The 54,520-nt window shown below is 44.4% G+C and overlaps 1 protein-coding gene and 1 pseudogene across 1 annotated transcript; one reads left to right on the plus strand and one right to left on the minus strand.

Annotated features, from left to right (window-relative positions):
• Positions 1 to 18,364: 18,364 nt before the first annotated feature.
• LOC112073226 (kelch-like ECH-associated protein 1A) lies at positions 18,365 to 32,910 on the minus strand (annotated as a pseudogene).
• A 12,572-nt stretch (positions 32,911 to 45,482) lies between these two features.
• Positions 45,483 to 49,484, plus strand: LOC112073220 (cytokine receptor-like factor 1). Its single transcript, XM_024140551.2, has 4 exons — positions 45,483 to 45,877; positions 48,393 to 48,671; positions 49,156 to 49,285; positions 49,415 to 49,484. The coding sequence occupies exons 1-4, from the start codon at positions 45,820 to 45,822 to the stop codon at positions 49,482 to 49,484; spliced, it is 537 nt and encodes a 178-aa protein (XP_023996319.2). The 5' UTR covers positions 45,483 to 45,819.
• Positions 49,485 to 54,520: the final 5,036 nt, after the last annotated feature.

Raw genomic sequence — 54,520 nt, forward strand, 5'->3', positions numbered from 1 at the left:
AGGCCCAGTGGTCTGCCCATTTTCTACTGAGAGTAAGGAAAAGGTGGGGTTGTGTTTTGTCCATCTTTTTAAAAGGCTTGTTTAAGTATTTCTTTTATTTTCTCTAGTCACCACATCCACCTTTCTTTTATTTAATATCAAACATGTATAATCACGAACCTTTATTTCAGGTCCGAGGTTGCCTTGCGGCGGAAATTAATCTTCTCGTCTCAAAAGGAACACTTTGTTAGGACTAGCGTAGCTGGTGGTCAGAGAAGCGGCCGAGTTGAGAAAAGTTCTCATTTACAACTGCGACCTAGCCAGAAAATAAAGCAAAGCAGTGAGAAAAAAAACAACACAGAGTTACACATGGAATTAAAACAAACGTACAGTCAATAACACAATAGAAAAATATGTATACAGTGTGTGCAAATGAAGTAGAGGAGGGTAAGCAATAAATTAGGCCAATAGTGGAGAAGTAATTCCAATTTAAGCATTAACACTGAGTGATAGATGTGCATATGAAGATGTGCAAGTAGAAATACTGGTGTGGCAAAATATCAGAAAAACAATATGGGATGAGGTAAGGTAGTTGGTTGGATGGGCTATTGACAGATGGGCTGTGTACAGCTGCAGCGATCGGTAAGCTGCTCTGACAGCTGAGCTGATCTTAAAGTTAGTGAGGGAGATATAAGTGATATAAACTTCAGTGAATTTATTTGGAAGCTGTGATGACAGGAAGGAGGTGCTGGCGTTTGGGGATTGATTCAGCTGAAAATATAGGGCTGAGCTTGAGGAGTTTGTGGTACTAGCTTGGCGCGCTCAATATAACCAAGCAAAGCTAAGGGGGCTGGTATTCCAGGGTCCATACTTCTGCGTTGCGTCGTGCCAAAGGAATCAGCCCATAGTACGCAGCGGTTGGTGGGTTATAGTATGCTATGTGTGACCAGTGAGCATAAGATAGAGGTCGGGTAGGCCCACATGACCGTATACCGCAAAGACTTATCAAAGAAATTGACTCTGAGGTGCCCCATTGCTTAAAATCTAACAGAGGACCGCACTACAGACTAGGGGGATAAGGTCTCCTCCAGAGTCCAGTCCCGAGGGCAACAGAATCAAGGGCCTGCTATAGTTAGAGTGAAATGAACCTAGCAAGTGAACATAGTGAAAGTTAGGCATATCAATCATTGCATAGTCGGTTTCAAACAGAATATTTGAAAAAAGAGTATGACCTCTAAAAAAGGGATTTTTGTCAATTGGGTTCTACAGGAGGTTAGAGGGCATAATATAACATGTGGCCGACAAAATAGCTGAACCACCCATAGTTATTGGGTGAGTAGGTTAAGCATGGTTATATCGGGGTATGATTCTTGTGGGCCTCTGTAACTTTTCTCGATGCATCATTATTCATAGATTTAATTCATAGGGCCATGGACTTGAGAGGAGAGTACTTGTTAGACAGCAGGTCGCAGTGGGTGGGGGATGAGGTATATAGCATTGGCACTGGTGATACGCAGCATCCAATTTCGCCATGAATGTATAGTAGTGGAAAAGCGTTGTATGTGAAGAGGCTAATTCTTCGATAAACAATGATGAACTTACTGCTGTAACCTTCAAGAAGTCAAGGATTAGCAATACAAACACGAGGATAGTGAGCTAACTCACGAAAAATGACACAATATCTACATGTTTTTTATTACCCGAGAGACGTCACATTGTTATTTTTCTTGGCATGTGCATGAGTGATAGGATGGTTTGTCTATTTTTGATTGCGCGAAATAGGAAAGCCCGATTTTAACTAGATTTATATTTTTTGTGATTGGATGATGCTTTCAGGGTATGATGCTAGTGATCAATATGTCAGTTTCAAAGAGATACAACACCTGGAATCGCTTGAAGAAGTTTTTTTACCACACAAGTCTATAAGTGACAGACACCTAGGTATTTAATAGGTTGTCACATACCTCTAAGTCAGGAGACCCAGATCGACAGAGTAGGTGTGCTAAAGTCGGTTCAAAAAGGGCAGGGCGGGTGCGGCCGCCCAGCATCAAAGAGCGGATCTCGTAACGAGCACTGTGCGGGCGGAACGTTTGCGGCCTGGGGATTTAAAACATTTAAAAAATACATATATATCCGCGGTTATTATTGCTAGCATTTTAATAGGGCACAAACACACATCACAACACAGTACGGAGTACTATACTCACAGAGCAGAGATCCGGCTAAAGCACGACGAGCGCGCACACGGAAGAGTGTTCGATACAAAAATGGTCAGCAAGTTGCAGAAGCTCGTTGTAGGTTTGTTAACAAAACACGATGTCCTCGAACAACAAATAAGGGCCAGACTATGTGTAATGAGCTCACGACGAACAACAACATGATTGGTTGTTCTGGCGTAGAGGTTGGGAGTACAACAATCATGGTTCAGGTGGAAAATCCAGCGCAAACATCGGCCAGCCATCAGGAAACACTAAGGAGCTAGGCACAAGCTACAAAAACAATTGGTAACTCATTTGACTATATATACAACACCAGTAGGGAGAAGTAGAAGAAACACGAGACCAATAAGACAACATGCGGCCAACAAAGCTGAGAGAAATAGAAATACGCGCTAGTGAGCGGAGAGACACAACAACCTCACGAGGGTGCAAACACCAGCAAGAACTTGAGACGTAACCGCCAGTATGAGCAACTGTCCGGTAGTTTAGCAGTAAGCAGTTGTGCGACCAACAGAGTGCCCTCCGAGATTTGTAGAGCACTCCCCTTTGAATGAAGAGAGTTGAGATACAAAACTGTCCATGTTTGATGTTGTTAGGTTTGTTGCATGGGCTATCGTTCCACTTCGCGAACTTCACCTCGCCTCAGCCAGCGAATGATAGAAGGAAAGTGAGAGCTGAGTCGAACAGGGAATGTTGCTCCGGCTTGGGCCGACCGCATGTATAGACAACAGAAATGTCATTTGTAGAGGAATATCAAGAGAGACAGAGAATCTGGCGACAGGAGTGGGGTTAAGTGATGTTAACTTGCTCGCGAGGACTGGAGGAGAGAGCTAGACTGAGTAGGCAGAGGGATTAGACTAGTCTCACGTACGAAAGCGCATTAGGGGGGACGTGAAGAGGGCCTAAGAGGGTCGATTGATTGTATAATAAGGGCTTAGACATGCAACCATTGGGGTCCTTGCGAACGTATACAGAGATGACCAAAGTTACAGAGGAGGTGATAACGAGTGGCGAGAGGTGATTGTGTCTCGTCTCAAGGAGCATTGGTGGACAAAATCTGATGGCCAAATGATAGTTGGTCAATATTTATCGATGACGAACATCGGTTATAGTGATAATCGATTTACAGACCAGCTTGAGCGGTGTTTGGTCCGAGAGGCAACGTGTTTATCGGTGCGAATCGTTATAAAGTTGACCTTAATATCTAGAATCCACCGTGACCAGATTTCATCTCGGAAACTCAGGTGGGATCAGCTAATTGTGGGAGGATAGTTCATACTGAAATCGAGTCTAGTTTGGGGGGCGGGAGCTGCTGCGTTGGAAAGGAGGAGCGATTACGATAGTGGAAAGGTATGGGCGTAACGCAGGAGTTATCTAGATAATAAACTTTTAGGGTGCAGCCGGTGTTGAATATGTCGTTGCCTTTGTTGTGAAGGTACAGATGCCACCGTTGGCTTGTCCTAGAAAGAGCCTTTTACTTAGACGCCAAGGCAAAGGGGCAGGGATGTAGCTCTATTGTAAAGTGAGGTGTGTACAATAGCAACGCTTTTCGGTCTACCCGAGTGTCTCCGCATAGCTCTAATTGAAGAAGGCGAAGTGACCACGGCACCCCGCAGTTTCCAGGAGCATGATTTAAATTTAGGAATTCTCACGCAATCTCACTTCTGTGGAGGGAAGGAGGGGCATTTTCCGCTACCAACTATGGTACTTATTGGGGAGTAAAGGTGATGTTGGTAGGCGCGTTCCAGTTAAAGCCAAATGGCGGTTAGAGAATATTTGGGATGTAGGAATGGGCAGAAGGGAGATAGCCTTCTGTTTTAGGGAATTGTCCAGTCCTCAAGCAGCAGAATTTGATAGGAGAAAGGTCTTCTGTTGTGAGGCGTGTTAAAACACAGAAATACAGGTAGGCAACATAGCAGAACATAACCCCCAAAAGAACAACGCCATCTAATAGGACAGACATCAACTGCACAATTTCATCTGTCTGGATTTGGGGTCCAAACAAGTTGTAGAATCCAACAATAGCTTGGTGAGGGATGGTGTACGATTTGTCCGGGTGGGTAGGGGGCTTGGGGCAGTATGACATTAGCGGGAGTGCGGTGAAGATAAGGCATTCGTTTTGTGACTACTAGTGAGATTTGTCCGCGGGTTGATGGAGTTATGTAAGTCGAAAGCGTGCGAAAAGCCTGCCAATATAAGTGGGGCCAGAGGGGCGGTGGGGGGACAGTGTAGAAGAGCATTGCTTATTGAAGTTCTCTTCGATCTATCGCGTGGGATTTTAATGCTGTGGTGACAGTGTTTCCTAGCTTTATCAGATTTGTCCTCTAAAAGAACAAAAAAAAGAATATAGTAAGGTTGACATGCAATTTGGAAGGAGGTGCTTACCCTACTGCTGAAGAAAGGGATGTGTCCATTGGTTTTCATCAAAAATGATGTTGGTTCAGCTCAATTACAGGCTTATATTTCGTTTTCTTTGGAATTATAATGGGCACTCGGGTTTAAACTATTGTCAAACATGTCTAGTAATTCGGGCAGACAAATTTTAAAGTCAGGGAGCTCGAGACCAACTCAGGAACACTTACAGATGAGTCCAACTTTTCATGGAGATAATAAATCTTGATAGTGTGCTGCAGGCATCAAATTTGTCGAGATTATTTTGTGTTATGCTTTTTTAGAATAATAAGGTTCTAGCTATTTCTATGTGTCCTTCAACTGACTCGTGTACTGTATGATTGGGTTTCCTTTAGACTTATTCACACATGAAACAAAGTGTGAGCATACGCAGCTATATGGACTGCCTTGTTGATTTGATGATAATGTATAAATGTATGTATAGCTCCGTAAGGTTTGAAAGCAGTGAGAGCCATAAAACGTCAGGGGGATGCTCCTTGTTTTGGTCGTGCTTGATTGGTTGCTGTACTTTGTGGTAACTCTGAGGCATATGTAACTCGAGAGTAGGGTGCATGTTTGCAGTATCACAAGTCTGTGAATGAAGTAAAGGGCTTATCTGTTCACGTATCATTAGCTGACTTCTCAAACATGTTTTTGAAATGGGCCTGCTTATAAAGACACTGGGTTGGAGTGGAGAAGGGCACTTTTTTTTGATAATAGATAACAACCAGGCATCCACCCACTCTAGCTTGGTGCAGGGATTGGGATAGATATGTATAGTCTAATAATCCCTTCGCTAGTTGTGAATTAACATCGCGCGGGATGACTGCTTTGGTGGACTATCACCGCGGTCGAGGACATGAGTGATTGCTCTCCGGTTTTGGTGATGAAAAAGGCCATGACCTTCTAGTTCAGGAAGGTTGGAGGTTTTTAGAAGCTTGATGAGCGTTGACAGCTTGGGCATGACCAGGGGGGTGTTGGATCAGAGTTTTGTTCTTGATTTTTGTCTGGGGTCACGGCCGCCTTGCCGAATTTGTGGACATTTTGAACCCATGAGAAATTATTCACGGTGAGCGAGTGTGTAGCCCAGATATTGAGGCAGTGATCAGCGCTTAGTATTGGGTTTGTGTATGAGAGCACAAAACTGTAAGCTCACAAGAGAGATTAGTAAGGTTTTATAGAGGTCAAGTTGGAGTAATGGAGGATTGTGATAATTTTATTGAGGGTGCCAAGTTTACATTTTACGGATGCTTTTTGGCTTGGGCTTTTGCTATCAGTGATTCCTTTTGGAGCAGCGCCTTCCTTGATAATTTGTGTGAGATTGATGGCATCTAGCTTACGATTAGTAGGACGGCCCGGCACGGTGTGGCTAACCTGCTTAGCATCATCCCCAGTTTAGGTCACACTAACAGTGAGACCAAACTCTGAAGACGATAGGATGGCGGGTCAATCAATTCAGAGAATGGTGTTCCTAGAGACAGAACACATTTGCTCTGGGTGTTATGGTCTCGTAGTTGGGCTAGGGGTCTAATAATTGTGTAGCCAAGTAATGGTCTCCTTGGGGCCTATACATGTGCGCACGGGCACTCTTAGCATATTATCTTCCTGACTTTTCCACTCTTGATCAAACTGGAGAGACGAGAATTTGCCGACTTGCATTTAGACAAAGTAGAGAGCATTCAGAACTGTTCATTGGAACAATAGACGATTGATAGTAATGACAGAAAATCTGCAGGCTATCTCTAACAACGCATAAGACCATAACATTGATGTGCAACGTCTGTGCTGCCACCACAACATAGAGCCGAGAGTTTGAATTAATACACATATGGTGTTATAGTGTTTTACGAGTCTGATGAAGAAAATGATTGGTGAGTTTTGATTCCCCATGGAAATTCATTCGCAGAGTACTTATTAATTCTAAGAATTTATTGCTCAGAGGAGAGCTTCGTGGATCGTCCTTTTGCCATGTTTCCTTCTCTGAGACACGTCAACGATACTTTAACCAGACACAGCGGCCTTTAAGGAGAGAGAGTTGGCACAGAATATACCAGGGTTGGCGGAAGTGTGCTGGAAAGCAGGTGAAAGATATAGAAGCAAACTATAAGGAGGATTTGGGGAGTTTGGCGTGATGTTAAACATGCAATGTTTTATAGAACCCCACAGGCTAAGGGCTTTTGGCACAAGTTTATCTAATGGGTTGGTATGTTGCGAGTTCATGGCACTTGTCACCAGCAGGGGAGTGTGTTCTAGCGCTGAAGTTAAAGCTAGGTGCGGTCTCCGCAAGATTGTGGGAGGGGAGGAGAATCAAAATATAGTGAACATAATATGAAGCTGAGGACAAATGGTCCTGCGAAGGGTAAAAAGTTAAAAACCACCGCCACTCAGATGCGATACCTACCATTGGGATTTTGCAAAACAAAATCTAATGAAATGTATGATTTCCCTAAGAGTTTGTCAGTGTAAAAAAATATTACTTAACTAGTATCTGAGAATTATGCTTTGTCCTCACAGACACAGTAACATGGATCATGCTCAACAGTGCTCCTAAATCCAACCAAAAGTAATATAAGCATACAGGGGGGTAGTTGAAGAACAATTCAAATAAAATGTTTATTTGTCACACAAGGCATACTTAGACATTATTTAGCCGTATGGTGGAATGAGCAGACACCTGGATATAAAGCAATCACAGGACTTAAGTAGTTTGGAAATATTGTGGAACGAGTCACTACGTGCCCTTAGACATCACCAGCACCGAGATGATACACAGAAGGACTTAAAGGGATAGAAAAAATAGAAGAAAAAGAATAGAAAACAGACTAAAACTAACACTCGTAAATAATAGATAAAGACGCTAACATGAGATATTAACTTGGTAGGCGGTGATGAATGGGCAGAGAGGAGTCAGTTAGGGGCTTACCAGGCAAGCACTGAGTTCGAGGCTGGTGCCGACAGATAAACAAAATGTGATAAGTACCGTGTTAACGACTACCGAACGGCTCCCTGTTTCATCTATTGCTGCTCATTGGACCCTATGATCACTCGGCTACACAGCTGATGCCTGCTGGACTGTTCATTAACACGGTACTTCATTTTGTTTATCTGTCGGCCCCAGCCTCGAACTCAGGCCCTGTGTGTAGCTAACTGACCCTCTCTGCCCATTCATCGCCATTTACTCGTTGTTGTTGTCTTAGCTGTTTACCCGTTGTTGTCTTAGCTCTCCCAATCAACACCTGTGATTGCTTTATGCCTCACTCTAATGTCAATATGCCTTGTATACTGTTGTTTAGGACAGCTCTCATTGTTTAATTTTACTGCGGTGCCCCTAGTCCTGCTCAACATGCCTCAGATAGCTCCTTTGTCCCACCCCCCACACTTGCGGAGACCGCACCTAGCTTAACTGGCGCCTGCAGAGATGCAACCCCTAACTGTAAAAGCCTTGGGTTCATGCATGTTAACATCAGAAGCCTCCTCCTTAAGTTTGCTTTATTCACTGCTTTAGCACACTCCGCCAACCCTGATGTCCTAGCTGTGTCTGAATCGTGGCTTAGGAAGGCCACCAAAAATTCTGAAATTTCCATTCCAAATTACAACATTTTCTGTCGATATAGAACTGCTAAAGGGGCCAGAGTTGCAATCTACTGTAGAGATAGCCTGCAGAGTTCTGTCATACTATCCAGGTCTATGTCCAAACAGTTTGAGCTTCTACTTTTAAAAATCCATCTCTCCAGAAATAAGTCCCTCACTGTTGCCACTTGTTATAGACCCCCCTCAGCTCCCAGCTGTGCCCTGGACACCATATGTGAATTGATTGACCCCCATCTATCGTCAGAGTTTGTACTGTTAGGTGACCTAAACTGGGATATGCTTAACACCCCGGCCGTCCTACAATCTAAGCTAGATGCCATCAATCTCACACAAATTATCAAGGAACCTGCCAGGTACAACCCCAAATCCGTAAACTTGGGCACCCTCATAGATATCATCTTGACCAACTTGCACTCTAAATACACCTCTGCTGTTTTCAACCAGGATCTAAGCGATCACTGCCTCATTGCCTGCGTCAGTTAAATGTCCGCGGTCAAACGACCACCCCTCATCACTGTCAAACGCTCGCTAAAACACTTCTGCGAGCAGGCCTTTCTAATCGACCTGGCCCGGGTATTCTGGAAGGATATTGACCTCATCCCATCAATAGAGGATGCCTGGTTGTTCTTTAAAAGTGCTTTCCTCACCATCTTTATAAGCAGGCCCATTTCAAAACATTTTGAACTAAGAACAGATATAGCCCTTACTTCATTCCAGACTTGACTGCCCTTGACCAGCACAAAAACATCCTGTGGCGTACTGCACTAGCATCAAATAGTCCCAGCGATATGCAACTTTTCAGGGAAGTCAGGAACCAATATACAGTACACAGTCAGTTAGGAAAGCAAATGCTAGCTTTTTCAAACAGAAATTTGCATCCTGCAGCACTAATTCCAAAAAGTTTTGGGACACTGTAAAGTCCATGGAGAATAAGAGCACCTCCTCCAAGCTGTCAACTGCACTGAAGCTAGGAAACACTGTCACCACAGATAAATCCACGATAATCGAGAACTTCAATAAGCATTTCTCCACGCCTGGCCATGCTTTCCACCTCGCTACCCAAACCCCGGCCAACAGCTCTGCACCCCCCGCAGCAACTGCCCCAAGCCCCCCCCCCCCCCCTCCTTCACCCAAATCCAGACAGCTGAGCTGCCAAATCTGGATCCCTACAAATCAGCTGGGCTAGACAATCTGGACCCTCTCTCCCTAAAATTCTCTACCGCCATTGTTGGAACCCCTATTACTAGTCTGTTCAACCTCTCATATCATCTGAGATTCCTAAAGATTGGAAAGCGGCCGTGGTCATTCCCTTCTTCAAATGCGGAGACACTCTAGACCGAAACTGTTACAGACCTATAGCCATCCTGCCCTGCCTTTCTAAAGTCTTCGAAAGCCAAGTGAACAAACAGATCACCGACCATTTAGAATCCCACCATACCTTCTCCGCAATGCGATCCTGTTTCCGAGCTGGTCACGGGTGCACCTCAGCCACGCTCAAGGTCTTAAACGATATCATAACCGCCATCGATAAAAGACAATATTGTGCAGCCGTCTTCATCGACCTAGCCAAGGCTTTCGACTCTGTCAATCCCCGTATTCTTATCGGGAGACTCAACAGCCTTGGTTTCTCAAATGACTGCCTCGCCTGGTTCACTAACTACTTCTCAGATAGAGTTCAGTGTGTCAAATCGGAGGGCCTGTTGTCCGGACCTCTGGCAGTCTCAATTCGGCGCCACAGGGTTCAATTCTCGGACCGACTCTTTTCTCTGTATATATCAATGATGTCGCTCTTGCTGCGGGCGATTCCCTGATCCACCTCTACGCAGACACCATTCTGTATACATCTGGCCCTTTGGACACTGTGTTAACAAACCTACAAACGAGCTTCAATGCCATACAACACTCCTTCCGTGGCCTCCAACTGCTCTTAAATGCTAGCAAAACGAAATGCATGCTCTTCAACCGATCGCTGCCCGCACCCGCCTGCCCGACTAGCATCACTACTCTGGACGGTTCTGACTTAGAATATGTGGACAACTATAAATACCTAGGTGTCTGGCTAGACTGTAAACTCTCCTTCCAGACTGATATTAAGCATCATATTAAGCATCTCCAATCCAAAATTAAATCTAGAATCGGCTTCCTATTTCGCAACAAAGCCTCCTTCACTCATGCTGCCAAACATACCCTCGTAAAACTGACTATCCTACCGGTCCTTGACTTCGGCGAAGTCATTTACAAAATAGCCTCCAACACTCTACTCAGCAAATTGGATGCTGTCTATCACAGTGCCATATACTACCCACCACTGCGACCTGTATACTCTCCTCGGCTGGCCCTCTCTACATATTCGTTGCCAAACCCACTGACTCCGGGTCATCTATAAGTCTTTGCTAGGTAATGCTCCGCCTTATCTTAGCTCACTGGTCACCATAGCAACACCCACCCGTAGCGCGCGCTCCAGCAGGTATATTTCACTGGTCATCCCCAAAGCCAGCACCTCCTTTCCTTCCAGTTCCAAAAATCACTGAAGTTATATCACTTATATCTCCCTCACTAACTTTAAGCATCAGCTGTCAGAGCAGCTTACCGATCGCTGCAGCTGTACACAGCCCATCTGTCAATAGCCCATCCAACCAACTACCTACCTCATCCCATATTTGTTTTTCTGATATTTTGCACACCAGTATTTCTACTTGCACATCTTCATATGCACATCTATCACTCTAGTGTTAATTGCTAAATTGGAATTACTTCTCCACTATTGGCCTATTTATTGCCTTACCTCCTTACTTCATTTGCACACACTGTATACATATTTTTCTATTGTGTTATTGACTGTACGTTTGTTTATTCCATGTGTAACTCTGTGTTGTTGTTTTGTCTCACTGCTTTGCTTTATTTTGGCTAGGTCGCAGTTGTAAATGAGAACTTGTTCTCAACTGGCCTACCTGGTTAAATAAAGGTGAAATACATGTTTTAATTAAATAAAGGAAAGGTGGATGTGGTAGACTAGAGAAAAACAAGAAAACATTAAAGCCTTTTAAAAAAGATGGCAAAAACCTTTTTATTCAGTAGAAATGGGCAGACATGTCAACACGCTTTCTCCCTCAGTCCACGAACATTTTCGTTATCTAAAATGTACTAATTCCTTATTATGGCGGGGGGAGGGTAAACTGGTGACTTCAACAGCCGTTCTGTGACCCAAAAAACTGTCAGTCTTTGCCTGGAATAAATTGTGGAATATACTATTTCCAAGAACAGGGGTGGGGGAGCATATTTGACGAAACATTGAATTCTTAACCATTGGCTGCTCAACTTTAATTCGGACTACTATAAAGTCTAAAATAAACAACAAAGAAGACGAATAGGCTTAATTTTTATTTCGACGAGTTCTGTTTGTTTAAAGGGGTTGGTTAAAGAAGGACGTAACATCGCAGACCCCCGCCATACACTGCTGCATTTCGAGCGGCCCCATAGTAGAATCAATTCAGCTAGGGGGAGCTTGAAACTGTCAACTGATGCTTTCCTCGGAGCTCTGGAGAAACACAGTCAAACTGAATACAGTCAGCTAGTGGGATATCAGCAGCACGGCACAAGTTGCACACACTGTCGATCACACTCATTAATCTTTGCTTTTCCTTGACCGATTATCAAATGAATAATTATGTTAAGTTAAATAACAGTGTAATACATTAACTACATGAAGGCTATGCTTAAACTATAGTCATTGTGTTTTGAGCACTGAAATGGACTGCATAATGCTCAACACTTCAGTCATTTACACTGAGAGGGTTTAAAACATGTCTTCATGTGCTAGAATGCAAAATGAATATGCCAACTTTAAGATCATCTCTCATAACAAAAATCGATCGAAATTCCAATTAAACTGAAAAGAATATCTGAAATGATCCCTGATCATAATCCGCTTCTTTCTCTGTGTGAAGTTGAAGGTATTGTAGCAGTTGGGTAGTAACTAAGGAGGTGGGGGCGAAACATAGCAACCATCACATCTAGATGAAGCCCTGTGATGAGTGAGATTTCTCGTAATCACCGTCCCAAATGTCCCTATTCCCTACCATACTGTAGTGCACTACTTTTGACCAGAGCCCTATGGGCCCTGGTCAAAACTAGTGCACTATGAAGGGAATAGGATGCCATTTGGGACAGGCAGTCATGTATGGTCTTACCTGGTCACTGTATCCATGCCACCACCACACCTGGAGCAGGTTGAACTGGACAGGTAACAAACTAGATGCTTTGGAGCTTTGAGTGCGCACACACACGCTGTACTTATGTCACTCATGTACGTAAATTACTTTGCGTCACAGGGAACATGGCTTGGGGGAAAATCAGGCGCACTATTCCATTGTGTGTGTGTATGTGTATCACCCATATGCATCAATGTAATCTGTGTGTGCCTGTGTGTGTGTGTAACCACCAATGTCACCTTCATGGAACACTATACATGGAGCATCCTTCAGAATGTAACAGATAAGGTTTGTAGGCAGGGAGGGATGTTGATATGTGTGTGCCGTTGGAGCATCCTTCAGAAGGAAACAGAATGTTTGCAGGCAGAGATATTGATAAGGTCATCCCTTCCCAAGGTCACTTCCACATTGTATGTGTATTTCATTTCATCCTCTATATATCATACAGAACTATATACATTCTGTATGATCTGTTTCTATGTGTTTAAGACAGGTTGAAACCTAGCTCTGCTTTCTTTAAGGACACACTGCATAGACTGAAGCAAGAGTCTCTATGAGCCAGTCAGATCAGGAACAGTCAGTGTGTGTGATGCGTGTCAGTGTTTGCCATGTGTTTGCCATGTGAGTCATCCTCAAGTGTGAGGGTCTAAAGTAAAAGATCCTCTCTCTCCTACTCCTCTCTCCTTCACTCCTCCCTCTCCATCATTCACCTCCTCCCTCTCTCCTTCCACCTCCTCCCTCCCTTCTCTCCTCCTTCCACTCCTCCCTCTCCACTCCTTTCAACCTCCTCCCTCTCTCCTCCTCCCACCTCCCTCTCTCCTCCTTCCACCTCCTCCCTCTCCTTTCCCCCCTCCTCTCTCCTCCTTTTACCTCCCACTCTCATCCCCGCTCTCCTCCTTCCACTCCTTCCTCTCTCCTCCTTTTACTCCCCACTCTCATCCTTCCACCTCCTCCCTTTCCGCCTTCCACCTCCCTCTCCTCCTTCCCTCCTCTCTCCTCCTTTTACCTCCCCATCTCTCATCCCACCTCCTCCCTCTCTCCTCCTTCCACCTCCTCCTCTCTCCTCCTTTACCTCCCCACTCTCATCCTTCACCTCTCCCTCTCCACCTTCCACCTCCTCCTCTCTCCTCTTCCCTCTCCTTCCACCTCCTCCCTCTCCGCCTTCATCTCCACTCTCTCCTCCTTCCACCTCCTCCCTCTCTCCCCCTTCCACCTCCCCTTCTCCCCCTTCCCTCTCCTCCTTTCTACTTATTCACCTCTCTCCTCCCACCTCCCTCTCTCTTCCCCCCTTCCACCTCTCTCCTCCTTCCACCTTTCTCTCCTCCTTCAACTCCTCCTTTCTCCTCCTTCCAACTCCTCCTCTCTCCTCCTTCCACTCCCCTCTCTCTCCTCCTTCCACCTCTCTCTCTCCTCTTCCACCTCTCTCTCCTCCACTCTCCCTCTCCTCTTTAACTTCCTACCTGTCTCCTTCCACCTCCTCCCTCTCTCCTCCTTCCACCTCCTCTCCTTCCACCTCCTTCCAACTCATCCATCTCTACTTTTCACCTCATCCATCTCTCTTTTCCTTCCACCTCCTCCCTCCTTCACCTCCTCCCTCTCTCCTCCTTCCATCTCCCCTCTCTCCTTCCATCTCCTCCCTCTGTCCTCTTTCCACCACCTCCTCTCTCTACTCCTTCCACCTCCCCCTCTCTCCTCCTTCCACCTTTTTCTCCTCCTCCCTCTCTCCTTCCATCTCTCCTTTCCTCCTTCACCTCTCCTCCACTCCTCCCTCTCTCTCTTTCCACCTCCTCCCTCTCTCCTCCCACCTCCATTTCTGCTCCTTCCACCTCCTCCCTCTCCTCCTTCCACCTCCTCCCTTCCTCCCTCTTTTCCTTCCACCTCCTTTCTCTCCTCCTTCTCACTCTCCTCCCACCTACCTCCTCCTTCTCTCTTCACCTCCTCCCTTTCCTCCTCCACCTCCTCCCTCCTTCTCCTCTTACCTCACCTCCTCCCTCTCTCCTCCTTCCACTCCTCCCTCTCTCCTCCCACCACCTGCTCCCCCTCCCTCTTCTCCCCCTCTCCTTTCCTCCTTCCACTTCCCTCCTTCACTCCATTTCTGCTCCTTCCCCCTCCTCCTCCCTCCCCCACTCTCCCTTTCCTCCTTCCACTCCTCCCTCTCCTTTCCTCCTTCATTTCTGCTCCTTCCCCTCTTCTCCTTCCACCTCCTCCCCTCTTCTCCTTTTACCTCCTCCCTCTTACTCCTTTCACCTCTCCCTCTCTATTCTTTCACTCCTCCCTCTCTATTCCTTTCACCTCCTCCTCTATCCTTTCACCTCTCTCTATTCCTTTCACCTCCTCCCTCTCTATTCCTTTCACCTCCTCCCTCTATTCCTTTCACCTCCCTCTCTACTCATTCCACCTCCTCTCTCTATTCCTTTCACCCTCTCCCTCTCTATTCCTTTCACCTCCTCCCTCTATTCCTTTCACTTCCTCCCTCTCTACTTATTCCACCTCCCATTTTTCTCCCTCTCCTCATTCCACCCCCTCTCTCTACTCATTCCACTCCCCTCTCTCTACTCATTCCACCTCCCTCTGCTCCTCCCACTCCTCTGCTCTCCCACCCCCTCCATCTCCACTCCTTCCACTCCTCTCTCTCTGCTCCTCCCACCTCCCCTCTCTACTCCTTCCACCTCCCCTCCTTCCACCGCCATTTCTGCTTCTTCCACCTCCTCCCCCTCTTCTCCATTCATCCCCCTCCCCTCTTCTCATTCACTCCTCCCCTCTATTCCTTTCACCTCTCCCCTCTCTACTCCTTTCACCTCCTCCCTCTCTACTCATTCCACCTCACATTTATTCTCCCCTCTCCTCATTCCACCTCCTCTCTCTACTCATTCACCTCCCTCTGCTCTCCCAACTCCTCCATCTTGCTCCTCCCACTCCGTCTCTGCTCCTTCAACCTCCTTCTCTGCTCTTCCTCTCTTCTGCTCCTTCAACCTCTCTCTCTGCTCCTTCCACCCCTTCTCTGCTCCTTCAACCTCCTCTCTGCCTTCCTTCCACCTCCTCTCTGGCTCCTTCCACCTCCTCTGCTCCTCCCACTCCCTCTTGCTCCTTCTTAACCTCCTTCTCTGCTCCTTCCACCTCCTCTCTGCTCCTTCAACCTCCCTCTCTGCTCCTTCAACCTCCTTCTCTGCTCTTCCACTCCTCTCTGGCTCTCCACTCCCTCTCTGCTCCTTCCACCTCCCTCTCTGCTCCTTCCACCTCCCTCTCTGCTCCTTCCACCTCCCTCTCTGCTCCTTCCACCTCTCTCTCTGCTCCCACCTCATCTCCCTCTCCTCCTTCCATTTCCACTGCCTTTCAGTCAAATATACAAACTTTTAGTGCTCATCTTTCCCCTCTTATCAGGGACTGATTCAGATCTCAGGTGTGAGACCTGGACAGCAGGTGAACACTGCCCTGGCAGTACTGGAGACCTGGAGGTTTGGATGTGAATATGCCTGACCCTAAAGACTCCTACTGAACACACACAGAGATATCAGCTAGCACAGAGGGGGAGGGGTCACACATACAGAGATAAGTAAACAGTTGTCTGACGTAAACCAGTGGTGACTAATGCAGTGATGTCTACTAAACAGTCCTGTGGCCATGGTTAGAATACAGAATGAACAACACACTTGAATGTGCCCTGTTATGTGTTTTCTGTTATGTGGCCTGTTGTGTTCTCATCCCTCTAGTCTTTGGTAGTAGTCTTCCTCCACCTAGTGGTGGTTAACCAACATGCTCCCACAGTGACTAGGCTCTACTACAGTGCAGCAAGAGAAATGAACCACAAGTTTTAATACATATGGGCCCTGGTCAAAAGTAGGGCACTATAAAGGGAATAGGGTGCCATTTGTAACACAAACTATGTGAGGTCAGAGAGAGAACTGTCTTCATTTCAGCTTCTCTGGAGCCTCCTCTAATGATGTGGGCAAGACAACAGTATGTGAACTATAATAAGGTGCACTTGGATTATGAAAACACTGCATGTGAAAAACTGCTAGAGCTATGGTCAGAGTTGTCGATAGAGAGAGGGGACATGATGGCACAGTCAATTAGAAGAGTCTCTGAGATAAGTTCTGTAGCAATAGAGATCCCATTAAATTACTAGAGGGGCTATGTCATAAACCCTCAATGTTCCAGAATGGGGTGATCAGCCATTGTGGTCAAGGAGAAATCCAAACCAGCCTAATTGGAATGAATGGCAGTAAAGGCATAATCCTGGTTTTACTTATGCAGGAAAATTTAAGTAAGGCATGTGATATATTGGAAATGATGTAATAGAATTACTGTCAACCTAAAATATTGTCATATAATCATAAATACAATTTATGGGTTTTATACCATTTGCTGTAAAAAGCCACTAAAATATATGTAAACAGACCATAAATGTCTAAATTGTGTTTTCTTGGAAAGCTGAGAGTTCTATTATATGATGCAATATCAGTACTTGTTGCATTTACAACTTGTCTAAGTCCCATCATCAACTGATTTAAGACAGTGTATGGCTGTGGATTGACTGCATTGTTTAAATGGAATGTTGGCATATTGGCAGTTAATTTAAAACATTTATGGAATCAAACCTCTAAAACTACCTGGCAGGCTAACACACAGAGTGCAAATAAATTCTTCAAATTCATTATTTGACACTATCACAGCACTGGCAAACCATGGTTGACAAACTCCCTGACCAAAATGTCTGACCTTTATCCCATCATTTATTTATGTATTTGACATTTTGCAGGAGGAAATCTCTTGAGACGCACCATCTCGTTTTCAAGAGTCCAAATGAAAAAAACGAAACAATACTTAGAATAATATGGAAACTACTGTCTAATAATAACAAAAAATATATATATACAAAAAAAACAACATGCATTAACAGAATTAAAAAGTTACAAATACTACTCCAACTACTAATAAAACTAAGTACCTATAATATATACATACAAATATCTTCACATGGTGATGTTTCTATTAGCTAGTTAAAAACAAACAGTTTTTTCTTAACATTTGAGAAATGACTTTCTTAAATTCACCGTTTTTTCTATAGGTACATAATTCCAGTCAGTCGGGCCTTTGTATCTGAAAGATCTTACTCTAACCTCATGATGTACCCTTGGACTTTGTAATTGCTGCTGAAATAAGTCATGTCAGTCTGGTAAAGTTAGGTGTTCCTTAAATTTAAGTTGATACACTTAAAAATAAATTGTGACCAATGCAGTTGTCTTCTGTTTGGGAGTGACAGCCCATTTAGTGATTCAGACAATGTGTCTTATAATGGCATCATACGAAGGTTCATGTCCATTCTAGTATTCTAACTCCTAACTCTATGTCTGTAGCACCCCTAATACATGGTTGCCGGTATCACTTAAACAGTCATCCATGTGAGATCACTCCTACTGACTCCACATATGAATGAGCAGAACAGACATTCCTGATTAATGCAAAACTTTGTGGCTTTGGACAAAGAGTGATCTTAGAGCTTTGTCCTTCTACTGCATTCTAATTCTATTGCAACAAGTCCTGCTCTGCCGCCATGTTGAGTCAGAAATAAAAAGAGTTATGATGAGTCATGTCTCCTCGCTCTAACTCTAATGTCACTCCTCCTTCCTCCTCGGCGCAGGTTGCCAGGGCAGGGCTCCATTGTTACTAGGCGCCGGCATTCCACTGCGTCTAGCAAACACTGGCTGGTGTCAGGGTGGTAACTCTCAACACCTGGCTGGTGGTCAGGCGGGTAACTCTCAAACACTGGCTGGTGTCAGGGCAGTAACTCTCAACCACTGGACAGAAACCCTGTGGCATTAAACCACCAGGCTGGCAGGGGGAGGGAGGGAGGAGGAGAGAAAGGGAAACAGGATGATGAATCCAAGGCTAGAGGAGAGCAACATGGTATCTGGTTCTAAAGTTGGCCAAACTCCAGAGCAAGATGGGCAGGTTTCTCAACAAGACTAACACCCAATGGAAGATGCGTCCATGGTAGATGGTGACCCCGTGCAGCGCAGCGTGCAAGTGCTGCATGGAGGCCACTGGCTCCCAACATCTCTGGTTACACTGTACCTCTCCATGGAGCTAGAGCATGAACCGTCATATCCCTCCTACTGCAACTGCATTACGAGTCCACACACACACGAGGGAGAAAACGTATCGCACACACACTTTGACAGGTGTATACACACACACACCGTCCGTGCGTACAGTGTCATGGGGCCAGTTGGTCGCCAGGTGTTGGAGTCGGGGTGGAACCTCTGCTGTGTTCCAGCGGTTCTGGCCATCCGAACCCCCCACCACGTAGAAAACCCCCACAACCTGCTACCCGCTCCCAGATGGGCAAACTGACACGGGGCTCACAAACACCCAGCAGTTGCCCTCTGGGTCAACCTGGCGGAGAGAGAGAAAATGTATGGTGGTTGTTGCCTAAAGCTGCAATGTGTAACTTTTTAAGGCGTGCCCGACCACAATCACATAGAAATGCCAGTTAAAGAAAGCAAATCTAAGAACGCAGTAGATCTGCTCTATGTGTGTTATTTCTATGCTTCCCTGTCTAAGTTTCGCTTTTGCATCTTTTACTTTGGGTTTTGTACACCAGCTTCGAACAGCTGAAAATACAATATTTTTGAGTTATGTAAAATATATTTCACAGGGTTTAGATGGTAACAAGATTCTCTAACACTATACTTGCTTGTTTTGTCACATAAATTGAAATTAGGCAAACTATTAGAATTTCTGCAATCAGGAAATGGTGGAGCGATTTCTGCATAGTGCAACTTTAAAGCTCATCATCATGACCTGAGTGCATGGAACTGTGGAGCTATCAGACGTGTGAAGTTTGATAGTATAGAAACTAACTCATTGTATAGGAGCCAGGTAACGTAAACAGTGGATTAACTAAAGCTGCCAGCTTTGTGCAGTGTCTAGTAAACGCTGTGTGAGAGAGCAGCGGAGAGGCAGAGGGTGAGATGGATGGAAAGGAAGGAGGGAAGGTAGGAAGATAAGAAAAAAAGGCAGGAAGGACACATCTCTGAGGATTCTACCAGAAGCCATGGGTCCTGTAACAAACATTAGCCGGTGAAGACGATCCCTACCTGTTAGCCAGCTCAGCAGCGGTGTGAAAGCATTCCCACCAGATGGACATTCCTTGGAAGTGGGTACCAACACAGCCGGATCAAGGATGTCAACACAATTAGATCGAATTTCTACATGATCTGGGGAATTTAACACTACACCCTCTCTCTCTCTCCTCACCTCTCCACAGTGGTTTGAGGTGTGGACCTGGACCCCCCCAACGAACCCCCCCCCCCTCCCCCCTAGAGCGTAAATGCTCCCGTCCACCACGGCCACCCCCACCCTGTTCCTGGGGGTGTTCAGGGAAGCGTGCTGACTCCACTGATTGGTCATGGGGTTGTAACAGCACAGGGAACTGGACTCAGTGTTTTCTGTAGAGACAGGTTTCCTGCCTCCCACGAGGATGAGGAAAAGGGAGAGAGAGAGAGAGAGGAGGGAAGGGAAGGATGAGAGGGGTTAGGTAGACCTACAAGGCCGTAAAAAAGCAAGGTGTGTGCGTGCGTTCGGTAGAGCAGGCCAAACAGCACACAGGAGCCCAGGCCACTGCAGGGAGAGCCCATGTCAGCTAGCTTCAGCCAGACGTTCCTACCAGGGTCATAGGCCTCCATAGAAGACAGAAAGTGCTGCCGATACCTGGGATGGAACACAGGTCGGATCAGACAGTACATAACCGTATCAGGATTATATCATCATACTCGTATGATATCATATCATCCAATTATCTCATTGTATCGTATCCTACTACATCCCATCCCATCATATGTTTGTAGACTACCCTCCGGCTACGTAGATAAGCTGTGTTCCACGGTGAGGCGCAGGGGGGAGGGGCTTCCTCAACGCTATTTCCTGGAATATCTTCGACAGGAAGTCTCTACAGGAGTTGGCCTGGAATGAAGGAACATGAAAATAGAAAAATTATTGAATTTGGTATTCCTCAATCTATCAATCAATCCCAGCAGCCGGTCATAGATAAATAGATGACATAGGTTTCATAGATAGAGACTTGCCTTGCTGAGGATGGGGCAGGACTGGAGCTGTATCTTGATGAACTTGGGAGGCAGAGCGTAGACGTGGAGAGCATTGAGGAGGGCGTGGAGATACGGAGCTCTGCTCTCCACGTCCCATCGCACCCAGTCTGTACAAGCCTTGTACACCTGACATCAAGGAGCTCATGGTCAMACTTTGGCAGRCRGTTWTCTTGATTTTCACATAGAAATATGCATATAAGTGAAGTATATAAATATACACCTCAGGATAAACAATGTATATAGAATATAAATCAAATCCATACCTCTGACTCACAGAGCACCTTGAGGCTGTCCTGGCTGATGAGCTCTAACAGCTGACAGTGAGGGAGACTGAAGAACTCCTCCTCTTTGGTTACCTGGGGTAGGGACAAATACACACAGTCAACACACGTCACATGCTCACCAACACAGTCCATCAAAGCAATTCTATGTCCGACTAAGCGCACTGTTTTTGTCTATAAAGAACAGGTGACGTCAGGGGACCCTTCACCAAACAGTTGGACTTCTGCTGGTGTTGCTGTTCTGTCTGTCTGGGGCATGGGCTCAGGAGGAGAGTGGAGGGGTCAGAGAGTGACATCACTCAACAGGGACACAGTGCAGTGAGAGAGAGCAGGAGAGTGAGGTTCAGATGGAGAGATGACCAACGAACAGACGACCTCACCAGACATCTGGACTGAGATGAAGGCGCTGAGAGACATGGTGCACAACCTGGGAACCATCGAGGTGGAGCAGAGAGAAGCTGAGGAACATGGAAGTCAGAGTGACAACCAATGAGGGTGGGGTATAGAAACAGAATAACACAGTGGTGGACCTTAGAAGCCACCATGGCGAAGATGAAGATAAAGGACACAGGTGATTTAACAGGTATGTTTGTAAAGGTGTAAATTGAAGGAAATAAGTCAGTCACAGCGTCCCACTGTTTATAATGACTTGAGGAAGGGTTAACATTGTTTCATGTTGGATGTAAAGTTACTGGTGACTCTTAGTGTGAATATGTCTGTTGTTTTCAGGCCTGGAGGCCAGACTGAGTGCCAGTGAGAGCTGACGAGGGCAGCTGTAGTTATAGTAAAACGGATGTAAACAACATTGCTTTTGAGTTGGGGGATCAGTTCATTTCACAAAATCTACATTGCTGCAGAATTCACTGTTGCACAAATATAATGTATTGAATACCATTGAGAGCCTGTGAACCATAACATATACTGTCATTTGCACTCTGAGAATAGAAGAATTATGTAAATGTATCATCAAGTAATTCTACTGTTTTCTCTGCTGGTTTGAGCCACAATGGACCTGTAGGCCCCTTCAATAATGTCACCACCCCGGTCTACACCAGAGTCATCACCAACATCGGCGAGGCCTACGACCCAACAACAGGTAGTCACTTTGTGGCCCAACCATATAGACTGTTTTTGATTTACTTTAGTCTTGGAGTTCAAGCGTGTATGCAAAATGTTCTTGTCCTCTGCTCCAGGTATCTCCACACCACCAGTAAGAGGAGTGTACTAGAGATTCACTGCCATTAACACATTTTACATTGCCTTCAAAAACTATTCACACCCCTATACTTTTTCCACATTTTGTTGTGTTACGGCCTAAATAAGTGTGATTTTGTTTGTAGAACATTTTTCAAAATTAATTTAAAAAATGAAAAGCTTAAATGTCTTGAGTCATTAATTGAGTCATTAAGTAATCAACCCTTCCTTATCAACCCTTCCTTATGGCAAGCTTAAATGAGTTCAGGAGTAAAGCTGTGCTTAACAAGTCACATAATAATTTGCATGGACTCACTCTGTGATCAATAGTGTTTAACATGATTTTTGAATGACTACCTCATCTCTATACCCCACACATACAGATAATTGTAAGGTCTCTCAATCGAATAGTGAATTTTAAGCACAGATTCAACCAAAGACCAGGGAGGTTTTTAATGTTCGCAAAGAAGGGCACCGATTGGTAGATGTGTAAAAAAAAATAAAAAAGCAGATGCTGGATATCACTTTGAGCATGGTGAAGTAATTAATTAGGCTTTGGATGGTGTATCAATACACCCAGTCACTACAAAGATACACGCGTCCTTCCTAACTCAGTTGCCAGAGAGGAAGGAAATTGCTCAGGGGTTTCACCATGAAACCAATGGGGATTTTTAACAGTTAGAGTGATAGGCTGTGATATGAGAAAACTGAGGATGGATCAACAGCATTGTATTTACTCCACAATAGTGACCTAAATGACAGAGTGAAAAAAGGAATCCTGTACAGAATAAAAAATATTCCAAAACATGCATCCTGTTTGCAACAAGGCAAGTCCTGAATACAAAGCGTTATGTTTGGTGCAAAGCCATCACTGAGAACCACTCTCATATTGTCATGCATGGTGGTGGCTTCATCATGTTATGGGTATGCTTGTCATCGGCAAGGACTATGTCTTTTTTTTGGATAAAACAAAAAACGGAATAGAGTTAAGCACAGGCAAAATCCTAGAGGAAAACCTGTCTCAGTCTTCTTTCCAACAGACACTGGGAGATAAATTCACCTTTCAGCAGGACAATAACCTAAAACACAAGGCCAAATCTACACTGCAGTTGCTTACCAAGATTACATCAAATGTTCCTGAGTGGTCTAGTTACAGTTTTGACTAAAGATCGTCTTAAATCTATGGCAAGATTTGAAAATGGCTTTCTAGCAATGATCAATAACCAACTTGACAGTGCTTGAAGAACCTTTCAAAAGAATAGAAATGGACAAATATTGTACAATCCAGGTGTGCAAAGCACTTAGAGACTTACCCCAAAAGACTTACAGCTGGAATCACTGCCAAAGATTTTTCTAACAGATATTCTCTCAGGGGGGTGAATACTTATCTAATCAAGATAGTGTTTCATTTTTTATATAAACTCAGCAAAAAGAGAAACGTCCTCTCAGTGTCAACTGCATTTATTTTCAGCAAACTTAACATGTGTAAATATTTTTATGAATATAGAACAAGATTTAACAACAGACAAACTGAACAAGTTCCACAGACATGTGACTAACAGAAATGGAATAATGTGTCCCTGAAAAAAAGGGCGGGTCAAAATCAAAAGTAACCATCAGTATCTGGTGTGGCCACCAGCTGCATTAAGTACTGCAGTGCATCTCCTCCTCATAGACTGCACCAGATGTGCCAGTTCTTGCTGTGAGATGTTACCCCACTCTTCCACCAAGGCACCTGCAAGTTCCCAGACATTTCTGGGGGGAATGGCCCTAGCCCTCACCCTCCGATCAAACAGGTCCCAGACGTGCTCAATGGATTGAGATCCGGGCTCTTCGCTGGCCATGGCAGAACACTGACATTCCAGTCTTGCAGGAAATCACACACAGAACGAGCAGTATGGCTGGTGGTATTGTTGCTGGAGGGTCATGTCAGGATGAGCCTGCAGGAAGGCTACCACATGAGGGAGGAGGATGTCTTCCCTGTAACGCACAGCGCTGAGATTGCCTGCAATGACAACAAGCTCAGTCCGATGATGCTGTGACACACCGCCCTAGACCATGATGGACCCTCCACCTCCAAATCGATCCCGCTCCAGAGTACAGGCCTCGCTGTAACGCTCATTCCTTCGACAATAAACGCGAATCCGACAATGACCCCTGGTGAGACAAAACCGCGACTCGTCAGTGAAGAGCACTTTTTGCCAGTCTTGTCTGGTCCAGCGATGGTGGGTTTGTGCCCATAGGCAACGTTGTTGCCGGTGAGGTCTGGTGAGGACCTGCCTTGCAACAGGCCTACAGTCCAGCCTCTCTCAGCCTATTGCGGACAGTCTGAGCACTGATGGAGGGATTGTGCATTCCTGGTTTAACTCAGGCAATTGTTGCCATCCTGTACCCGTCCCGCAGGGGTGATGTTCGGATGTACCGATCCTGTGCAGGTGTTGTTACATGTGGTCTGCCACTGCGAGGATGATCAGCTGTCCGTCCTGTCTCCCTGTAGTGCTGTCTTAGGTGTCTCCCAGTACGGACATTGCAATTTATTGCCCTGGCCACATCTGCCGTCCTCATGCCTCCTTGCAGCATGTCTAAGGCACGTTCACGCAGATGAGCAGGGACCCTGGGCATCCTTCTTTTGGAGTCAGTAGAAAGGCCTCTTTAGTGTCCTAAGTTTTCATAACTGTGACCTTAATTGCCTACCGTCTGTAAGCTGTTAGTGTCTTAACGACCGTTGCACAGGTGCATGTTCATGAATTGTTTATGGTTCAATGAACAAGCATGGGAAACAGTGTTAAAACCCTTTACAATGGAAGATCTGTGAAGTTATTTGGATTTTTATGAATTATCTTTGAAAGACGGAGTCCTGAAAAAGGGACGTTTCTTTTTTTGCTGACTTTATATATTTTTTATAAATGTTAGAATTATTCTTGCACTTTGACAAGAGTATTTTGTGTAGATTGTTTACCAAAAATGACAATTAAATCAAATTTAAACCCACTTTAACAACAAAATGTGGAAAAAGTCAAGGGGTGTGAATATTTTCTGAAGGCACTGTACATGTACAAGAAAGGTCAGAGAATCCTGTACAATTACGACTTCAAGCCTGACGATAAGCATACGCACATGTCTAATGCTTTCACTCTGGAACTGAGTGAAAACCAAAAGTTTTGAGAATGACACAAACATACATTTTCAAAGTCTGCTGCCTCAGTTTGTATGATGGCAATTTGCATATACTCCAGAATGTTATGAAGAGTGATCAGATGAATTGCAAAGTCACTCTTTGCCATGCAAATTAACTGACTCCCCAAAAAACATTTCCACTGCATTTCAACCCTGCCACAAAAGGACCAGCTGACATCATGTCAGTGATTCTCTCGTTAACACAGGTGTGAGTGTTGACGAGGACAAGGCTGGAGATCACTCTGTCATGCTGATTGAGTTCGAATAACAGACTGGAAGCTTCAAAAGGAGGGTGGTGCTTGGAATCATTGTTCTTCCTCTGTCAACCATGGTTACCTGCAAGGAAACACGTGCCGTCATCGCTTTGCACAAAAAGGGCTTCACAGGCAAGGATATTGCTGCTAGTAAGATTGCAACTAAATCAACCATTTATCAGATCATCAAGAACTTCAAGGAGAGCGGTTCAATTGTTATGAAGAAGGCTTCAGGGCACCCAAGAACGTCCAGCAAGCGCCAGGACCGTCTCCTAAAGTTGATTCAGCTGCGGGATCGGGGCACCACCAGTACAGAGCTTGCTCAGAAATGGCAGCAGGCAGGTGTGAGTGCATCTGCACGCACAGTGAGGCAAAGACTTTTGGAGGATGGCCTGGTGTCAAAGAAGGGCAGCAAAGAAGCCACTTCTCTCCAGGAAAAACATCAGGGACAGACTGATATTCTGCAAAAGGTATAGGGATTGGCCTGCTGAGGACTGGGGTAAAGTCATTTTCTCTGATGAATCCCCTTTCCGATTGTTTGGGGCATCTAGAATAAAGCTTGTCCGGAGAAGACAAGGTAAGCGCTACCATCAGTCCTGTGTCATGCCAACAGTAAAGCATCCTGAGACCATTCATGTGTGGGGTTGCTTCTCAGCCAAGGGAGTGGGCTCACTCACAATTTTGCCTAAGAACACAGCCATGAATAAAGAATGGTACCAACACATCCTCAGAGAGCAACTTCTCCCAACCATCCAGGAACAGTATGGTGACAAACAATGCCTTTTCCAGCATAATGGAGCACCTTGCCATAAGGCAAAAGTGATAACTAAGTGGCTTGGGTCCATGGCCAGGAAACTCCCCAGACCTTAATCCCATTGAGAACTTGTGGTCAATCCTCAAGAGGCAGGTGGACAAACAAAAACCCACCAATTCTGACAAACTCCAAGCATTGATTATGCAAGAATGGGCTGCCATCAGTCAGGATGTGGCCCAGAAGTTAATTGACATCATGCCAGGGCAAATTGCAGAGGTCTTGAAAAAGAAGTGTCAACACTGCATGACTCTGCATCAACTTCATGTAATTGTCAATAAAAGCCTTTGGCACTTATGAAATGCTTGTAATTATACTTCAGTATTCCATAGTAACATCTGACAAAAATATCTAAAGACACTGAGGCAGCAGACTTTGTGAAAATTAATTTTTGTGTCATTCTCAAATCTTTTGGCCACGACTGTACTGTGTAGATGTGCAACCCTACATTGTGGAAGCTCTGGGATTCCTACGAAAACCATAACCCCTTCAGTGGCTTCCTGCTCTTCACAGTGTGAGAACATCATGGATGCTGTAATGGTCTCTAGTAAAGAGTCTGTATGTCAGGGCCTCTTCCAAAATGATTCTTCTAACATCTATCAACAAAAGGCAGAACCGTCTTTGTCTCGTTGATGTTTTAGTCTTTATGACATCGTGTTAAAATAGCTCATGTGTACAGCAATATGACAGCTGCTTGACAGACAACAACATTATTTTGACCCAAATCTGAAAGGTTACTTCAGGTCACTTCAGACACATAGCCAGCAATTTTGGCTACATTATTTGAGTGAGATACAAAGTGTGTGTGTGTGGTTTCTACCTCGTTAAAGTGTGTATTGATGTACTCGCTGCTCCTCAGGTGCAGCCAATCTCCTCAGCGAAGCCGATCACGTTGGCCGGCTTCAAGTTTAGTGAGGTAGTCACAGCAAGCCTTAGCCACGTCTTCTATCTGGTACCTGACAGACACACAGACATTTTAGACATGTTCAATGAGGTAGTCACAACATGCCTTAAAAGGTACAGAAGGATTCGTCATTTAAGACACCAGGAAGAACTTTATATGTAGACCATCTACCAGTCCAATTATTTATGTCACCACATACTCTTACCTCATGGCAGCCAGTAGGACGTGCAGCACACACTTCTCCCCCACGGTGATGCGTGAGGTGTAGGCAAAGTCAATGAGCCTCCCTACCATCAGGGGGCAGACATCACGTAGAGTCACCTCGGAGGCGTGGCACTCCTTAAAGCTGCTTGTGAACATGGCTTTGAAGTATGGGCTGCAGGATGCCAGCACCACTTTATGCACCTGAGGTTGGGAGGGGAGGTGTGGCCAATCTTATACATGTGGGTGGGGTCCAGGCTTTTACTCCAACCAAGCAGTAAAACTCCTGATTCAACTAATAAAGTATTTTACAGCCTTTTGCTTTGATAAGCAAACCTCAGGGGTAATGCACAAGGATAATGCTGTATTTTACAGTCAAGTATCCCGTTATACAGCTTTATAAGTAGGAACAAAGAGCATCCCTCTCACCTTGAAGTCGGCGGTCGTGTCCTTATAGGTGACGTGTAGGGTGATGTCACACAGCATCTCGTGCCTTCTGAAGTCCTCCATGGCCTGCAGGGCTCTGGAGGGGTGGGTCTCTATGGTGTAGTCCAGGTACCCAGACCCCCGCATCGACGGCACCGCGATGGCAGAGAAATCCGCATCCCTGGTGAGGAGCTTCTTCCTGGGGCACAGCATCCTGACCGATTTGGGGGGGTGGGGTTGTCTGTCTTAGGGACTGATTAACCAATCAATGGACTAAGCATTGATTTTCCCTGAATTCCCCAAGTCGACTTTTGCACCCGATTAATCCTCTTTGAATGATTGTGACAGTGCATAGTCACTCAACACGTGATACTTATCGATATTACTAAACGTTCAGGAGGAGTGTGGGTTTTCCCACGCAGTATCTGTTACTACAAATCAAAGTCCTACACAAGTAACAGCCACGTACCCCTCCATTTGTCCGATTTGATGATTATAACTTCCATCCATCACTGTTGGCAGTACTTCCTCCAGAGTCAATGTGTTGATAATATTGTCACCTCTCTAGCATAGCCATCTAGTGACTAGCCTGTTACAACACACACATAATCTACGCTAGTCAGTCAGATATCAGAAGAAACCGGTCATGTTGCTGAGATTACGGATTTCATCCAAAGACTTCTAGTTCAGTCCAGCAATTCCGTATTCAGTCCAAAGATTCCAATTTTAGTCCAGAAATGCCTAAATTAGTCCGTGATATTTCAGCTTTTGGTCCTGATATTCCTGGTTTAAGAACTATTCCTATTTCGTCCATGTAGTTCTAGTTTAGTCCAGAGATTCCATCTTTAGAGCAGATATTCCTGATTTAGTCCATGAGATTCCAGCTTGGTCCTTTGGTGTTGGGCCTCCAGTTCTGGGGTTCAGGAATGAATCATTGGTTGGTCATTCTTCACTTGTTGTCCTCTAAATCCATTATGTCCAAGATAGATAACATCAGGGATGATCTGGTGGCTTCTGTTTGTCTGGGAGCAAATTAAGACAATATAGTCATTAGGAGAGGCAGCATGTGTGTATCCAATGGAGAGAGTGTGTATATATATCAAAATGTTTTAACCCCCCCCCCCACACACACACCACTGTCAACAGACCTAGGACTGTGATGATTATGGAATTATGTGTAAAGATTCATTGTCGTGCAAATGACCACGGTTATTGTCATAATTGTAATTTTGGTTAAAATGGTTTTGAGCTTGTAACATATCCTTTAAAATTAGCTTTTGCATACCTAATGAATAGAACACAGCATTGGTGACACCCCTATCTCAAAAACAAATGGTTTTAAACTTCTGGATATTAAGCTGTTCTGCTCGTAAAATAATTACCAACTTCATGTGCATTTTAAAAAACGTAGCATGCAACAATTTCTAAGATTTTACTGAGTTACAGTTCATTTAAGAAAATCAGTCAATTGAAATAAATTAATCAGGCCCTAATCTATGGATTTCACATGACTGGGTATACAAATATTGCATCTGTTGGTCACAGATTCCTTTAAAAAAATAGCTATGGGTCGTGGATCAGAAAACCAGTCAATATCTGGTGTGACCACCATTTGCCTCATGCAGCGTGACACATCTCCTTCGCATAGAGTTGATCAGCCTGTTGATTTTGGCCTGTAGTCCCACTCCTCTTCAATGGCTGTGCGAAGTTGCTGGATATTGGCAGGAACTGGAACATGCTGTCATACACATCGATCCAGAGCATCCCAAACAGGCTCAATGGGTGACATGTCTGGTGAGTATGCAGGCCACGGAAGAACTGGGACATTTTCAGCTTCCAGGAATTGTGTACAGATCCTTGCGAAATGGGGCTGTGCATTATCATGCTGAAACATGAGGTGATGGTGCCAGATGAATGGCACGACAATGGGCCTCTCTTCACAACGTTGACTACAGCAAACTGCTCGCACACACAACACCATCTGCCCGGTAAAATTGAAACCGGGATTCATCCGTGAAGAGCACACTTCTCCAGCGTGCCAGTGGCCATCGAAGGTGAGCATTTTCCCACTGAAGTCGGTTTCGACACCAAACTGCAGTCAGGTCAAGACCCTTGTGAGGAAGATGAGCACGCAGATGAGCTTCACAGAGACGGTTTCTGACAGTTTGTGCAGAAGTCTTTCGATTGTGCAAGCCCACAGTTTCATCAGCTGTGCGGGTGGCTGGTCTCAGACGATCCCGCAGGTGAAGAAGCCGGATGTGGAGGTCCTGGCCTGGCGTGGTTATACCTGGTCTGAGGTTGTGAGGCTGGTTGGACGTACTGACAAATTCTCTGAAATGACAGCTCGGGTGGACATTCCTGCAGTCAGCATGCCAATTGAATGCTCCCTCAAAACTTGAGACATCTGTGGCATTGTGTTGTGACAAAACTGTACTTTTTAGAGTGGCCTTTTATTGTCCCCAGCACAAGGTGCACCTGTGTAATAAGTATGCTGTTTAATCAGCTTCTTGATATGCCACACCTGTCAGGTGGATGGATTATCTTGGCAAAGGAGAAATGCTCACTAACCGGGATGTAGACAAATTTGTGCACAAAATTTGAGAGAAATAAGCTTTTTGTGCGTATGGAACATTTCTGGGATCTTTTATTTCAGCTCATGAAACATGACACCAACACTTTACATGTTGAGATTATATTTTTGTTCAGTATAAATATGAAAAATTGCTATTGGGTAAACTATATGAGACCTCGAGCATAGTTTCACTTCCTTAAGGTTTATAAATAGACGAGGACAAACAATCATATCAGAAATGACATAGGCCTAGTATTGAGTTGTCCCCTACACTAGCCTGATCACCAAGTCACAAAACCCAAAACCACCACCAGAGAGAGGGGTAAGAGAGAAAGCGGAACACAATAGTCTTCGAGTCCAGGTGACAATCGCAAAAAAAGCGAAGACTCGACGATTAAGGATTTATTTAAGAAAAGAGCCAGAGTAGATGAGAAAAGACTTCACCCCCCCCCCCCCCCCCCCCCCCCCCCCCCCCCCCCCCCACCCACCCACTACCTCCTAGTAAAAGTCCATTTCTTGAGCTGTGTTCCCTGTATGAACTCTCCTGATCTGCAAAGGTTTTACACACAAAACTAACCCTGTCGACACAGCAAATAAGCGTACAGTCCACAGCAGACAGTGTGAAAAATCTGCAGAACTACTGAAACAAAGTTACACTGCTGACTTACAGTACCAGTCAAAAGTTTGGACGTACCTACTCATTCAAGGGTTTTTCTTTATTTTGACTAGAATAATAGTGAAGACATAAAACTATGAAATAACACATATGGAATCATGTAGTAACAAATCAAAATTGATTTTATATTTTATATTCTTCAAAAGTAGCCACCTTTTGACAGCTTTGCACACTATTGGCATTGTCTCAACCAGCTTCATGAGGAATGCTTTTCCAACAGTCTTGAAGGAGTTCCAACATATGCAGAGCACTTGTTGGCTGCTTTTCCTTCACTCTGCGGTCCAACTCATCCCAAACCATCTCCATTGGGTTGAGATCAGATGATTGTGGAGGCCAGGTCATCTGATGCAGCGCTACATCACTGTCCTTCTTGGTCAAATAGCCCTTACACAGCCTGGAGGTGTGTTGGGTCATTGTCCCGTTGAAAAACAAATGAAAGTCCCACTAAGTGCAAACTAGATGGGATGGCGTATCGCTGCAGAATGCTGTGGTAGCCATGCTGGTATGCCTTGAATTCTAAATAAATCACAGACAGTGTCACCAGCAAAGCACCCCCACCCCATCACACCTCCTCCTCCATGCTTCACGGTGGGAACCACACATGTGGAGATCATCCGTTCACCTACTCCGCATCTCACAAAGACTAGGCGGTTGGAACCAAAAATCTCAAATTTGGACTCATCAGACCAAAGGACAGATTTCCACCGGTCTAACGTCCATTGCTTTTGTTTCTTGGCCCAAGCAAGTATTTTCTTCTTTCTGGTGTCCTCTAATAATGGTTTCTTTGCAGCAATTTAACCATGGCCTGATTCACGCAGTCTCTTCTGAATAGTTGATGATATGTGTCTGTTACTTGAAATCTGTGAAGCATTTATTTGGGCTGCAATCTAAGGTGCAGTTAACTCTAATGAACTTATCCTCTGCAGCAGTGGTAATTCTGGGTCTTCCTTTCCTGTGGCGGTCCTCATGAGAGCCAGTTTCATCATAGCGCTTGATGTTTGTGGCGACTGCACTTGAAGAAACTTTAAAAGTTCCTGAAATTTTCCGGATTGACTGACCTTTAGGTCTTAAAGTAATGATGGACTGTCGTTTCTCTTTGCTTTTTTGATCTGTTCTTGCCATAATATGGACTTGATTTTTTACCAAATAGGGCCATCTTCTGTATACCACCCCTACTTTGTCACACACAACTGATTGGCTCAAACGCATTAAGAAGGAAAGAAATTCCACAAATGTACTTTTAGCAAGGCACACTTGTTAATTGAAATTCATAAATAAATCAGCTATATTCCTGTTAGTGATAAACGTATTCCCTTGAGATTGTAGTTATTTATACTTATCAGAATGCTTATATAGACTTAGCTCTCAAACGAATAACTTTCTCAATTGTTATCGGCTTCGAGGGCCCCCTACGGGCTTGAACAACGAGGCTTCAGACCCTGTAAGCACCTGCATTAATCAGGCCCTGAATACACACTATGCAGCTGTTGCTAGAGCTCATTTTCACTGGCTGTCCACTGGTGGCAAAAACAACGATTGATAGGCAGCTTAAACTTCTTCAATTCAACCATTATTGCAATGCAATTCAACGTCAGCTTTCCAGGCATGTCTAGATTGAGATATATGAGCGGGAGTTAGTTATATGTGGAGCTCATCTGCTTCTTAATCAGTTTTCACTTCCTTTTAGACTGCAGTGCATTCAACAACAATAGGACATGTCAAAGGTAAAATATTACACACATCAGACACTGATGTAGCCTAGCCCATCTGCTCAAATCATTAGATACTCACCTCCCCTGCTATATTATATTTTAGGCTACAGGGATTTATTCCAAAATAGTAGTTTCCAACTAGTGTTCTTTTCGTGGTTAAGGACACAGAAAACAATGTGGCTACGACACATTCGGCTCACTGACTGTCAGTATGGAAATCAGGCTGTCAAACTGCCGATGCAGTTGTCCTTTGATGACGCAACCGCGCAGGCCTTATGTCAGCACATAAATAAAACTTGCCACTTCACTTAATAAATGACATCGCACCTATTGAATAAAACAAGTGATATTTTTGGATACATTTTAGACACATTCAGATGAACAATACCTCGTTTGAAGCTGGCTCCTGTGCTGTGTGCACCTAAACGCGCATTAAATCAATGTCTATCCCACGTTGGTTCGACGTGGAAACAACGTTGATTCAACCAGTGTGTGCCCAGTGGGAAGAATGACAATTTATTCTGAGAGCCACATACACAGAGTGTACAAAACATTAGGAACACCTTCCTAATATTGAGTTGCACCCCCTTTTGCCCTGAGAACAGTCTAAATTCATTGGGGCATGGACTCTAGAAGGTGTCAAAAGCATTCCGCAGGGATGCTGGCCCATTCTGTCATCATGAAGTGCTTGAGAGGCTAGTTAAGGATCATATCACCTCTACCTTGCCTGACACCCTAGACCCACTTCAATTTGCTTACCGCCCCAATAGATCCACAGACAATGCAATCATCATCGCACTGCACACTGCCCTATCCCATCTGGACAAGAGGAATACCTACGTCAGAATACTGTTCATTGACTTTAGCTCAGCATTCAACACCATAGTACTCATCATTAAGCTCGGGACCCTCGGTCTGAACCCAGCCCTGTGCAACTGGGTCCTGGACTTCCTGACGGGCCGCCTCCAGGTGGTGGAGGTAGGACACAACACCTCCACTTCGCTGATCCTCAACACAGGGGCCCCACAAGGGTGGGTGCTCAGCCCCCTCCTGTACTCCCTGTTCACCCATGACCGTGGGGCCACGCACGCCTCCAACTCAATCATCAAGTTTGCAGACAACACAACAGTAGTAGGCCTGATTACCAACAATGGCGAGACAGCGTACAGGGAGGAGGTGAGGCCCCTGGCGGAGTGGGGCCAGTCAAACAGCCTCTCCCTCAACGTCAACGAAACGAAGGAGCTGATCGTGGACTTCAGGAAACAACAGAGGGAGCACGCTCATATCCACATCGATGGGGCCACAGTAGAGAAGGTGGAATGCTTCAAGTTCCTCGGCATAGACATCACTGACAATCTGAAATGGACCAACCACACAGACAGTATGGTGATGAAGGAGCAAAAGCATCTCTTCAACCTCACTAGGCTAAAGAAATTTGGCTTGGCCCCTAAGACCCCCTGAAACTTTTGCAGATGCACAATTGAGAGCATCCTGTCGGGCTGTATCATCGCCTAGTACGGCAACTGCACTGCCCACAACCGCAGGGCTCTCCAGTGGGTGGTGCGGTCTGCCCAACACATCACCGGGGGCACACTGCCTGCCCAGCCAGGACACCTACAGCACCCGATGTCACAGTAAGGCCAACAAGATCATCAAGGACATCAACCATCCGAGCCACGACCTGTTCACCCCGCTATCATCCAGAAGGCAAGGTCAGTACAGGTGCATCAAAGCTGGGACCGAGAGACTGAAAAACAGCTTCTATCTCAAGGCCATCAGACTGTTAAGTAGCCATCACTAGCTGGCTACCACCCTGTTACTCAACCCTGCACCTTAGAGGCTGCTACCCTCTATACATAGACATGGAATCACTGGCCACTTTAATAATGGAACACTAGTCACTTTAATGACGTTTACACACTGCTCATCTCATCTACTCATCTCATATGTATATACTGTATTGTATTCTACTGTATTTTAGTCAATGCCACTCCGACATTGCTCATCTTAATTATGTATTTCTTAATTCCATTCTTTTACTTTTAGATTTGTGTATTGTTGTGAAATTTTAGATACTACTGCACTGTTGGAGCTAGGAACACAAACATTTCGCTACACCCGCAAAAACATCTGCTAAATATGTGTATGTGACCAATAAAATTTGATTTGATTTGAAGTCATACCACCTCTTCTGCCTCGGGGCTGGCCTGTTGCCCACATTGGCTGGCCAAATCCCTGTGGTGGCAAATGTCCCCAAGAGGGACATCCACTTCCTTATGGGTCTTTTTAGACAACTGAAACCAACAGGACGAATGTATTACACTACCACAAGAACAACAAGCAATACATAGCAAACCTAGCTAAAAAAAAGTCTGAAGAAAATCAGGTGGCACTAACTCTGAAAGCTCCCCCCATTGAAAGTGAATGCTACTGTAATGTTACCAAAGGATATGCGTACTGTAAGTTGTTTACATCAGTGGAGGCTCCTCAGAGGAGGAAGGGGAGGACCATCCTCCTCAGTGAATTTGATAAAAATATATTTTTTGTTATAATTTTCAGATCAAACTATACTAAATATATTCACATGTCACCAAATAATTTATTAAAACACACTATTTTGCAATGAAGGTCTACAGTAGCCTCAACAGCACTCTGTAGGGTAGCACCATGGTGCAGCCAGAGGACTGCTGGCTTCCGTCCTCTTCTGGGTACGTTGACTTCATTACAAAGCCTAGGAGGCTCATGGTTCTCACCCCCATCCATAGACTTACACAGTAATTATGACAACTTCCGGAGGATGTCCTCCAACCTATCAGAGCTCTTGCAGCAATTAACTGACATGTTGTCCACCCAAACAAAGGATCAGAGAATGAATCTATTACTGAAAGCAGAAACTACAGCTAGCTAGCATTGCAGTTCATAAAATGTGGTGAGTAGTTGACTCAAAAAGAGAGAAAGACAATAGTAGGACAGTTTTGAACAAATTAATTTATTCCAAAATTAAGGAGAAGCAAAAGAGAGAGAGTATTTTTTTTCACTTTCAATTTCACTTACTTAGCTAGGACATGCAGCTAGCTAGTTTAGCCAACTCAAACACCCTGCTCAAACAGTGGGATGCTATGTTAGCTAGCTGACTATGACTATCCAACACAACACTGGAACTCTTCCAAGTCAAGGTAAGCTTTTGGTTTTACTTATTTATTGCCACCAGGGCCCGCCGGTGTAAAGGCTAAACGACTTACTAACTGTAGACAAACTTTACTGAATGATTGTAGGGGGTTTCCTAGTGCGTTAGTTCTATCAGCTATGTTGACTATGATGTTACTTTAGCTAAATTTGTGACAATGATGTAGGCAGTGTCGTGACTTTACTTTCATTAATCTGATGACTGTTATTTATCTAATCAACTAACTATGTTTAATTGTTACCTGATTAAATTAATTATGTAACAATTAACTCATTAGGATTTGGGGCACCACGAGAGTGGTTCATTAAAAAGTTTCCATCTCCCGAATTCAACTCCAAAGGTCTTAACCTATTACATCCATAAACAGTCAACTTATTAATCCTAACCTAGTATCATATCATCATTCTGAACAGTCGAAACCTCCTGCATCTACAAAAACCCCAGTCTTACTTATGATTCATAACTACACAAATTGGTTTAATTATTTATTTACTAGCTAACTAAATGGTAACACAGGATAAACATACACACTTAATACATTAGAAACAGGTCCCTAGTGGACTGACACAACATGGCGGCTTGTTACAAAAGTCAAAAGGGAGAGTGAGAGAGAGAGGGACAGAGACATAATGCTTTGGTATATTTAGAAACTGCTCTCACAGTAATCATATACTTTGCACATGAACCACCACCCGTTTGAAGTAAGAAATCAAATTATGTATTTACATGTAAATGTTTTGGCTCGTCGTGGTTTTCTGTCAGAACTAGGCCTTCTTGGAAAGTGTGTTGGGCCTTTTTGCTGCATGCTTGTAAGGCTCTGATTGTCCAAAAGAGGTCCCCACCCGTCTTCTATTGTTGTTCTTCCATTCGTTCTGGAAGATGATTATTTGAATATAGGCTAGCCAGCCTTGCCAATGGATCCCAGTGGGGTGATGAGAGGAGTAGAATATGATGGTTTGAAGAGAGTAATAGAATAGTCCCACTTAAATTCGCTTATCTAGATACTTTACTTAGGACAGCTAATCAGCCGTACCAGTGATTGTCCGCGAGGTGACGTTATCGTCTCTACCTCGTGTTGAGATTGAGTTCGAACCACTTTGGACGTGAGCTGCAGCTACACGTCTCTCTGGTCTGATATGTTAAATTCTTAACCCATTGTTTTATACAGTTCGTTGAAAATGGGCGGTTTGTGAGGCTGACCTCACTCAAGGGGGCAGTGACTACTTACTTGTACAAAGTTATAGAAACAATTTCCTCTAATACTTTCTAAGATTACATCCCCCTCTTAACAAAAACACTTTCATATTTTTTCATATTTCATACACAACATTGTATGAAACTTTGTTCATATATTGTATATACTGTTCAAATTACAGTATTTTCTTTATAACATTTTAATGCAACAAGAAGAAAAAATAACAACCGAAGTGACATTATTATTCTTTAGATCGCCACTGACCATTCCTCACATTCTATGTTAGAAAAATTGTTCCAGTATTCGCTTTAGAACATGTTAGAGTTTTGGCGGGAAAATGTCTATGAAACAAAGGCACATTCCTGTGTGAATTTGGAGATAGCTGAATGTTCTAATCCTTGATTTACAACAGAGTGTGAACTGTCAACCCCCCACCAGCTCTCTTCTCCACCCTCTGCGGGTGAGAGGGGGTCAGGCTGAAGTTATTTATTGCAAAGCTGATCTGAGATATCTGGATCCCTACAGGACAGTCATGACAGATGGGTGTAGTGGTTATGATATGGTTTGGCTTAGAAAGGTTTTTTCGCCTGGTCAAATCAAATCAAATTTTATTTGTCACATACACATGGTTAGCAGATGTTAATGCAAGTGTAGCGAAATGCTTGTGCTTCTAGTTCTGACAATGCAATAATAACCAACGAGTAATCTAACCTAACAATTCCACAACTACTACCTTATACACACAAGTGTAAAGGGATAAAGAATATAACATAAAAGATATATGAATGAGTGATGTACAGAACGGGCATAGCAAGATGCAGTAGATGTATAGAGTACAGTATATACATATAATGAGTAATGTAGGTATATAAACATAAAGTGGCATAGTTTTAAAGTGGCTAGTGAATACATGTATTTACATAAAGATGCAAGATGCAGTAGATGATATAGAGTACAGGATATACATATGCATATGAGATGAGTAATGTAGGGTATGTAAACATTATATTAAGTGGCATTGTTTAAAGTGGCTAGTGATACATTTTTACATACATTTCCATCAATTCCCATTATTAAAGTGGCTGGAGTTGAGCAGTATGTTGGCAGCGGCCACTAAATGTTAGTGGCTGGCTGTTAACAGTCTGATGGCCTTGAGATAGAAGCTGTTTATCAGTCTCGGTCCCTGCTTTGATTGCACCTGTACTGACCGCGCCTTCTGGATGATAGGCGGGTGGAACAGGCAGTGGCTCGGGTGGTTGTGTCCTTGATGATCTTTATGGCCTTCCTGTGACATCGGGTGGTGTAGGTGTCCTGGAGGGCAGGATAGCTGCCACCCAGTGATGAAGTTAGTGGCAGACCTCACTCACCTCTGCGAGAGCAAGCCTTACTGTTGGGGCGGAAGCAGTTAGCCGTACCACACGGTGTACAGCCCGACAGGATGCCTCGATTGTGCATCTGTAGAAGTTATGTGAGTGCCTTTTGGTGAACAAGCCGAATTTCTTCAGCCTCCTGAGGTGAAGAGGCGCTGCTGCGCCTTCTTCACAACGCTGTCTGTGTGGTGGACCAATTCAGTTTGTCCGTGATGTGTACACCGAGGAACTTTAAAACTTACTACCCTCTCCACATACTGTCCCGTCGATGTGGATAGGGGGTGACTCCCGCTGCTGTTTCCTGAAGTCCACAATCATCTCCTTTGTTTTGTTGACGTTTGAGGTGTGAGGTTATTTTCCTGACACCACACTCCGAGGGCCCTCACCTCCTCCCGTAGGCCGTCTCGTCGTTGTTGGTAATCAAGCCTACCACTGTAGTGTCGTCCGCAAACTTGATGATTTGAGTTGGACGCGTGCATGCCACGCAGTCGTGTGAACAGGGAGATACAGGAGAGGGCTCAGAACGCACCCTTGTGGGGCCCCAGTGTTGAGGATCAGCGGGTGGAGATGTTGTTACCTACCTCACCACCTGGAGGCGGCCCCGTCAGGAAGTCCAGTACCCAGTTGCACAGGGCGGGTTGAGACCCAGCGTCTCGAGCTTGATGACGAGTTTGGAGGTACTATGGTGTTAAATGCTGAGCTGTAGTCGAGAACAGCATTCTCACATAGGTATTCCTCTTGTCCAGATGGTTAGGGCAGTGGTGCAGAGTGTGGTTGCGATTACGTCACTGTGGACCTATTGGGTCGGTAAGCAAATTGGAGTGGGTCTAGGGTGTCAGGTAGGGTGGAGGTGATATGGTCCTTGACTAGTCTCTCAAAGCACTTCATGATGACGGAAGTGAGCCGGGGCGGTAGTCGTTTAGCTCAGTTACCTTAACTTTCTTGGGAACCAGGAACAATGGTGGCCCTCTTGAAGCATGTGGGAACAGCAGACTGGGATAAGGATTGATTGAATATGTCCGTAAACACACCAGCCAGCTGGTCTGCGCATGCACTGAGGACGCGGCTGGGAATGCCGTCTGGGCCTGCAGCCTTGCGAGGGTTAACACGTTTAAATGTTTTACTCACCTCGGCTGCAGTGAAGGAGAGCCCGCAGGTTTTGGTAGCGGGCCGTGTCAGTGGCACTGTATTGTCCTCAAAGCGAACAAAAAAGTTATTTAGCCTGTCTGGGAGCAAGACATCCTGGTCCGCGACGGGGCTGGTTTCTTTTTGTAATCCGTGATTGACTGTAGACCCTGCCACATACCTCTTGTATCTGAGCTGTTGAATTGCGACTCTACTTTGTCTCTATACTGGCACTTAGCTTGTTTGATTGCCTTGCGGAGGGAATAGCTACACTGTTTGTATTCGGTCATGTTTCCGGTCACCTTGCCCTGGTTRAAAGCAGTGGTTCGCGCTTTCAGTTTCACGCGAATGCTGCCRTCAATCCACGGTTTCTGGTTTGGGAATGTTTTAATCGTTGCTGTTGGTATTATGTCGCCGATGCACTTTCTAATGAACTCGCTCACCGAATCAGCGTATTCGTCAATGTTGTTGTTGGACGCAATGCGGAACATATCCCAATCCACGTGATGGAAGCAGTCTTGAAGCGTGGAATCAGATTGGTCGGACCAGCGTTGAACAGACCTGAGCGCTGGAGCTTCTTGTTTTAGTTTCTGTTTGTAGGCTGGAAGCAACAAAATGGAGTCGTGGTCAGCTTTTCCGAAAGGAGGGCGGGGGAGGGCCTTATATGTGTCGCGGAAGTTAGAATAACAATGATCCAGGGTTTTACCAGCCCTGGTAGCACAATCGATATGCTGATAGAATTTAGGGAGTTTTGTTTTCAGATTAGCCTTGTTAAAATCCCCAGCTACGATGAATGCAGCCTCACATACAGCTGATGTGTTGTGCATTGAAGTCCACAAGCGAATGGAAAAGGTGAGAGGAGGGGAGGGCATATATGCAAGAAGGAATACAACGTGGCTGTTATGAAAGTGAACCGTGTTTACGTGTGATCAGGGGTGTATTCGTTCCGCCGATTCTGTAGATCTTTTTTTTCTTAAATGGAAGCATGGAACAGGGATAAACATACCAGAATTTGTCCAATACAAACTCTCGTTTGCAAATGTTGGACTAATGATTACACACTAGATCAGCTAGATGCAGGAAACGTTGTGCAAGGCGCTATTGAATGTGTTACTGTCTGTCACCTCAAATTTTTCTCTCGACCTGTGTGCACCTACGTTGTAAACTTTCATTCATAGGCTAGGTTGTAGCAACCTCACGATGGGTATTGGGAAAATTTGAGAATCATATAGTAGCCTTAACCTATTGCTGTTACATTGAACTGGGTGAATGGAATATGAATGACAGTCATCCGATATGTAGCCTCTGAATTCAATGTATGAAAACTTTATGGTAAGAAAACTGTAAAAACTTTAAAAATCACATCAAAATGAATCCAAATCATTAACATGTGACTTACTATCTAACATTAGACAAGATTTTACATGTTAGCTAGATAGTTAACGAAATTTGCTAGCTGAATAGCATTTACTAAAATGGGCAATAACTTAACCTTGGTAATGTTAGCAGATTGCATTATATTTTAGATCTGAAAAACTTTGACAGTTCTCTTACCTATGCTAGAGCAACTGTACTGTAACTTTACTGAAACGTCACCGTTAACGTTACCATGCAGGCTAGTTAGCTTGCCAGGCATCTAAGCTTCGCAGCAACTATTGATAGCCACAAGTCTGCAGTTGCTACATAAATTATACTGTTGGAAAACAAGTTGGCTCTGATTAATATCACAATTGCAGTATCATTCATGTTTTTAATCTTACCTTGTGGTATGAAAAGTTGATATTTCAGAAGGTTGGCTAGCTACAGTTCTGTCTCAATCGTGCACTCTCTGGATGCCGCTCTTTTTTCCCAGGTGGTTGGCTATGTCAACCTATAACTCCTCCATCTTTTGCACCCCTCCATAGGTGTGCGACGCTATAGGCTGTGTCCTTCTCCCAAAGAATGAGAAGCTATACATTGATTGGCTTTTTGAACATGGACATGGAGATGGTGATTGGACATGGTTGACAGCCTAACGTGAGTAGAATGGCGCCAACGCCATGCTCTCTCAACTGAGCTACAGAGGACCACGCTGAGTATGATATGCACTGTTATAAACTGGGTGGTTCGAGCCCTGAATGCTGATTGGCTGACAGCTGTGGTGTATCAGACCGTATACCATGGGTATGACAAAACATTTATTTTTACTGCTCTAATTACGTTGGTAGCCAGTTTATAATAGAGATAAGGCACCTCGGAGGTTTGTGGCATATGGCCAATAACCACAGCTAAGGGCTGTGTCCAGGCACTCCACGTTGTGTCGCACTAAGAACAACCCTTAGCCATGGTATGTTGGCCATATACCACACCCCCCCGGGCCTTATTGCTTACATATACAGCCATTGACACATACAGAACAAGCTTGTAGGTACTGCCCTCCAATGGATAGAAATGGAGCAGCAGGCCCTCCCAGTCGTACTGTAGCTCCACATTATTGGGTTGGGGAGTAGCCTACGGGTGAAAGCAGCCAGTATCCAATCTATACAACCCAGCTAGTTCAAATAAACATGCACTTCACATGTACTTGTAATTCAGGCCATAAAACCAGAGGGATTTACAGACAAAACCTTGATCCCCGTCTCCTCAATGTAGTGTTTTGATTTTTTTGATTGTTGATGGCATAGAGTAGACCAACACATTGGGTCCAGATGGGAACAGAGGGAGAGAAGCTGAGAGAGAGACGTAGGGAGACAGAGAAGGAGAAACATAAGTTACGTTGGCATGTTTTAGAGGCCCTGCCATAAGAGAGACAGTCAGACGGAGAAGAAAGAGGTTGACATACATCTGTCATGCATTATTTCAGGGAAACCAGAGAGAGAGAGAGAGAGAGAGAGAGAGAGAGAGAGAGAGAGAGAGAGAGAGAGAGAGAGAGAGTCTGACTGGTTCTCTCCTTTTTCAGGGGTATAATCCCCACACATGCACAATCCCTCTGAATTCCTCAGAAAGGGGTAGCCCTCCTTTGTGTCTCTGTATGGAACTGGTTCATAACCAGGTAGTGATGGTCTTCAAACAACATTCTTCTCCTAATCAGGCTGGATTGGACCTCTGGGGCTCTGGGGCTGCCTCTAGGTATGTTGAGAGGACATGATCTCTCTCTGCTTTTCTCTGATTACCTCTCTCTCTTACTTTCTATCTCTCCCTTTCTCTCTCCAACTCTTTGTCTCTCTATCCCCTTCACTTTCTTGCTCCATCGCTCTTTCTTCCTCCCTCTTGTTCTTTCTGTCTCTCCCCTGGTACATCATCTTGTACTCAGATAGAGTTGGAGTGGTTCCCAGTCCTGATTAGAGGGCTCTAGCTGCAACCTCTCCTAAAACCTCCTGCGGGGTCTATACACAGAGGAGAATAATACACGTATCATCACAATATATTATACTCTATTGTACTGGAATCTACAGTACTGGATTCATTTTGATGTGCCCCTTAATGGAATCATCTTTCCCCTGTGAGACACAAGCATAGAACCAAATGAGGAAAGCATGTTATTCCCCTTCAGAAATACTTGTAATAGTTGTAATTAGTTGTAATAGTTGTAATTAAATACTTGTAAACAGTTGTAATACTTGTAATTTTCAAGTTTATAGAACAATTTTCTGGAAACTTTGCAAAAAGCCACATTGGGCTTCAATGTATGAAAACTTTACGTTAAGAAAATTGTGAAAATCTATAAAAAATCACATTTAAATGAATCCAAAGCATTAACATGTGATGTAAAATGATATATGAATCTGAAATTAAGTAATTTGATCTAAAATAGCAAATTTGAACATATATTTTTGAAAGGATCAACTATTTAGTGTTTTTAGTATGTATGAAGAACATCTAACCTACTTTATTTAGTTGTCCTTTCTGGCTGAACTTGGAGCGATAACCTCCTATCTTACTCCTTTACAACAAAATAAATTTTTGTTTGTCTGTTCTTTTGATGTGTAGAAGGAACATCAAAGTAGCTATTGAAGTTTTTGGTTGTCCATATTTGTAGAATTTGGAAGAGAAACAATCTCTCAAACTTTTCTGTTACTATATGAACGCAGCCCTATGTCTCAGGTTTGTAACCCTTTAAGCCCAATGTTGCATTTTTGCATCACTTGCAAAACTACCTTTATCTCTGGCTCAGAATGTTTGTTTCTTGATTTATTTATATTGTTTTACAGAATCAGAACACAGAAAACTATATTTCAAGTAATGTACTTGCATGGATGGCTACCAACATACACTATGCTTGTGTAGGGGACCAGTGTGGTCTCAGTCGAGTGGACAGGTTTCTAGTGTTTCAGAGGCTACTGATGCCACAACGATGCTACTGACACAACAAATACTAGTACGACATGAATCTGGGTCTAAGGAGATGCACTAGGTAGTGTTTGACATCATTGTTTACTTTAGGACCTGTACATGCTGCAATTCTTTTTTTCAACCACATGCCACACGGTTTTGCCATCGGCCCATGTTCCCATCAGCGTGGTCTGGTTTAAAGGGAATACGCCTGTCTTCCCATGTCTGTTACAGTAATACTGGATTGAACCATCTCCATTCTGTTCTCCTCAATGTTTCAGCATGGTTGTAGGCAGTCAGTCACAGATCCAGAACCATCTTACCCTCAGTGTGTGTGTGTGTGTGTGTGCCAACTAACAGACAATCTTTTTTTCATTGATGAGAAACATTTTCCTTTCAGTCCCTTCCGATCAATCGACACCCCCTTTAGCAAATCTGTTTCATTCTTACAGTCTTAGAGTGGCTTATAAGTGACACAACACAGGGTTTTCTTGTTCATTCAAATCTTTTCTTCACACTTACGGGATGCCCGGACACAGTCGCCACACCACGAGCGGGAATCACCTCGGGAACAACGGGCGCCTCCCGGAGCCAAGAGAAAGCATGGCATTGTGGGACATTTGCCTCTGAATCAGTTAACATTCTTAGTCTCTGTTACACTAACTGACTCAAAGAAGAGAGGGAGAGAAAGAGAGAAAGMRAGARAGMRAGAGMSMGAGRGGRKRAGRGRSARRRRRRASRMCKRRARRARRRAARRRARRRGWRKGSSAWSYYMASWYMWWASWYWWRKSRYMSWYWKAGATGTTCAACTYRAASWGTKTTTTTTWATCCTACAAGAYAATGCAGTATGATTGAGTAGACTGGATGTYGTGACTGTAGTCTACCTTACATCACYGTCTCKCTCATGTGAATTAAGACATCTAGTGAGTTATCCAAAGCATCAGATGACACCCACTCTCACCAATCCTACAATGTCAAATCAGTGATTACTTCAAAGGGAAGGAATGTAGGAATAAAAGAAGAACTGAAGGAAGGAATGACTGATGAAAATATTGATGAAATATTTAATATAATTGGGAAAAGTGACAAGTTCCAATCACAGCTAGTTGGTGGGGGAGGGAGGGGAGGGGTGTATACTCAGAATGTACTACTGTAAGATATAATATGTATTGTTCCCTGCAGCCCAAGGCATTGGGTATGGGTTATGCAAGATACCACAATACATCCCTTTCTCCACCTGTCACCATAACGTCAAAACAAACACAAACACAAATCCAACCACCAAACCATCTCAGATATCACACACATGCACAAGCACGCAAGCATAGACACACAGACACACACACTGTGTGGGAGTCAAAGTCATCATGAGGAAGTTTCCTATAATAATCTGTGACTCAACACTCAACAGCCCCCCAGGCAGAAAATAAGGAGGGAGAGAAAGAAAAGAGGGGGAAAGAGTGATTCGGTGAAAGTGAATGGATCTGACTCCTTGACGCATCACAGGCCAAGAGATGGGGAGGGGGGATTGAAAAAAAGAGGAAAAGACTGGGGGGAAGAAAAAATGACTGGCGTTTGTGTGGGAAGAGAGAGGAGGAGCTTGAAAAGTATGAACTTGTGTGTGAAGACGCAGACAGACAGAAGTTGAAGCACTAGAATACTAAACGGAGGTTGGAAAAGCTCACGACTACCGATGGTCTCTTTAGGACCGGAGATGGTTTGCTATCAACTGGTCAAATAATAGGTTTGGACCGAGCTTGGGCATGAAAGACTCCTCTTCTCGCATCTTCGGACTGCGGTGCAATTCAACTTGAACCTGTGCAGTTTTCCCCCTCCTAACCTGTATAAATTATACTCTATTAATAGAAGCGTAAAAAGTGGAGAGTTTACCGACTGAACGAAAGAAGATACAAGTTGCCATAAAATGTTGTCATTATTCTTCTTGATTCTGTACATTCCTGCTGTTATGTCCTCATCGTCACGTAAGTACAGCAGCTCTTCCATGTGATAACACACGTTGTCTGTAAATCTGGTTTGGTAGGATATATCCTACTGTTAGATAATAGCCTACTGTCCTAAACCTTGTTAATGGGCTAAACGGTATTGTTTATGCGGGTTTCATAGGGAATGAGTGTACAAAATAATTGCTCTAACAATGGCAAGTCCTACATATTTTGAAACGATTATCCATAATATTGTAATAATAATTTGAGGTAAATATTAAGTCATTTGAACGCAGGGAATCAGATTTAGTAGGCTACTTTATTTTTCTAACCATTTCAAATTAAATGAACAGGCTAAACTTAATTATAATGCATTTCATAAATAAATAAAATAACATGTGAGATCTGTATCCAGCATCAAACATTATGTAAAATAATGCAATATTGCTTTATGTAAAATATTGCAATATAAAAAAATAAAAAAGAAGTCAGTTCCATGAACATTCACTAGCCCTTCTAGATTTGATGAAATGGTGAAATATTAGTCCTAGCTAGACACAGATCTCGGTATTCTTGACCATGCTATTGAAAAACGGTGTCCCAAGATGGATTTCAACAGGTCGGCTCTTAATTCGTTTAACACATGTAGCACTGGGCTTTACAGAGGCAACACCACGGTGACATCATATGGTCGGGTCTCAGGGAATATTAACCGCCAGCTTAATACAAAGTAAAGTAAATAAATCACAGTGATGTGCTGCGGTATGTCGGCTAGATTTTATGTCTGTGTCCAGTTTATTTGTATAGGTGAGGTCATAAAACTACGTAGGCCTAGATCATTATTGTCCGACCGTGAACTTTTTATGTATTTTCAGTTGTTTCGATTAATGAAGAAATGAATGAATGCGACAGTAGGGAGCCACTGCCTTTTTATGTCACAGGTGATTGTGCACTTTCCACAGAGTTGCTGGTTGAAGAGCAAGACCCACTGCTGCCATCCCCCCAATTACTCCAGTGATAGATTCATAACAAAGCAATACACGTTTTCTGAAAGGTTACTTTTCCTGGTTTGGATGTGCATCAGCATTCTCCTCACCACTGAAGACCTTTAGGTTGCCTTGTGAACGGTCTCTCACCTTCCTTTCTATGTCATGTTGATGCTCTCTAGTTGAGGTTCTGTTCTTGTTGTCAACRTTTCCAGTGAAAACYCCCACTCACTCATCATAGTCAAAGTAACTGCCATTCAGGAAACATCACATGGCTCGATATGGTTAAAAGTTGCATGACTTCTTGTTTCAATTCACTCCACTCACATACAAGACCTCCATCAAATGTTCCACGTGTGGCTCCTTTGTCCCGTAGACGGACAGAAACACAGACTACCTTTGAACTGTTCCGTGCAGGAGCGGAAGGTAAACAGTGTTTTAGAAACCAGGGGATTAGTCGCTTTCCAAGCATCCTTGAAGACTGTCATCCAGAACAAGGAGGGTCTAAAACCAGAGGCCATTTTTCATCTTCACAACACCAGTGCTGTAATACAGGGCTTTAGCTCGACAGCTTGTGTGTTTACTTAGATTAAAAGCAATGCTTTTCACCCCTGAGAAACAAACAGGGTGTTGCAGACTTTTCTTCCATCCAAGCACTAAGCACACCTGATCTAACTGACCACCATCTTGGCTCTGTGCCTGGATGGAAAGAAAACCCTGCAGAAATGGTCAATGCTCAGTCTCAGACATGAACGAAAACAAACATTCTGTACAAGCCGTCTAATCAGTGCACAGAACACTCTTACTAGAAAAAAAACGCATTTGCACCTTTAAACCATCATCTATATGAGCAGCCTTACCTCAGGGGACCTCCTTTCTAGAAACAAATACTATTTTACAGCCCATAGTTACTTCTTCAGAACCCATCAGGAGAGTAAATACACAAGTGTAATTGCAATCTGTCGTTGAGGTCTTTAGAATGAATGTTCTGCTGCTTAATTCAGGGGCATTCCCTCTGCCTAGCCCTTCCTGTAATACTGCGGTGGTGAGACCATGATTGTTATGGAGCTGGATCGTTGTTTGATTGGCTAATCACGGCCTGGCTTCCTTTCCACGATTATACATTTACAGCATCAGCGTTGCCAGTGTTTTGGTGTAAATAGTGTGTGTGTGTGTGTGTGTGTGTGTGTGTGTGTTGTCGAGGAGGAGTTTTGGTCAAATTAACGTCTTCATAAGAGCTTCCTCAAATTACAACACAGCCTTTATCTGAGGCAGCTGTTCAACACTCGTGGCTTGAGGATGAGACTTGTAGAGGTCTGACGACGTGATAAACACTCTGGGTCTATGGAAGTGGAAATCTGGGTTCACCACTGACCTGGGAGTTACTGCTGGGTTCTAGAATACAGTAGCCTATTTGTCGGATATTCTCTTCTGAGTCAGTAAAAACCCGTCCCGTCTCTCTCTTTCCCCTCTCGTCTGTCTCTTTCCCTCTGCTTACTGGGAATCAACAGTTCAATCAACCATTCTTTAATCCATGTGTTCACTCATCCCATCTCTCTCCCCTCCAGAGATGGCAGGGATCTTACCCCAGGACCCAGCCCTGCCCATCGGCTCCACCCTCACTGCCACATGTTCAGTCAGCCCTGATCTGGGCCTCCACGCCAGCTCTCTGTTCTGGAGCCTGAATGGCCGCCGGCTGCCCAGCTCTTCTTACAGCGTGTTGAGCCCTACGGCCCTCAGTGTCACCCTGCCGGGCCTGCCAGCCTCTAGGCAGAGGTCAGGGGACAACCTGGTGTGTCACAACCATGGAGGACATGTTCTGGCCGGGTCCTGTCTCTACATTGGGAGTAAGTGGAGCAAAACACACACACACACACACATCTAGCAGCAGCATCTAGCGCACACACATAGCTAAAAGTTAACAGTGTTATACCAGTCTTATATCAGAGTACCATCCTCTGGTGGATGAGTAACTGTAGGGTCTTTAGTGCTGTTAACTCCTGTGTTATTACACCATGTTGTGGTGCATTACTCCGTTTACTACTCCCTGGACATGGAGTCTGACACACACACATACACACACAGGTCTGACAGACACACACACATAAGCACACACACACAAGCACACACACACATACACGTCTGACATACAGACACACGCACACAGTGTTGTCACAGTGCCCTAATCTCAGCATGACGTCCCTGTTCAACACCTTGTGTTCAGAAACGGATGGAATCTTGGCAAAGTCCCAGAATTTGAACCCCAGACAGACAGAAGAACATTCTAGACTAAAATATATCCTCTCTCCCGCCACCCACCTTCTCCCTCAGTGCCTCCAGTGAAGCCAGTCAACTTGACCTGCTGGTCCAGAAACACTAAAGACCTGACCTGTCGATGGGCACCAGGAGGACAGGGAGAGACCTTCATCAAGACCAAATACACACTCAAATACAAACTCAGGTACACACTCCTTACACACACTTAATACACACGCATACATGACTCCAGCATTTCCCAAACACAAACAATAAAAATCAGTCGGAAACAACCACACCAGGGAGTAATGAACTAGGAGTGTCTGATGCCCAGGAGAAGGCAGGAGGTTGGGGAGGTGGGCAGGACCTTCTCCGGGCTGTGGGTCCCTGGCCCAGGCTTCTGAGACTGATCGTTGGGCCGGGTGGTCCGGTCTGAATCAAAAATAAAAATCACATCCAACTTTATTTTAGAGAAACATCCAATACTCTAGTTAGAGAAGATGTATGCAGAAAATACTAACAATATTCAATTGTAAATAAATAAATAGTAAAAGCTAATTAAATCTACATAAATTAAGATAAGCTATATAACCTGCATAGAGAAAGGAGGCTTGTGTGTGAGGTAGACGCTGGGGTAAGTACTGTGTAGCGTCCTGGTCCAGGGTCATGGCAGGTCTTCTGATGGAGCGCCAACTGTCTGCGTCCCGAGGCTGTAGCTGGCACTGGACGCTTGTGGGGCACTGGGACCCAGCAGGTTAGGAGGGTGTACTGGGAGGATATTAGAATGATATGAATGATATAGGGTCCTTTTACCCCTCTCGTATTCTCATGTCTCTCTCTCTTTCATTTGTTCGGTTAGGGGCGGGCACAGAATCCATTATACGGTAGCGTGACGGAGCCAATAGTGTAGGAGGGAGGTCTGAGATGAGGTTTCTCTGGGCTGTAGCACCTGGACTGGAGTCTGGAAGAGTTCAGCTAGAAGTGAGAGTGATGGGAGAGGGGGGGGGGGGAGGGAGAGAGATAGAGAGAGAATGTAAAGAATTGCAGCAACAAATGCCCACTGGGGTAATAGAGTTTGATTGAACAATTTATCTGATTCAGGAGTAGTAGTCTCACGCCCCGTCTTGCCTGCCTAGCATGGAGTAAGAAGGGTAGCCAGCGGCGACGGGTCATCTTGGATCGATGTGGTACTGGGGTCTGGACTGCAATCACAGAGACCACTGTGGAGAAGAACGCACAATAATTCATAACAACAAGATCAAAGGTGAATTTAAAGGTCAACTTGAGGAAATGTCAGCAGTACTTTCATAGACTTCTGCTTCCTGCCCTACTAGCCTGGAGTGTGATCTTATGGCAACAGTGTGAATAAGGTCTATCACCATACAGAGAAATAGGCAAAGAGACTGAGATTGCCTCAGAGACTTACTGCTGCTGCTCATCCGTCTATGGAAGGGTGTAGGCGGGGCTACTGGCTTGGTGAGGTCATGGTTGATGTAGCCAATGGTTGGAGAAGAGCATAGCGACCGGGCCTGGCCTAGCAACAAGTAATGATGTGATGATAATATAATGTTTATTTTCCAGTCATGTAAGACAAAATACACATTTTCCATACCTCCTACTCGTTCCAGAGCTTTACATTTCACTTTTCATTTGATGTTAAACAGAAAATATGAAAGTGTTGAATACTTGCTGCAAATAATACTGTTTAATGTAAACATGTTACATAATAGATGTCTTCAACAAACCTTTCTCTCTGCCAGCGATTATCGGACGTCTCTTAACCTCCATGATTTGTCAATCTCTCTCTCTATATTTTCAACCCCCTCCTCTCTTCCTCTTTTAAACGTTGTTCTGCTTCATCCCAGCTATTGTTGCCACACTCAGAGAATGCTGAGGGACTTTCTCTAGAGCAGTCAGTTGTGTCTGTGTGGGCAGCCCTGTGATTCGCTGGCAGCTAGAAATGCAATCACCAATCAGCACAACAATAACAAGCAGGAGAAGAGATTTGGTCTGGTTTTGATCCTCTGTTAGTCCAAACATATTCTTGTAGGGTCCTTCCTGCTTCAGTCTGTAGACAAAAATTTTTTAGACCACTTCAACTCAAAAGGTATCCCAGAATAAGTTGACACTCTATTTTCCGTGACACAGTCTCTCTCTTCTTCTCTCTCTCCCTTCTTCTTCCTTCTCTTCCCTTACTCTTTGCTGTTCTGTCACTGATTCTCCGGCACATCCAGCCTCTTCAGGAAGCACAGCTCAAAGGCTGAATATAGATGGTCTTTTACGCTGAGGACACGTTATCTCAATTCTGCAGCCCTGGGTAACCTAAATCACATCTCACTTCCTTCTTAGAGTTCATGTGTCATTAGACGTGATCCATGTTCATGTGAAGAGTACGCTTCCTGGCGACTGAAGACTTGCGGTAGTTTCCAGGCTTTAGCTCAGCTGGTTACAACGTTGTGGCACGCAGATGCGAGGTTTAAACCCATTTAGTCAACACATAGACAATTCGCTACACTTTTCCACACTGCAGAATCGTTACATGCCCTCTGTCTTTCTGGTACACACTGTGTTGGCAGAGGTATTTCAAGTCTGACCCTTAAAAGAGAGACTCAGCAATATGATATCATAGCACATATTGGGGAACTTCCCATACATAATACATAAACAACAACAGAATTCAGAATTACCAAGACTGCCACTATTGTCTCTCCCTAATTTGATTGCTGCTGTTTCTGTAAGCAGAAATCTAACCCGCAGTGCATAATGATGTAATTTGCTGAGTCTAGCTTTAGTTACTGTATAGGTATCTTTACATAAGGGTGCTGGGGCAGAGAGAGGTATAAAGCTGTGAGCAGAGCCCTGAACAACAACGGGTTAATTATTAACAGGCAACCGCAGGCGAGTAACGGACCCTGCAGCCATGTCATCAAAATCAGAACGACAACACGGGCGTTGACCCTAAACATGCTGGGTAAACAGAGTCGGGTTGCTACCGATTATGTATCACCACAAGCTTGCACTGTAGTGAACATGAAAATTGGACTCGTAAATGTTCTGTAACAAAAGTACTTTTAGAATAAAACAGGGCACAGGATCATTGGTGTTGTAAGACCAGTCATGTATAAACTGGGTTAATGGAGTCATGTATAGATTACATATAGAGAACATCATTCCTGTTCCCCCAGTGTAACATCAGTAACATAACATGACAGGCTATAAGTGCATAGAGGAACACGCTGTGTGTTGGGTATGTGTCTGGGGTGTGTGCGCGAGTGTGTGTGAATAGAATGACTTCCAACTCTTTCAAACCAAACTATAATTCATAATTAAGTCAAAACATTATCATTAACCAAACATAACTTAGTAACAAAACATAATATTAATGATAGTACAATTCTGTAGAAAAATACATTAGCATTACGGTCAGGAGTTTTCCTGGGAGGCCATATGATCGAAAAACTCCTGACCCTACTTATTATTAAGACAGATCTCCACACTGTTACAGACAACAATGTCAGTCTATAGTCTTGTAACGGTAGCCCCCCCCCCCTCCCCTGCAGACCAGGGTCCCAAATAGTGGTCACAGACAGTTCGATTGGGTCGTCATGGTTTAAAGACTGGGATGTGACTAGAACATTACTATGGTCCTCCATCTCTACTGTTCTCCCAGTATGTTAGCTTCCACTAGAGGGTGCTGTGGATCTCTAGCTTTTCAGAGCTGCAGTATTCCCACACGTAGGAGAAGATCACTATTCCTCCATGTCTTATTCTACATGTCTTGTTAAATAATTACACATAGGCTCTCTAGGGCAGCTGTTGTAGAGACTGTCCAAAATTGTATTTCTGCCCCTTCTTCCGTCGCTGAATGGTGTATGCAAAACCACGGCATTTAGGGCATTTTTCACACACATGTTGTCTTGACTTTGTTGCTGGTTGTTTAAAGGCAGGGGTGATGCGTATTATGACTTATCCCCTTGTAGACCTGAGAGAGAGAAAAACTTATGAGGATTTCCCTGACAAGAAAGCTGAACGATTCAAACATGATGATACAAATGATTCAATAAGACATGCCTGTGTGTGTGGTTGTTGTACGTGAGTGCAGGTGAGTTCTACTTAGATCCTTACCTACCTGGTTGCGTGTTTTGTGGGACTTTTGCATCAGACTTCCATTGGTCGTAGAGTTGATTGACAGCCGCCGCAGCCATACGCATGATTCCGTACCCGCGCGAAGAACTGTTTAGCTCTCGACGTAACGTAGAATTGGAGTCTCCAGACTTGGAAGACAATGATACACAACGCTCTGTAGGAGGGAAGGGGGTTAGAGTGTGTGTTTGGGTTGTAGGTGTGGTGTTGTGTGTGTTGTGTGTGTGTGTGGGTCCTTAACCACTATGAGGTGTAAGAGCGCAGTAGGATGGGTCCATTCACTCCGAGTACAGCCCTTAGAGCGGAGACCATGAATCCTACTGATTACAGAGCTGCATAGAACAACACCGGTACTAACACACACACCAACCACACACACACACCACACACCAACACACACACACACACACACACAACACACAACAACACACACACCACACACACCACACACACACCCAACCGTACCTGACAAAATACACAGTACCGGTCTCAGGCCTGCCAGAACAATGATGTCTGGTTCCAACGTCATCCATGATTCCAGTCTGAGATGTCCTCCAGCTGTAGCGTATTGGTACTTGCTGGAACAGGAAGTCTTTGAGAGCTGGGGGAGACTCCCATGAACCACTCAGATGGTCCTCCAGGTCACCCACACGATCACACTCACACCTCATCAGTTTTCACTGACGGAACAGGATACGGGCACAGATATTTAAGGAGGCGTGGATCAGTTCCTGGGCGGGTGTGTACTGTGGACGGGGAGGGGAAGAGGTAGCGTAACTCAGAACTATTTAAAACGCAGATCGTCTAAAATAATGGTTATTTCTTTCTTCTCTGAGTAATTGGATCTGACCGTAAGAGTAAGTCATACAGACAGGTATTGTTAGTTGTGTGTTAATTAGTGTTCAGTGTGGAGGGAAATGAGGGAGCAGCGAGTAGTAACTCGAGTGGTGTAAAGCGTCAATCGCCCACCTTCTAGCCCTGCCCCATCCGAGGGTGTGTGTGTGTGTTGTGTGTGTGGTGTGTGTGTGTGTGTGTGTGTGTGTGTGTGTGTGTGTGTGTGTGTGTGTGTGTGTGTGTGGTGTGTCTGTGTGACACACCAGTGAGTAAGAAAATGAGCTCATACAAAGGAAGGGTGTGTCTGGTCTTCCTTCTACAAAATGCCGTCCTCCCCATTTGTGTGTGTGTGGTGTGTGGTGTGTGTGTGTTGGTGTGTGTGTGTGTGTGTGTGTGTGTGTGTGTGTTGTGTGTGTGTGTGTGTGTGTGTGTGTGTGTGTGTGGTGTGGTGTGTGTGTGTGTG

The sequence above is a fragment of the Salvelinus sp. IW2-2015 genome, unplaced genomic scaffold, assembly GCF_002910315.2.
Source record: "Salvelinus sp. IW2-2015 unplaced genomic scaffold, ASM291031v2 Un_scaffold2190, whole genome shotgun sequence".
NCBI classification, from domain to species: domain Eukaryota; kingdom Metazoa; phylum Chordata; class Actinopteri; order Salmoniformes; family Salmonidae; genus Salvelinus; species Salvelinus sp. IW2-2015.

Excerpts from the sequence above, each read along its gene's own strand:
- LOC112073220 (XM_024140551.2), top strand. The coding sequence starts at position 45,820 with ATGTTGTCATTATTCTTCTTGATTCTGTACATTCCTGCTGTTATGTCC. Across the intron at positions 48,672-49,155 it reads GTCCTGTCTCTACATTGGGA|TGCCTCCAGTGAAGCCAGTC; the intron begins GTAAGTGGAGCA and ends CTTCTCCCTCAG. Across the intron at positions 49,286-49,414 it reads ACACTCAAATACAAACTCAG|GAGAAGGCAGGAGGTTGGGG; the intron begins GTACACACTCCT and ends TCTGATGCCCAG.